General features: G+C 37.6%; 2 long non-coding RNA genes across 4 annotated transcripts; one reads left to right on the forward strand and one right to left on the reverse strand.

The window, feature by feature from the left end:
* The first annotated feature begins 7,047 nt into the window (after positions 1–7,047).
* LOC139946600 (uncharacterized) lies at positions 7,048–22,328 on the forward strand. Of its 3 annotated transcripts, none has more exons than XR_011787274.1 (5): positions 7,048–7,148; positions 11,641–11,791; positions 15,692–15,839; positions 17,646–17,812; positions 18,312–22,328. It is a non-coding gene; the product is annotated as an uncharacterized lncRNA (long non-coding RNA). The 3 variants fall into 3 exon arrangements; XR_011787275.1 differs by having other exon boundaries at positions 7,056–7,139; XR_011787276.1 differs by lacking the exon at positions 7,048–7,148 and adding an exon at positions 9,411–9,544.
* Positions 22,329–27,188: 4,860 nt separating this feature from the next.
* Positions 27,189–41,226, reverse strand: LOC139946606 (uncharacterized). The gene is made up of 7 exons (XR_011787277.1): positions 41,101–41,226; positions 39,921–40,027; positions 36,912–37,021; positions 35,957–36,186; positions 35,226–35,335; positions 34,248–34,480; positions 27,189–33,716 (listed from the first exon to the last, which is right to left on the reverse strand). It is a non-coding gene; the product is annotated as an uncharacterized lncRNA (long non-coding RNA).
* Between the last annotated feature and the right edge of the window lie 30,863 nt (positions 41,227–72,089).

Consider the following 72,089-nt stretch of genomic DNA (forward strand, 5'->3'; position numbering starts at 1 on the left):
GAGTGGACCAAGCGAACTATGCTAGATAAATGACTGATCATCACATAAAGTAAACCAGGGCTGGCTGGTAACAATATTAAAATATTTTGTTATGCTATCAGTTTGGTGAGAATTTGCCGCTCTACGCCAATAAAGTTGGCTAATAATAAACTGGGAAACTTTCTTCCGAAAATCTTCTGCAAATTTATTGCGAACTTTACAGGCATGGCAGATAGCCTCCCTTAAAATAAGACAGGTTGGTTTAGCTGGTTTTTCTTTACCATGACTAAACTTCGTGAACTTAAATTTATCCGACAGTAGTGGCTACACACACAAACCGCTGTACGTTGTAATGTTGCAATTGAACTACCGAACAACACGAAGAGCTTTGAAGGCGAAAATTTAGTCTGAAATTTCACATAAGAAAGTTTAGGTTGGCGGGGGTTTTATCTTTTCTAAATGTGCGTGTAAGTAAATTTGGCGGGGAAAAGAATAACAATTTACATAATTAGGCCTAAAGACAGGTTGGTTTGGCAGGTTTTTTTTTATCATGACTAAAATTTGTGAACATGGGATGGCTACAAAAAAAATGCGTTTTCTCAACGCTAGACCATGTACACGGGCATGACGGGTGTACGTTGTAATTGTGAAATTGAAGCAATGACATACACGAAGAAATTTTTACGGCAAAAATTTAATATAAAATTTCACAAAATAACGTTTGGTTTGGCAGCGTTTTTGTTGTTTTCTTCAAATTAAGTGCGAACTTTACAGGCATGACAGGTTGTCGCCCTTAAAATAAGACAGGTTGTTTATCAGGTTTTTCTTTAACATGGTTAAACTTCGTGAACTTTAATTTGTCCGACAGTAGTGGCTACACACAAAAAACGCTAGTCAGGCATAAAGGGCATGCCGGGTGTACGTTGTAATGTTGCAATTGAACTTCAGAACAACACGAAGAGCTTTGAAGGCGAAAATTTAGTCTGAAATTTCACATAAGAAAGTTTGGGTTGGCGGGGGTTTTATCTTTTCTAAATGTGCGTGTAAGTAAATTTGACGGGGAAAATGAACAACAATTTACATATTAGGCCTAAAGACAGGTTGGTTTGGCATTTTTTTTATCATTACTAATATTTGTGAACATGGGATAGCTAAAAAAAAGACGTTTTCTCAACGCTAAACCATGTACACGGGCATGACTGGTGTACGTTGTAATTGTGACATTGAAGCAATGAAATACATGAAGAAATTTTTACGGCAAAAATTTAGTATGAAATTTCACAAAACAAAGTTTGGTTTGGCAGCGTTTTTGTTGTTTTCTTCTAAAAAATCTGTGCGTGTGAGAATTGTTTTGGCGCCAAAATTTGGTCGGAAAAAATTAGTATAAAATTTCACAAAACAACAAGTTGGTTTGGCAGAGGTTTTTTTTTTTCAACTCATTGTGAAATTGAAGCAATGACATACACGAAGAAATTTTTACGGCAAAAATTTAGTATGAAATTTCACAAAACAAAGTTTGGTTTGGCAGCGTTTTTGTTGTTTTCTTCTAAAAAATCTGTGCGTGTGAGAATTGTTTTGGCGCCAAAATTTGGTCGGAAAAAATAAGTCTAAAATTTCACAAAAAACAAGTTTGGTTTGGCAGAGTTTTTTTTTCTTCAACTCATTGTGAAATTGAAGCAATGACATACACGAAGAAATTTTTACGGCAAAAATTTAGTATGAAATTTCACAAAATAAAGTTTGGTTTGGCAGCGTTTTTGTTGTTTTCTTCTAAAAAATCTGTGCGTGTGAGAATTGTTTTGGCGGCAAAATTTGGGCGGAAAATTTGGTCTAAAATTTTACAAAAAACAAGTTGGTTTGGCAGAGGTTTTTTTTCTTCACCTCATTGTGAAATTGAAGCAATGACATACACAAAAAAAAAATTACGGCAAAAATTTAGTATGAAATTTCACAAAATAAAGTTTGGTTTGGCAGCGTTTTTGTTGTTTTCTTCTAAAAAATCTGTGCGTATGAGAATTGTTTTGGCGGCAAAATTTGGGCGGCAAAATTTAGTCTAAAATTTCACAAAAAGCAAGTTGGCAGAGGTTTTCTTTCTTCCACTCATTGAACTCTGGAATCAGTTCTCCCGCTTAATTAAGGGGTTGTTTCTGACTTACCCCAGACGAACTCTTGAAGTTCATCCGAGTCCGGCGCTGTGTGTGAAGTGTCCGTGACTCAGTCTTCCCTCTTGCCGTCTGGGAGCTTCGTTTGGTCGGGGAGGAAGAGCTCTCGGTCCTCAGCGAGAAAAGCTTCTCACGGCTGTTGACGCCCTGCGGGAGAAGAACAAAACAAAAACATAAGAGAACTATACAAATTTGATAAGTTAGATACGCAATTTGGTGCAAGACAGGCATTCTTCAGACAGTTTTTTTGGCTGGCGCCAAAAGGTGAGATGAATGTCGAGTTCTAGCCACCTTTTTCAGACTAAAAACTGTTTTAAACGCCAAGTTTATTCTTACCTTATGACAAGCGAACTCTGTGGTTGAGTTTAGGGTGTGAAACAGCTTTCAAAACTCAAGGTAAAGAGATTTTGACAAAAGTTAAAATTGGACTAAAAATTACCACTGTAATAACACAACCGCACCCGTTGAAATTCAGCTCCAGAGTGATTTGTCCGCCCACCCAGGCCCAAGGGCACGCACCAGCACGCTGAGCCGAATAGCAGTAATGAGGTTAATTTGTACACAAACATATGTAAACCTGAAATTCCGCGTGAACTTATCCCTCCGCCAGAGACATTTTTCTATAATTTTAGACATTAAGTTGTAAGTTTCCAAACAAAATATGACTGAATTTCCTTTTTGATTGAGATCTGAAGAATTGTCAAAATATTTTTCATTTCCAACAACGGTTTAGAGGTTTTTCGAGGTGATTTCGGGTCTAGTTTTTGGTCCGCACTTTTTTCCAATCCGGAATGGTCGACTGTGATTGGTCTGGAGTGCAGTGACGTCATCGTTTTCGCAGGAGCAGACGATAAATAAAAACAAGATCCGGATTCGCGCCAAAAAGGACGAGAAGAAAATTTCGTTTTTCAAAGACAAAGGGCCTTAATCCTTTAACAAAAGGTTGTTTTTCCCAACGTGTGCGCATCCAAATCGGTCATGTCACGGACGTCTTTGCTCAGACAGTGTACACATTAATGACATGGGTTTGTCCACGCATTAAGAGCACTATTAAAACATGGATACTATCGATTTTATATATTCGTTGACCAAACCATTTTACCGGAAAAGGCCAATAATCAATAAATATACGATGTGATAATTCTCCAATACTTGCTAAGAAAATGTTTCAGTTTTTGAGGATTTTGACACATCTCACATCTCATTATGACACTGGCAGATGAGAGATCATGAAACAGTGATAAAACAAAATATGTGAAAAGTAGGTCGTATGGCAGTCCATCCCAATTTCATAAAGCTGTTAAGCAGAAAATACTGCTTGACGAATTTATTTGTTTAGCATCAAAATTGGCTGGTAACCTAGCAACCTGTTTCTGTTGAGCATTATGTTTCTGTGCTTAGAAATGTTTTGTGCATGCAGGTTTTTTAGAGTTAAAAATGCCTTAATCCGATAACAAAAGGGTTCATTGAAATGTTTTTGTGTGTCCAAATCGGTCATGTCACAGACGCCATGGCTGCTCTCAGTGTACACATTAATGGAATGGGTTTGTCAGTGCATTATAAATAGCACTGTTAATTATAATGTATACCATCTATTTTACTGGTAATGGTAAATAAACAAAACATGTACGATGTGATAACTCAGTGGCCAAGAAGACGCTTGAAATTTGACGGTTTTGACAGATGGACAAGGCATTTCAAATGTTACAACAATGTCAAGTTAATTTAATGTCTGGTGCCCAACTCAATTTCTGCTTAGCAAGTAATTTGTTTGTCAAGTAGTATTAGCTTTCTAAAACTGAGCCCTGGTAAAAATCAGGGGATACAGGGGGAGAGTGGACAGGGGATTATGTTATGGAGAAGCTATTTACATGTATATGGATGGGAAGGGGGATTATGAAAAATGTGCTTGCAATGAATCGACCGGCTGCGCGACCAATGTTTACATGTGACCAGACATGGGCACAGAAAAATGGAAAAACACAGCTATGGGAAGACTCGTACTAATTGACCATAATCCGTTGTATTTTCGCCAAATAACCGAATCCCTTTTAGTTGAATGTTGTGACATTGATTTAAATCACATTTGCTGTTCGGTAAATCCAGTATTCCAGTAAATAAGAGGTTTCTTTTGAGAGTATGGTTAGACTACATAAATTACCGAGGTTTGAGCGAGCTCAGCTGATCAGGCACGCCGTGGTTTTTGCGTTGTGCACGGCGTGAAGTCGGGCTAGGTAGGTGCAAATGGAGACCGCAAAGTTGTCAGACTCCAGCTGCTACAGCTACCCTTCTAATGAAATAATTTGAGGGTGAAATAAAGGGATTGGCAGCTTCTTCAGTAGATTTTTGTTGACAATATCGGCAGAAAAAATCATTACAATGAGGGTAATTTTAAACAACACTGTCCAAGGACTTCATGACATCGTGTGCACATTCTCGTAGAATTTCCTAGTTGGTGGGTGCATACCTCCACGGTGGGTGGAATCGGTGTGTGGCGGTGGTGGTGATTGGGGCGGGGCTTACGATAGGACAGAGGTGCATATTTCATTCCCCAAAAATAATTCAAAATACAACATACATGTAGTTTCATAAACATTAATGGAATGGGTTTGTCAGTGCATTATAAATAGCACTGTTACAATGTATACCATCTATTTTACTGGTAATGGTAACTAAACGAAACATGTACGATGTGATAACTCAGTGGCCAAGAAGACGTTTGAAATTTGACGGTTTTGACAGATGGACAAGGCATTTCAAATGTTTCAACAATGTCAAGTTAATTTAATGTCTGGTGCCCAACTCAATTTCTGCTTAGCAAGTAATTTGTTTGTCAAGCAGTATTTACTGCTTACCAGGCAGCTTTCTAAAACTGAGCCCTGGTAAAAGTCAGGGGATACAGGGGGAGGGTGGACAGGGGATTAGGTCATAATTATTGTAATTATGTTATGGAGAAGCTATTTACATGTATATGGATGGGAAGGGGGATTATGAAAAATGTGCTTGCAATGAATAGAACGGCTGCGCGACCAATGTTTACATGCCTCACGTGACCTATAGTGGGTAAAATGTAAACCAACACGGCGTACTGCATATAAACGTGCGTTAAGAAGACATGGTTACTGTTATCAGGTGATTAAGCTGCGGTTGCTCTGTGTTTTGTTTGCTATTTACTCTCAATTTTTTGTTTAATAAACCCTCAATTCTTGAAATCACTTGAGAGTATTCCTAAGTTCGTGAGATGAGCCCTTACCCCTGGCTGAACAATGCCAGTAATGGACTAATGGGTAAAACCAACAGTCAACCAACTAGGAAATTCCACGAGAATGTTCACAGGATGTCATGTGTTTGTGTACGGAAATTGTGGTTTTACAATGCCCTCGTTGGCAATATTTTCAATAAAAATCTCCTGAAGAAGCTGCAAATTTGATTTATTTTCACCCTCAAATTATTTGATTACAAGGGGTATAGCTGTCACACAGCGTAAAATCCACGGCGTGTGAGCTCGCTCAAGCCTCATTTATAGTCTAACAAAAGAAACCTTTTTTGTAGTACAATACTTAAACTATCAAACAGCAAAATGTGATTTAAATCAATATCACAACATTCAACTTTAGAAAAAGGGCTGATTGTTATTTCTTTAAAGACACTTGACAATGGTCCCGGTAAAATAGTTCTTTTAGCAGCAAAAATGCACTTTCACCTGGTCAAAATTTTCTACACCATCTTGATTCATGTCTTACCACACATTGTTATGAACAAATATTCGGAAGTGTATTTTTCACCACATTATTCTGTTCAACCAATATTTAATTTTGATCCTGACCAAATTGCCTTAAAATGTTCCCCCAAATTGTCTTTTTCCAATTTTTTTAAATGCAAAATGGCGGCCATATAGAATTTTGAAACATTTAATATGTAAAATTTACAAACCTATTACCTTCAGCCAGATTCGGGCTGAATCAGTCTCTTAATCTTCTAGTTATGTCAATGGGAGTTTTATTTCAGGGGGAAAACGGCGACCAATTTGTTTTTTGACCCCAAAATGCACTTTTGTCAGGTCAAAATTGTATACACCACCCTGATTCATGATCAGCACACCTTAACACACGTTTTCATGTAAAAATATTGAGGGGAGCAAATAGTGTAAGATAAAAATGTTTTAAAGCATTTTTGAAGCTGTGGAGCCTAAACTATGAGGATGGCTTCAGGCCTGAAATTTTTCTCAGATTCAAATACATTAGTGAAAAATTAACTTTTTCCTCCAAACTACCTCACTTTAGAAGGAGCCATTTCTCACAATGTTTTGTGCTATCACTGCAGTTGGGCCCTCTTTGCTCGTTACCGATTAAGTTTTTTATGCTAATATTGTTAAAAGTATGATTTTCTTTCATTTATCCATCATGCGGTTATTTTGAGATTTATCTTTTGTTAAAATAGTCATATGGAAACGAAAGAACTTGAATATTGTTTAGCAACATTCTCTCGAGGGCTGGTTATTAAATATTTTAGGTATGTTGTCTGAAAAATGTATCAATTCAATGATAAGCTCGGGAGAGGGGGCGGGGCTTCCATTCACTGATGGGACGGGTAAACTTCAAGATTATTTCTTTCCCACATATCTTTTCCAAACTCTTCCAAACATTCATTCCACATTCATGGATTTCATTTGTATTTTATTTGTGTTTTAAATTGTACCGTCCCCCAAAAAGAGTGTGTACCATAAAGTACACTGACTTGCCTTATTATGAAATATGTATTCGAATATGCAAAGTACTCACGGGTGGCTAGCGTTTGTTAATTAGAGACTGGTCCCCTTTCTTTATCATACACGAGGGTGGTAGTGTGACGTCGGGTGTTCAGGCTACATAGATTTGCACATTTTTCAATGAAACCCTCCTTGAAGACAAAATGGCCGACCGCGGAAGACTCAATGTTTTCTCTTCAGTTATTCGAGTCGTATTTTACAGCATACTCGGTCGTCAAAACCTCTCCAAAGTGAGTAAAGTGAGTTGAAAATTATTTGTAGAATCCATTGGAATGGTTCCTAGGGTGAACGTGAGGTTTAAATACAGCTTAAAATGAAGCAAACATTTGCTTTACTGTTCAGTGTGGCGGGTGGCTTTTTAAGTTGTTTTGTGTTGCGGTATTTTTTCAAATAATGTTGAAATTTTTTTAATAAAAAAAATGTTAAAGATTTTTGGAAAAACAAAAAATGTTAGAGTTTTTGGAATAAAAAAAATGTTAAAGTTATTTTTTCAGGCTCGAACATTGACATTTGGATTATTATAAAGAAACAAACTCAAATAAAATCCTAAAGTTTGAAATAATTTGTTAAACCAAAAATCAAACTCTCTGTCACTGGTTCGAGTTGAATGAGCTGAAACAATGAAGAACATAAATGATCATAACTCCTGATTGCAATGGTGTACTGACTTGAAACTTGAGTCAAACATTGCTTCTTACAATGTAGATTCGTATAAACAGATAAAACTCAAAGAATTAATCATTGGTTTCAGTTGAATGAGCTAAAACATTGAAAAACATTAAATGGTCATAACTCTCTATTGCAGTGATGTTCTGACTTGAAACTTTAGTCAAATGTTGCTTCTTACATGTAGATTAATATGAAGAGATAAAACTTAAAGAATTAATCACTGGTTTCAGTTGAATGAGCTAAAACAGTGAACACATTGAATAGGCATAACTCCTTATTTCCATGATGTACTCACTTGGAACCTAAATCAAATATTACTTTTTACATAAAGATGAATATGAAAGGATAAAACTCAACGAGTGCATCACTGAAGAGTGCAAAGTTTTAATCAAATAATTATTGCTGATTAGATGCATATAATATGAAAAGATAAAACTCAAAGATCACTGGTTCCAGTTGAATAAGCTAAATCAATTAAAACCTGTCAACTAATACTTGTCTACATCCCCACCCCCTTTGACCTTCAGTTGATCAAATGATTGATTTTTCTGTCAGTCATTGGTTCTATCTAGTGATCAGCAGTTCGCCATGGCAGCTTCGCTGTTCTAGTTAAGTAGGATTTGAAACTTTGCATGGTGGAGATAAGATATAGAAGAGTTTGCGGTAACACCATGTAATAACAATCTCTAAGTGAGTTGGGGTGGTTCTGAAAAGAAACGTTGGGTTAACTCGTCGTTTTGATCAGTATGCTCTGATCGTCTTCTGGAGAATACTGGAGAACGTCACAGCCGGCACCCTCTCGAGGGGCAGGATTGCCCCCATGGAGTGATCGCTGCTCCCACAGGTGGCCCGATTGCTTTTTCACCTAATCGACCGGCCGCTCGTGGACCTGTTCGCCTCCCATGCGAATAACCAGCTGCCACTACTGCGCAAGGAGCCCAGACCCCAACGTGTGGAAGATCGACGCTCTATAAGTGCAATGGGACGGCCTACTGGCCTATGCGTTCCCACCCATCTTGCTCGTCTCTTGGGTACTGACCAAGAGGATTGCCGGGTCCTTCTCATAGCCCACTTCTGGCCTCGCCAGCTGTGGTTCCCACGACTCGTCGGGCTACTGGTCCACCGCCTGGTGATCCTACCGGGGCGAGCGGACCTTCTGTACCAGCCCAGTTCGGAAATGATCCATTCAGCTCCGGGAGATCTTCACCTGACGTGCTGGGTGCTGTCACGCAATCCCTCCGCTCAGCAGGCCTTTCGCAATGGGCTGCAACAATCGCAGCCCAGTCACGACGGGCCTCCACCAGGAAGGTAAACAACAGCCGACTACGGCTCCTCCGTCTCGGATAATGGGGCCATCAGCCAGTTGATAAAGGGGATGTATGTCACCCATCCCCCAGAACGCAAACTTGTCCCGTCCTGGGACCGCTTCAGTGTTCTATCAACCTTAGCAGGGCCTCCCTACGAGCCGATGGACTGCTCAACGCTGCTGCAGCTTTCCATCAAAGTGACCTTTCTCCTGGCCGTCGCTACTTCGCAACGGCGCAGTGAGCTGCATGCCCTGTCGGTGGAGGCAGGACATATCCGATGGGAACCAGGCGGCGTCCACCTGGTCCCCACGACCGGGTTTTTAACCAAGAACCAGTCCAGTTCCTTCACGCCCCGGACATTTTTGTCCCGGACATCAAGTCCTTTTCGTCAGAGGCGTAGGATAAACTGTGGTACCCCGTCCAGACACTTAAGTGGTACATGAGCGAATACTTACCTGTAGAGCACCTTCCCTCCTTCCCCACTATACGAACTCTTGAATACTTAGGCGTTTAACGCTTGACGAAAAAGAGGACGCCGACGTGGTGCGCATGTCACAGGGCGTCGGGATAGGACTCTTGAGGGCGCTATTGTGTGTAAAACTTTGAGCTGTTTGCCTGCCGGCATAGGGAACAATGCAATTGTAGTATTTGCTCTACAGGTGAGTATTCGCTCGTAGACCCACCCACACTTCTGTGGGGTGGGGGTTTATTTTTCTTTCATTAGTATCTCGCAACTTTGATGACCGATTGAGTTCAAATTTTCACAGGTTTGTTATTTTATGCATTTGTTGAGATACACCAACTGTGGAGGCTAGTCTTTGACAATTACCAATAGTGTCCATCACTGCCTTTTAATTGTCTCAAAAAATAGCTGTAAGAGTGGGACAGGCATGTATAATTATATGTGCACAATCATCTTCACAACATTGTTAGTTAAACTGTGATGAGAGGGAAAAGTCTTTACAATTTTTTCATTTAGTGTACATTGATTCTACATATATTTAAGATTATCTCTTCCAAAAATAACACATTTTGATGTACGTACTCTTTTCGATATTAAAAGTTCATGATCCACATTTTTGCGATCTCCACGCTTCACCAATGGCCTTGAAAGAGCTCGTAAACAACTCATTTTTTAATTGCCCTGTGTGGCCAAATGATTGCCTGTGGGCAGCTTGTTCACTGGATTTATAAATATTTAGGCATAACTTATCCAAGTTCCTTGATCAAGTTTAGTAACTAGTCAAACTGTGTGCACATACTTTATCTTCAAAGTTAGTATACTGTGAGCAACTTTACCCTGAAATTGCCCTGAAAATCCGTTTTGCCGTGAAATAACTAAATTCATGGCAATTTCAGGGCAACCCAACTCAATGAAAACACCATGAAAATGGCTTGAACTAACCTTGGCAATAAATCACAAGATACACAGAGAAGCACACCATGAAAATGCCCTGAACTTTATCTTTGCAATTAACCACATGACTAATTAGCTTGGGGCTAGACAACCCTATAATTGCAATGTGTCAGTTCCCTTTCAATAGACCATCATTAGCCTAATTGATAGGAATGTTCAAGGCTATTGTCCTGTTGGTGGTATGGGCATCTACGGCCATCCATGTATGTATTTACACAAGAGCAAAGTTAGGCTTGCTCATGGCACAGTTTATTCACAGAAACTGGCCACTGAACGTAATGCATTAATGGGGAGAAGTTGATGGTATAAAACACTGTAAGAAACGGCTCGCTCTGAAGTAATGTAGTTTTTGAGAATGAAGTTATTTCCACGAATATGATTTTGAGACCTACGATTTAGAATTAATTTTTGAGGTCTCGAAATCAAACATCTGAAAGCACATAACTTGGGTGACAAGGGTGTTTTTTTTTTTCATTATTATTTCGCAACTTCAACGATCTATTGAGCTCAAATTTTCACAGGTTTGTTGTTTTGTGCATGTATTGAGATACATGAACTGTGAAGATTAGTCTTTGACAATTACCAATAGTGTCCAGTGTCTTTAAACAACTTGGAATGGCCTCCCTACATACTTGGAATGATAAAGCTTGCACTAGCACAAGAAGCTATATGGACAATAATGCATACATTGTACATTCAAACCAGGGACATCAGTTGCACTGTGTGTGCATTGGGAAGCTCCATAGTATGTCATAGAGTGGGTACATTGGTGTATCAGCCACTGAGTGAGTGTCCTTAAAGTTGGGTCATGGTCTGAAGGTCACTCATTGCCTGGGGTGTTGGGTCATTAAATCCGCTTAATTCAGTAATTAGCTGTTTGCAGTCTGTCAAGAAGTGTGGTATTTCTTTGACAGATTGAGCTTGCCTGAAATTGCCTTGAAATTGCCCTGAATGGCATCACCAAAAACTGAGCAACAAGAGACACTATGAAATTGCCTTGAGTTCACCTTGATCTCCAATTTCAGGGCAAAACAGATTTTCAAGGCAATTTAAGGGAAAAGTTGTTCATAGAATGCTCATGACTGGTCTCACAGGAATCATGGCACAGCGGCGCACAATCTTTATTGTGCGATTATTTAATGCCAATGTACACTTTTGCGCAACAGTATTTAAGGAAAATGAGACATTCAACTCTATATGTTTCGATATCTCATCTGTTCTGTAATGATGTATTCTTTATACTGATCTCTGTTTAATTGATAATGTCTATTTTCTTTTGATACTCTGCTAGGGAAAATATTTAAACCTTGAACCTTATTCTCTTTCTTGTATCTACAGATGAAGTGATCCAAACAGAGGTTGTCAGATCATCAGCCATAGCGGTTGTCTGTCCCACAGAGCAGAAGTGATGTCTCAAGCTGTCATTATTGACACAATCTGGTTTCCAGAAATCTGCGATGTAACAACTCATGCAACTTTATGTTTTCAGGTACTGAACAAAAAAAGGTGAATCCATGCCCCCACCTTACACAAAACTGCAAGGTTTCCCCTTATTGATTTAAAAAAAAATGTTGCCTATTTTAGACGAAAATGCAAGGCTTACCCTTCGTTACTTTATCAAACTTTCAGCCCATTTTATACAAAATTCAAAGCCTTGTGAGATTGAATCAATTTCATAAAAATTTTCAACAAAATACATGGTTTCCTCTTGTGATGTTATCAAATTGTCAACAAAAATCCAAGGCTTATGCCTACCTCTTGTGATTTTATTAAAATTCAACCAATTTTTAACACAAATGTTTATGTTAGCCAAGTTTCACCTAGATCCAAGGTTTACTTATTGTTTTTTTTTTTTTAGGCCAGTACTGGTAAGAAAACTCCTTTCTTCAATGAAACAGAAATAACTCTTGAACTACAGCCAAATCTGCGATTTTCAGGGTGTATAAGGCAAAATCACATTTGATTCCAACTGAATTGTTATGGAATTTAATTTCATATTTTCATATTTCACACATAGATGTAGCAAATTGTTCTTCTCAGTATCAGTGTAAATGCCTGGAAGTAGGGACCATTGTCTGCAAGCTCTGCATCGCCTATTTATATCTAGTTTTATATATCTGTACTGTAAAGATTTGTTTGTGATATAACAATTCAATCAACTTCATATTTAAACGTACGATATAAAAGCAATACTGGTAATACCTAATTGGTGATCTAAACTGCTCACAAAAAGTAAGGACACTTTTTTCAATCCAGTATGTTTGTTATTATTTAATACTCTCTTTGGATCATCCACTCATTACTGAACTTTTTGTATAAATTAAGTGTATTAAGATCAGTAAGTTGTCTTGCTTTTTTTCTCAATAAAGTGGATTAATATCAGTAAGTTGTCTTGCTTGTTTGAAGTACAGTGTCATTTTGATTGTTCACACAGTAACACCAAATTGCTAATTTTGGCACATTTTATTTGTGACTTTGTCTCATTCTCATTAACGTGGTCAAGTCCAGCAACATGTAATCATTGCAATTGTGGTATCATTTTATAAAGAGGAACAGTTCAGCTTTGCAATGATATATACCATATACAAAGAAAGTATTAAATAATAACAAATATACGTAATTGAAAAAAGTTTCCTTACTTTTTGTGAGCAGTTTAGTGTGCGTAGTGGTATCCAACTTCCTAGGACCCCCTGTTTGAATCAGGCAGAGGGGCACTCTACGAGACTTGGGTTATCACTGCGACTGCGTGGGTTTTCCCTGAAACAATTTTCTGGTGTGTTCCTTCCAAATTTTAAGCTACAACTTTATTTCTCATGGTCTTCTCTTCATTTGGTTTTTGGCTAGTACAGTGATTTTCTAAAAGACGATACTTTAGCTTGACAACCAGAATAATTGAAATAAAATGAATTACATTTCTGACATTGTCACCGTCACAAAAAGGACAATGCTAAAGTTTGCAACTCATTTTTGGGCAAGAATACAATATTATTCTCTTGTGAATTTATCAAATTTCAACCCATTTTCAATGAATATACCTCTTGTGATTTTTATTAAATTCTTGGCCCAATTTCTACAAAATGCAAGGCCTTGTGATTTCATCTCAAATTCATCAAGTTTTCAAAGAAAATGCAAGGCTAACAATTTCATCAAATTTTACACTTTAGCCTGTTGTAGACTAGATTGCAACAACTGACCCACTTGCCCCTCAATTTTTTATCAAATTTTCTTCTACTTAATCAGATTTCATGGCCTTTTTCAAAAACCAATGCAGGGCTTACCCCTTGTGGTAATAAATAAAAGTAATAATAATAGTGGCTTCTTATATAGCGCTCAGATCCATCACGCAGTGACGCTCATGGCGCTTCAACGTTATTACCCCTGGTCACTGGACCTTATATCATTCCTTAAACCTTCTCAGCTCCCTGCGGAGTATACAACTTGTGCCGCCAAATATGTAGCGCACTAAACTTATCAATCCAATAACCAACTCTGCCCTCACAGTTCCCATGTACCCCTGGGTGGAGAGAAGCAATTATAGAAGGTGTCTTGCTCAAGGACACAAGTGTCACGACCAGGATTCGAACCCACACTGTGCTAAAGAGAAACAGCAGAGCTTGAGTGCGGTGCTCTTAACTGCTCGGCCACGACACGCCACATCACATGCCATGAGATGTTATCAAATTCTCAGCAGATTTTTGACAAAATATAAGGCTAATTACTTCCCCTTGTGATTTTATTAAATTTCAGCCCATTTTTGGCAAAGATGCAAGGTTAACTCTTTGGTTTTTTGGAGGCCAGTTACTGGTCAGAAGACTCCTTTTTTCAGGGAGAGAGAAATAGTTCTTGAATTTCAGCCCAATCTGGCTCTTCATTGAAATTTCACGGGGTGTTCCACAGCAGATATTTTTCAGCGCGTCAATGGAAAATCACATTGATTCCCCCCGCCCCCCCCCCCTCAAAAAAATTAGTTTTCTCATAGATTTAGTAAAATGTTCTTCTCAGTATATCAATGTTAATGCCTGGCATAAATGGATCATTGCCTGCAAGCACTGCAGTGGCATATTTAATCTAGTTTTGTTTTATATCTGTACTGTACTTTTGGCGTAGTGGTATCTCATTTCCTACCACGCCTTCCTCCTCTATAGGACCCCTTGCCATGCACTACGTGGATTGGGTTGTCACGGTGACTGTTGGCTATTCACTGAAATAATTTTCTTGGGTGTTCCTCCCACTTATAAAACTTAAACTTTACTCATTGACCTCTCTTTGTTGGGTTCTTGGTTGTGATTAGTTTTGCTTTTCTAAAAGATTCTTTAGATTCACTCACAACCAGAATAAATAAATGAAATGAACTGAACCACACTTCTGACACGCTACGCCTTCCACCTCAATAGGACCCCCTGTTTAAATCACGCCGGGGGCACTACGTGGATTGGGTTATCACTGCGACTGCGTGGGTTCTCCTGGAATAATTTTCTGAGGTGTTCCTCCCACATCTAAGACTTAAACTTTACTTCTCATTGTCTTTTCTTCATTGGGTTCATTGGCTGTGATTAACTTTTCTTTTTTATAAGATACTTTAGCTTCACAACCAGAATAAATGAAAATTAAGTGAATCACATTTCTGACATTGTCACCGCTCTCAAAAAGGTGAATTGATGCCCCCACCACTTACACAAAACTGCATGGCTTTCCCCTCGTGATTTTATCAAATTTAAGCCCATTTTGAAAAAAAAATATGGAAGGCTTACCTTTATCCAAAAATTTTTTTTGACAAACTTGGAAGGCTTCCCCCTCATGATTATATCAAATTTTAGCTCATTTTGGACAAAAATACAAGGCTTACCTGTATCCAATTGAATCCAAATTTGGCGAACATGCAAGGCAAAAACAAACCTGCTGATCAGCTGATTTCCTCTTTTTCTTTTCAAACACAGTCCATTTAGTCCACAGTCCAAGTTTCAGCCCATTTAAGACAAAAATGCAAGGCTTGCCCCTTTGTTATTATATCAAACCATCAGCCCATTTTCTACAAAATTCAAAGCCTTGTAATAAATCCGGTTTCATCAAAATTTTCAACAAAAATGCAAGGACCTCTTGTGGTGCTATCAAATATTTGACAAAAATCCAAGGCTTAGCCCTACCTCTTGTGATTTTATCAAAATTCAGCACATTTTAAACAAAAATACAAGGCTTACCTCTCACCCTTGTGATTTCTTTTAAATTTCAGCCCACTTTTACCTAGATCCGAGGCCTTTTATTTGAGGGCCAGTACTGGTATTCTTTATACTGATCTCTTTTGAGTGACAATATTTTCTTTTCTTTTGATACTTTGCTAGGGAAAATAAATGAACTTTGAACCTTTGAACTTTCTTTGTTTTATCTACAGATGAAGTGATCCCATTGGAGGTTGTCAGATCATCAGTCATAGTGTTGTCTGTCCCACAGTGCAGAAGTGATGTCACAAGCTGTTGTTATTGAAGCCTATAGTGTTCAGCAATCTGCGTTACATCAACGCTTTCAACTTCAAATTAAAGGTGTGATAAAAAAGCAGTAATTGATAATACCTAATTGGTGATCTAGTTTACGTAGTGGTATCTAACATCGTACCAAGCCTTCCAACTATAGACGATGTGACCTCTGACGTCACACGAAAACCATAACATGATTCGCGCTCATACCGCCGGCAAAACCTTTGTGTTTTGGCAGCCAGCTAGAAAGTATACGCAATCTTATTATATCAATGTAACTCGGTGCCCGGCGAAACATGACGTATATAGTGTTTTGTCAACAAAGGATGTATATAGTGTTTTGTCAACAGAGGGCGGTTTGAATGTAAACATAGGTCACATCTTCTATAGGACCCCCATTTTGAATCACTGACTTGGGTAATTACTGCGACTGCGTGGGTTTTTCCTGCGTGCATCTTCTGGGGGTGTTACTTCCACATCGAAAACTGAAACTCCATTCCTCATTGTCTTCTGTCCATTCGGTTCTTGGCTAGTGCAGTGATTTAGTTCACTTTTCTAAAAGAATGTTAAGCTTCACAGCCAGAATAATTGAAATGAAATGAATCACAATTCAGATATGATCACCGTCACAAAAAGGTGAATCAATGCCCAAAATGTGCAACTCATGTTTTTGCAAGAGTACAAGGCTTTTAATGTCTTGTGATTGTATATCAAATTTCAGCCTTTTTTTAATTTTTAGTAACATGCAAGGCTTACCCCTTGCAAATTAAAAAAAATAAAACCCATTTTCAATGAAAATGCGAGGCTTACCTCTTGTGATTTTTATTAAATTCTCAGCTAAATTTCTACAAAATGCAAAGCCTTGTGATTTCATCTCAATTTCATCAAACATTTTTAAGAAAATGCCTGGCTCACCAATTTCATCAAATTTTAACTTTAGCCCATTTTACACAAGATTGCAAGATCAATTTCAGTCCATTTTCAACAAAAATGCAAGGCTAACCCCTCTAGATGTTATAAAATTTTAGCCCATTTTTGGCAAACGGACATGGTTTACCTTCATCAAATTGTAGCCTATTTTGGGAAAAAAATACAAGGCTTAACCCTGTGATTTTCTACATTTTCATAAATTTTGTGACAAACATGCAAGGCTAAAAAAAACATGTGAATTTAAAAATGAAAGTAATCACATTTCTGACATTTTCACCGCCCACATAAAGGTGAACCTAGCCCCAAATTTCAGCCCATTTAAGGAAAAGATTCAAAGATTACCCCTTGTGAATTTATCAAATCTCAGCCCTCTTTCAACGAAAATGCAAGGCTTACCCTCATTTTTAAATCAAATTTTCAGCCCATTGTTTACACAGTGCGAGGCCTTGGTACTATCAAATTTTCAAAAGAAAATGCAAGGCTTACCCCTTGTGATTTTATCAAATTTCAGCCCATTTTATGACGTAGATGAAAGGCTAATTTCTTCGCTTTTGGAGGCCAGTAACTGGTCAGAAGACTCCTTTTTTCAATGAGAGAGAAATAATTATTAAATTTCAACCAAATGCGGCTCTTCATTGAAATTTCACCGGATTTTCAGGGTGTACTAGGCAAAATAACATCTAATTCCCACCTAAACTGTTTTGGGGGTTAATTTCATATTTTCATATTTCACTCGTAGAAATAGAACATTTTTCTTCTCAGTCTCAATGTAAATGCTTGTCATTAGAGACTATTGCCTGCAAGCTCTGCAGTGTCTTATTTCATCTAGATTTTGCTATCTGTACTGTAAAGATTTATTTGGAGTGATAATGTCTATTTTTTTTTTTATACTGTGGGAAAATAAATGAACCTTTAACTTTATTTTCTTTTTTTCATCTACAGATGAAGTGATCCAATCGGAGATTGTCAAATCATTAGTCATAGCGCCGTCTAGATTGTCGGATCATCCGTCAAGTGGCTGTCTGTCACACAGAACAGATGTGATGTCTCAAGCTATCGCTACTGAAGGCTCGTTTCCAGCAATCTGCGTTATAACAACTTTTTGACAGGTAGGATATTGATATTGATAATACAAAACTGGTGATCTAGTTAGCGCAGTTGTATCTAATTTCCAACATCGCCTTCCACTAGGACTCTTGCTTGATTCATGCCTGGGGCACTTCGTGGACTTGGTTATCACTCCGACTGCGTGTGTTTTTCCCTGGAATAATTTACTGGGGTGTTCCTCCCACATCTAAAACTGAAACTTCACTCATTGTCTTCTCTCCATTGAATCCATGCCCCCCCCCCCCAAAAAAAAAAAAAAAGTTCAAGGCTTGCCCTCTTGTTATTTTATCCCAACTCATCAAATTTTCAACCAAAATGCAAGGTTTCCCCCGAGTGATTTTATGTAGTTTTAGCCAATTCTAGGCAAAAATACAAGACTTACCTTTATCAAACTTTAGCCCATTATAGGCCAAATTATTTCACTTATTCATTTATGGTTATTCCTGTACCAACAAAGATTTTAAATCATTATCTTTTTCCATTTTTTTTCATCTTCTACAGACCAAGTTATCCAGACGGAGAGTGTGATATCTTCACAAGGAGTTCCTGCCATCTCCAGCACTGTTGCAACCTTTATGGAGTTTGGATTTAGTTGTAGGCCTATATTATAGGGATGGATCATAAATGTTATGACTGTGTGGTGAATTGCTCACACTTTCTCTTGTGTGGTGAATTGCTTGCACTTTCCCTTGCGTTAGAAATTTCTCGCACTTCTCTTTGTGTAGGATTTCTGGCTCATCCACTTTGCTATGGTGGTAAATTGCTCACCCTTTCCTTTGTGTGGTAAACTATCAATTAGTATACCAACTGAAACGTTGTCTAAGGCTTAGTTTGAAGAAAGTTTCTTCCCTTTGTGGCGTGGGTTACTGGCATTTCCCTTTGTGCCGTGAGTTACTGACACTTCCCTTGGTGTTGTGAGTTACTGACACTTCCCTTTGTGTCTTGAGTTATTGACACTTCCATTGGTATCATGAGTTACTGGCACTTCCCTTTGTGTTGTGAGTTACTGGCACTTCCCTTGGTGTTGTGAGTTATTGGCACTTCCCTTTGTGCCGTGACTCACTGACACGGTTTACCTCATTCAGTTCATGTATGCTGGTGTATGGAGTTGACAAACTTTGCTGCAATACATGTATAGTGGAACCGGTATGGGAATTCGTCCCCCAGAGGGGTTTTTGCCCATCTCATACATCAGCAATAGCAGCCATGCAACATCTGATTTTTATGGTTTTGGTTTTCTTAACCATTAAATAAATATAAAACAAAACACAGCACAAAATCTTGCTGTGCCTTGATTTCTGCCAAATCTTTTATCAAAATACAGAGTTGCATGCGTTGAGTAGGAGACACTTTAGTGTCTACATTCTTAGGAGTCAAACAAAACTTGACCTGGTGTTTGCTTTGTAATGAGTTGATTATTTTTGTAGGTTAGTCAGCGTTTTAGGGTGTGTGACTGATTTTTTGCTCACATTTTCCATTGTGTGTTGAATTGTTCATATTTTCCATTTTGCGGTGAATTGCTCACACTTCTCCTTGTAGGTCTCTTCACCTGGCGTTATGCTGAGTTGCTCACACTTCCTATGTGTCATGAATTACTAGCACTTTCCGTGACATAAGTCACCAACACTTCCCTTTGTGTCATGAGTTACACTTCCCTTTGTGTCGTGAGTTACACTTCCCTTTGTGTTGTGAGTTACACTTCCCTTTGTGTCGTGAGTCACGTACACTTCCTTCTGTTTGTGAGTTACAGTTCCCTTTGTGTCGTGAGTTACTGACACTTCCCTTTGTGTGGTGAGTTACTGACACTTCCCTTTGTGTCGTGAGTTACTGACACCTCCCTTTGTGTCATGAGATACTGACACCTCCCTTTGTGTCGTGAGTTATGCATACTTTCCTTGTATGGTAACAACTTTCACACACTTTGACTAGTGTTTAGATTTCCCCTGTAGTTATATAAACATTCCCTTCCCCACTCAAAGGTGAATGATTCAGATTAATACATTCCAAATTCACAAAACAAAATCTTCAAGAAACCTTCCCTTGCAGAGAATCAGGGCACTCTGATTGTCTTCGTGGGACACAGTTTTTCCAGTCAGAGAACACTCTGATTGAAACTGTACAAATAAGTGTTAACCAAATTGTTTGCATAACTTTTGGATGAATATAATTTAAACCTTCCTTTGCGGATAATCAGGGCACTCTGATTGTCTTCTTTGGATGCAGTTTTACCAGTCGGAGAGCACTCTGATTGAAACTGTTGCGTGGAATTTTACACAAAACTCTTCATTTCTTATTTATTTTGACAGTTGAATTTTTTTAGAATAACAATCGTTTCTGAATCATATGTCTTTGTTTTATTTAAAAGAAATGTTTGAGCTGCTCCTATACCCACAAATGAAACCACTCAAAAGTGTAAAACTAAAATAAAAAAATAATGACTTTTCTTGCTAGCGAAGCCATTTACTTTCTTTCATTGGTATCCGATATAAAAACAATACTATGGAAATCTCAGTAACATTTAAAAAAAAAAACATCGGTAATAATATACTTCAGAGTTTGAAACACAGCACAATTCGTTCTTCATATTATTTCTTTATTATTATTTTTTTTTTTTTTTGTTGAAATTTCAAGATTATGTGAACTCATTGTGCAAGAGCAGGTCATTTGATGTTAGGACCTCATCCAAACTCATGAAAAACTCGCCAAGCTGTGCAAACACCTGTGCCTGTTGGTGGACCCCCTTGGCTGCCTTGAACAAGTGTTGGTCCTGCAGGCCCGGGTGCAATGGAAGGTATGTTCTCCGTTTCAACACTAGTTGATGCACAACTAGTGTTCTCCTGTACTGGTGTAATGCCTTACAAAATTTTACGAGCTAGAGCGAGCATTTTTAGAAGCAATTGACTAGGGATTAAGCTGGAAGTTAGTGGTTGGTCCCGAAAACGTCCTGGTCAGCCAGATCTCTCAAGACATCGGGATGAGGGCCCCTTATAATTTAGCCTTTTGTTGGTCACGTCGTTCTTTTGTGTTTGAGTAAACAGATTTGAACTGGGGATCTATTGAGATCATCAAAGGTGCCAAGAGATGTCTTCGTTTGAGCTAATGGAATCTGGACTCGGTGGATGATGAGGACTTCTATTCAGTTGATGGTATCAGGGCTGGAGAAACATGTTCTGCTTGGTCATGCCACTTCACATCCAAAATCTCTAGTAAGAAAACCAATTTTATTGCCTTTTGATACCAAAGATGACATTGGATTCCTATAATTTTTAGTTGTTTTTAATTGGATGTTTTAGAAGAGGTCAAAGGTCAGGTCTATGCAAGGTTCTTAGGGTCTGTCTCTTCATGGTCAAGGACAAATTACTGCAGGAGATCACAGATTTAGTTTTCAAAGTAGTGCCAAACAGAATGTTTGTCATAAAAGTTCTGCAAAACTACAAGGTTATAGGCTTGCAGATTTATCAAATTTTGCCCTAAAAGGCTATTATGTTTACGTTTTTATCAAATTTATTTTCTAATAGGCACCCGGGTTAGGCTCACATATTTATCAAACTTTGCTCAAATTTTTCCCGATTTTGCAACAAGGCTAAAGGCATGCGTATTTTGCTAACAATTTTGCCCTTAAATGCAACAAGGCTTGCGTTTGCATATTCATCAAAGTTTGCCCTAACGTTCACAGGCTGCAGGCTTGTGCATTTATCAAATTTTGTCCTAAAATGAAATAAGGCTATAGGCTTGCATATTTGTAAATTTTGCACTTAAATGCAACAAGGCTTCCACTTGCATATTTATCAAATGTTGGACTTAAACGCAACAAAATTTGAAAGATGGTAGTTGTTATACTAATCCAATGTCATCTTTGTTATCATTTATTGGCAAACATGTAGTGAGAAAACATCACTATTCGCCATACTTAAAATGTTAAAAACATGTTGACATTTGTGTGAATTCGTCAAGTGTTTTTCTCAGAGCTTTTGGTTGATACATGTGTTTGAAATACTCAGTAACTTTGTTGTTCATCAAAGTTGGGTAAAAACAAGTTCACTTGTAGCCATTTTGTTAGTTGACTACATCTGAACGCCCAAATTTCAGCCCCATGGAAAACAAGGGGGAAGTTAGTGGCTATTGCAAAATTTGTTTCTCCGACCAGCGCATAGTCATCTGGATAGAAGCCGTCATCATCTGTTGAGTTAGGATCCCATTGGAACAAGCGTCGACAACTCTTGGCACCACCAGAGCAGCTTGGTTGCAATACAACAATCGGGAAATCTTAGGCCCTTAAGAGCATCAGTTCATTTAAGCAAGCAACAACTACCTTCTGCTCAACACTTGCATCTAAAACAAAGCGCAAAATTGCGTCTAGCTCGTTTATGTTTTGTAAGACATTACAACATTGAAGTAGTCACTAGGAGTACATCTAATTGAATTTCATTGCACTTGGGCCTTTAGATCATCACAAGTTCCAGGTGGCCGAGGGGGTCCACCGACAGGCACAGGTGTTTGCACGACTCTGTTTTTTTTTTCCCAGTTTTTTTAATAAAAAATTGAACATGACTCTCTTTGTATCTTGCATTTTATTTGCCTCCACCCTAGCCTCCCTCCATTTATATTGAGGGCCCATCTTATCCTGGTGGAACCCTCCCCCACCCTGTAGGGACCAATAGGTATTCCCCACAGGGTGGGGGAGGGTTCCACCAGGATAAGATGAACCCTATGGCAGTCACTTTTGCCCACAATACAATAAGGTGTGTATATAAGTCTCTTTTAGCAAGTAATTATGTGCAAGGAAACTATCATAAAATAAATACACACCCAATTTGTTGCATTGTGGAAAAACATGGCTGCCAAGTAGACGAGTCAAACAACGAGACATACACAGTTTAATAGAATCAGCCTTTATTCTTGTACACATAAAATAGCACACATGTCAAAATTTTGCCTTAAATCTACAATGAGACTAGTCAAACTTTGGCCTTTCAAAATCTAGCCTTATGAAACTAGTCAAAAATTTAGCCTAAAATCTACAAGGCCTTGTGAAACTAGTCAAAATTTGGCCTAAAATCTACAAATTCAAAATCTAGCCTAAAATCAAGGTTATAGCCTTTGGCCTTTCAAAATCTAGCCTAAAATCCACAATTCTATAATAGCCTTGCGAAACTAGTCAAAATCTGGCCTAAAATCTAGCCTCATGAAACTAGTCAAAATTTTGGGAAAAAATCTACAAGGCTATAAATAGCCTTATGAAGTTAGTCAAAATCTAGCCTAAAGTCTACAAGGTTATATAAGGCTTGTGAAACTAGTCAAAATTTGCCTAAAATCTAGCCTTTTGAAACTAGTCGAAATCTAAAGCCTCATGAAACAAGTCAAAATTTGGGCTAAAATCTCCAAGGCTATAATAGCCTGGTGAAACTAGTCAAAATTTTTTGCCTAAAATCTACAAAGCCTTGTGAAGCTAGTCAAAATTTGGCCTTTCAAAATCTAACCTAAAATCTACAAGGCTATAATAGCCTTATGCAACTAGTCAAAATTTAGCCTAAAATCTACAAGGCTATTATAGCCTTATGAAACTAGTCAAAATTTGGCCTAAAATCTACAAGGTTATAGCTTTGTGAAACTAGTCAAACTTTGGCCTTTCAAAATCTGGCCTAAAGTCTACAATTCTATAATAGCCTTATGAAACTAGTAAAAATTTTGGCTTAAAATCTACAAGGCTATACATATATAGCCTTATGAAACTAGTCAAAATCTAGCCTAAAATCTACAAGGTTATATATAGCCTTGTAAAACTAGTCAAAATTTTGCCTAAAATCTAGCATTTGAAACTAGTCGAAATCTAAAGCCTCATGAAACAAGTCAAAATTTGGGCTAAAATCTACAAGGCTACATGAAACTAGTCAAAATCTAGCCTAAAATCTACAAGGTTATATATAGCCTTGTGAAACTAGTCAAAATTTTGCCTAAAATCTAGCATTTGAAACTAGTCGAAATCTATAGCCTCATGAAACAAGTCAAAATTGGGCTAAAATCTACAAGGCTATAATAGCCTGGTGAAACTAGTCAAAATTTTGCCTAAAATCTACAAGGTTGTAGCCTTGTGAAACTAGTCAAAATTTGGCCTTTCAAAATCTAACCTAAAATCTACAAGGCTATAGCTTTGTGAAGCTAGTCAAAATTTAGCCTAAAATCTATAAGGTTATAGCCTTGTGAAACTAGTCAAAATTTAGCCTAAAATCTACAAAGCCTTGTGAAAAACTAGTCAAAATTTGGCCTTTCAAAATCTAGCCTAAAATCTACAATGCTGTAATAGCCTTAAGAAACTAGTCAAAATTTGGCCTTTCAAAATCTAGCCTAAAATCTACAATTCTATAATAGCCTTGTGAAACTAGTCAAAATCTGGCCTAAAATCTAGCCTTATGAAACTAGTCAAAATTTTGGGAAAAAATCTACAAGGCTATACATAGCCTTATGAAACTAGTCAAAATCTAGCCTAAAGTCTACACGGTTATATTATATAGCCTTGTGAAACTAGTCGAAATTTTGCCTAAAATCTAGCATTTGAAACTAGTCGAAATCTATAGCCTCATGAAACAAGTCAAAATTTGGGCTAAAATCTACAAGGCTATGAAACTAGTCAAAATCTGGCCTAAAATCTAGCCTTATGAAACTAGTCAAAATTTCGGCATAAAATCTACAAGGCTACATGAAACTAGTCAAAATCTAGACTAAAATATACAAGGTTATATATAGCCTGAAACTAGTCAAAATTTTGCCTAAAATCTAGCCCTTTGAAACTAGTCAAAATCTAAAGCCTTTTGAAACAAGTCAAAATTTGGCCTAAAATCTACAAGGCTATAATAGCCTTGTGAAACTAGTCAAAATCTTACCTAAAATCTAGCCTTATGAAACTAGTCAAAATTTTGGCCTAAAATCTACAAGGCTATATGTAGCCTTATGAAACTAGTCAAAATCTAGCCTAAAATCTGCAAGGCTGAATTTGTCACATTTTGCTGGAAAAAGTCTACAAGCCTTATGTACTTTTCGCTCAACAAAAAATCACAAGAATGTAGGCTTGTGAATTGCACCCCCCCCCCAAAAAAAAAACAAACAAAAAAAAAACATAAGGCTATAACCTTGTGAACTTTTCAATCAAACAAAAACACCCTGCTTTAGCCTTGTGAACTTTTCGCTCGAAAAAAAATTGCCTTGTGAACTTTTCGCAAAAAAAAAATCATAAGGCTATAGTTGATGAAAATGCGGGACTTTACCCCTGATATTTTTCAAGTTTCGCCCCAATACTTTCAAGTAAAAAACAAAATAACAACTTCTTAAATTATTGCTTGAAATTTTATTATTGGCTTCTATTCAATAAAAAAAGGCTTCAGACAAGCCTACTGCATCATGAAGAGCACAACATCGCACCTTAACAAACAAAAATAGGCAATTGATAAAAGTGCTGGTCTCACCCCTATAATTCTTTTAAATTTCGGCCAATAAAAGGATGACGTTCGTACTACGGTCACGCGCATGCACATCGAGCAAGACATGCTGGGAAAAGATGGCGATATCGATCACCCCTTGGAATGAGGTTGGTTCACCCCTTAACTCCTCTCGGCCATTTTGTTTCTGAGCGCGAGCATCGTGTGTTCAAAGACGATTGCTCGACGAGTGTGAGGAGGAAAAGCAGATTTTCTTTAACATTTTACACATCAAAATTTAACAACTTCCACGATGATAACCGCACGGATGTTCATAGAATCTTCTTAATCAGGTAAGTGATTCATGTGTTGATGCAAAAGAGGAAACATGAGGGGGTTATAAGACAAGATTGTCTCGGGCAATACAGGCAAACTATTGTCAGCTAAATGTCAATGATCTAACCCAGGACAAATCGAAGAAACATAGATTGTGTTAAAATTGATTAAGCAACTGAATTCTCGCTCAATACAAGTGAGGAAAATATTGTTAGGGACGGATATTTGTGTTGAAACATTGACCCACATCGATTTTGCTGATGAATTCTAACACTTTGTACTACACGTTTTTTGTTTCTCCAATTCCTTCAAAGTTTAACGCAAGTGTCTAAAGTAAATTCACAGGGCGCACATGATTTTCTTTGAATTGTTTTCTTGTTTGTTGGGAATTAGATTTGACGACATGAGCTACTGTACATGTCATGTATATGTGGAGACAATTTAAAGGCCCCCTGAACTTGCTGTCCTGAAGTAAAAGTTCCTAATGCCTTATACTTTCTATAGCCCCTCATTATGTATGAACACTAATTTACATCCATACTCTAAATATAATTTTGTTCTTTTTCAGAGTTCGTGGAATCTGAATGGTTCTCTTTCATCAGAAGTGTATGCTGCCTCTCCCTGCATCTCAGCAGTCTTTCCAGCCACACCAGCAGTCACTGAGGTACGAGCCTCAACCGTTCTGTAAGGCAACCAAAATCTATATTTCTATTACTAGCTGTAGGGCCAAAATAATTTATACCAACACATTTGCCCAAATTTCTCTCGTACTCCTAAGACCCACATTATTTATGACTTTTTTGTGGGGCCTCCGAAGAATCCGTTAAATTTCTATTAAAAACTTTCATTTAGGTGAGCTCTTCTTCTCGATGAAATGTTCATACTTTTCCCTCAAGAGCCAAACATAATGCAACTGATTCTAGTTCACCAAAAGGAACGATTACACATTACACTGTATTTCTGTACTTGCAAACATGGAATTACTGTTCACGAATAATATGAAACTCTAACCCCCCCCCCCCCCCCCCCCCCAGGATGGTGAGAAAAAAAAATTAGCTTTATAATTTTGAATGCATCCTATTAAATAGGTGTACTTAAATTAATTACCATGAAAACGATAGCGCACTGGACATGTTGATGTTAAACAATGTTGTTGGAAAAACACCCTTTAAAGTAAAATGTAGTTTTAGGGAAAATGGTCATTTTAAAAAAAAAAAAAAAAATCTGAGAAAGGCTTCAGGCATGAAGCCTTTCTCGTGCATCTGAAAGCACACAATTTAATGCATGGAATGTAGATTTCCTTTCATATTTTGTTTTCAACTTTGATAATATTTGAGCCGAAACTTTCACTGGTTTGTTATTTATGCTTTTATTGAGGCACACCAAGTGATGAGACGGGTGTTTGATAATTACCAAAAGTATCCCCAATCTTTATTATTTTCTAAAAGTTACTTTTAATTAGTTCATCAACACCTAGAAGGGGAAGAGGGGATCACCAAAGCCGTCCATAGAACCAATAATTGTCCAAATATTATGATTCATCAGAAAATAGTAAGCAAACCAGACTAGATTTTTTATTTGAATTTTCAAAGAAAGAAAACAAAAACAGCAGTTAGTGCATCCACACTGTTAGACATTAACCCCCACCCACCCCTACCTCAAGAGCTTGATTATGACTAAGATGTATGTTATGTTTCCGGAATGTTTTAATTAAAACAATTTTTGTTTTGGGGGTGCTTTTGCACTCCTGTTGCTTCCTTATTATTCATTTTGATAGTTGCTTAAATTGATGGTTAGAAATGTGCCAGTTGATGTAAAATCACTTAAACCTCATTGAAATGATTTCAAAATGTCTTTTTTTTTAATGCACTAGTCAAGTGCCACAATTCAAAAATTGTATTTGTAAAATCAAATACAGCTTTCAATTCATACTTGTCTGTATTAAAAGTATCGAAAATGTGTATAGTTTCAAAATTCAACTTAAACCCCCCAAGCCAGTTAAGAACTTATCCGAGAAGAAACATCAGCTGGCAAATGACAACCATAGCTAAGAAATATAAATGATCAACCAAGGAAGAAATGTAACCTGTTTTTCCAAAAGGAGTCCACATGGCTAACTAAAAAACTAGTCTCATGAAAACATAAATTAACTATTTGGTTTCCACAAACTTGTAAAATATTGTTTGTGCTTTTTTCAGAATATTCCAAGAATCAAAGCGTTTTTTGTTTGTTTATTTTCAAACAAATTTAATTAAATTTGACTCCTTTATGGTTCACAGGTTGCATTTCTTACTTATAAAGAAGGTACAACATTGGTATTCATACACACATGTACTGCATATTGAGTGCACAAATTTGGACACAAAAAACATTATCTAAAACTTGCAGAGTTTCAAAACAAATTTCTTTATTAATTGTTTATCTCAAAACAGTTTTTACATCAAGTGGACATTTAGATGAATGTTTACTTGCATGCTTACCACAATTTACAATAGCGTCATTAGATGAATGTTTACTTGCATGCTTACCAAAATTTACAATAGCGTAACTACCAATGTTGTATCTTCTGTAAAGGCCGCATCTTATAGCTTGTTCTGTGACTTTATAATCTCAATCTTGGAAAGTTTTTGAAGTCCACAAAGGGACACAAAAAGTCAAAAATTACTAAGTGTTTTGTCAAAAAATGACCAAGTCCAAAAAAAGACTAAGTACAAACATTGACTATGAGTGTCTGCTCAAAAAATGACTAAGTCCACACAATGGCTAGTGTTTTTGTCAAAAAATGACTAAGTCCAAAAAAAGACTAAGTACAAACATTGACTATGAGTTTCTGCTCAAAAAATGACTAAGTCCAAACAATGGCTAGTGTTTTTGGTCAAAAAATGACTAAGTCCACAAAAGGACACAGAAAGTCAATAATTACTAAGTGTTTATGTCAAAAAAATTACTAAGTCCAAAAAAAGACTAAGTACAAACATTGACTATGAGTTTCTGCTCAAAAAATTACTAAGTACAAACAATGGCTAGTGTTTTGGTCAAAAAATGACTAAGTCCACAATGGAACTCCATTTTATTGTTATTTAAAGTCACAACAAGCTATAAGACGATACCTTTAATAAGGGGCTGTATTCCATTTTGATGTACCTAGCAATATAATCTTATGGTAATTTGAATTTGACGCCTTGTATAAGTGTCATATGCAAATTTCTAGTTGATTACATGTTGGTGTACATTGACTATGGGATACAGTCTCTTCTGCACCCCTATAGGGGGTGCTCTTGGTTGATCATGATTTTAATAATAGGGGGGGTAGGGCCAAACTTTTTACGGAGTTAATTTCGAACCGTACAACGGCACGAGAAATTTTTTTGGCTGACTTAGTCTATATAAAAAAGGCAATTTTTAAGGGATTTTTTTGATTTTTTTAAGCACCACTGAACTGTAGAAGCAGCAGAGTTGCGCAAACGTGTGTGCCAGTTGGTGTGGTCAACTACTATCTAGAAAGTGAAGCGACTTAATGATCTAAGTATTAATGGAAGGAAAGCATTTTATTAAGTTAAATCAAGTTAATGTTTCATTGATAGTCTGTTTTACCGAAGTCCTGCTTTACATGATTGACAAACTAAAAAGATTGGGTTTTTTTAAAGTCTGAAGCCAAAAACAAACTAAAGATTTTTTGTTCAAAGTCCAAAACATAAGGTCGAAAGGATTCTGTTGCCCGTTAAAATGTTTGATGAATCTGTATCAAGTGTACCATCGGACGTCTCCCCCTGTTCGGGCAAGGACGATTCAACTCCGTCACCGATTGAGTCCTGTAACATCAGAATAACGAAGACTTCAACCCAGATGATGATGCGCTGATCAGAGAAACAAGATTCCAACATGGCGGCTGAACTCGAACAATTTGTAAATTTGTTGTGACGAGCACAAAAAACGAACTAAAATACGCATATTCTTTTCAATATTAACATCATACTCAGGAATGTATTGGTTTCACTTGCATTATAAGTACTACACTTCTTCATAAATTTTGTTTCAAATCAATCATAAGTTTGGGATTTGTTAAAATATCGCAACATTTTAACAGTGTGTGTAATAACATGTTCAACCGAAGTCAAATTTCAAAGTCAAAAGTGAGGTTGTACGAAAACATCAGATTTGCATCTTCATTGCATCGAGTATCATAACAGGAGATATTGTAGGTGACATTGGGTTTATGGAGGATAACTAGACTGAGAAAAAAAAACTCTTAAAAAAAACCTAACCTATCTCAAATTCTAAACTCCTAAGTACAACACAGTTTCAAATCCTACGGAACTACAAATTGCTGATAAAGTCCCAATTAAGTATTGAAAATTTAGGATCAACAACTACTCCTACTGATAAACTTTATGTAAATCTGCAAACCAACCACTGCATGCTAATGATTCGTACCAGTTATTAATTACAAATTTTTGCATAAAAAGAGTCTGACGTCGATGTCGGAAAATTGAGGTTTTACCAGTGACGATAAAATCACTGATAACTTGGTGTATTTTCGATCTAAAAAGACACCTGTGATTCTGCAAACAGTGCATGACTAACAAGCGAATTGAGAAATAACTAATAGTTTTGAAGTTATTTATTTAATAATTCTACACTAATAATGGACTAGTGTGTATGCTCCCTTTTTCTTAAACTACATGTTTACCATAAAAGAATTAAAATAATTGATGGACATCGCACAAAATTTGTTTTGTTTCAAAGAGATCTTAACAAACACAAAACACAATTGTTATACTGACAAAAAGTAGTAGCTTGCATTTGTTTCCAACAGTTCTACGGGTTTAATATCATAAACTTGCCAACTCTTTTTAGAACCTATCAAAATAATTACTGACCAAGTGTCTTTGTCACTCTAACAGCCTGAATAACTAAGACTTCGACCCAGATGATGATGTGCTGATCAGAGAAACTAGATTCCAACATTGCAGCTAAACTTTACAAATTTTGTGAGTTTTGTATAAAATAAAACGCCTGTGTGTCCTCACCATGTTCAGCTGAAAAAGGGTTAACTAGTTGTAAAAATTGTTTGCAACTATCAATAATAAATACCCTAAAGGATTGAAAACAACTACTGCAGCTAAATTTCTACGTTTATGAAAGCAATGTCTATTGGTCAACATCATGTGTAAATGAATTCCTCAACTGATTGTAGTTAACATACCTACTGTAGAAACAGTCATAGAGCTGACCACTCAAAACCTACAATGAACAACCTAGTTTAATTGGTCACTGAAATAGACTAATAGTTAACGTCATAGACTGAATAACTAACGTCAACCAGTTCAACATGGGTTTTAACTAACTCGGAAAACTTAACACTATTCTAACTTACGAAGGAGTGTAAGTAAAACCTACTCTGGCTGAGAACTAAACCGGTCACAATAATATAATGCACAACAGCATCTTTCTATTAAGCAAAGATGTTTCTTCTACAATAAAGCACCCTGTTTACTTCCTACACAATCCCAATGTCATCTTTGATATCTCCTTTTGATACAGTCAAAACTTCTTAACACAAGTGAAACCAATGTAAAAGCCTGAGTACCTGATTGAAATGTGAATAGCCATGTTCAGAATCTCGTTTCTCCGACCCTCGCACCAACATCTGGGTAGAAGTCTCCGTCATTCGTCAGGTCCAGAGTCTCCCTCAGATCAGAAGAGGATGTCCGGTTGCAGAAAAGGTTGATCAAAAAGTAGACCCGTTTACACAGGAACAGTATAGAGAGACGGGTACCAACTTAGGATAACAAAATGATCAGGTAAAAAATGTGAAAAAAAAGTGCTATGGTCCTCAGTCCTTGACACTTTCGATACAGGCCCCCAAAGACTTCAACAGGCAACCAAATCCTTTCTTTCTTAAGTTTTGTTTTTTTTGTCGGAGATCGAGCAAGTTGAAATAGTTTGTCAATCATGTAAGGTAGGACACCGGTAAGACAGACTACCAGCGCCACATTAACAAGATTTCACTTAATAAAATGCTTACCCAACCATTAACTCTTGGATCATTAGGTCGCCACACATTCCAGATAGTAGTTGACCACACCAACCGGCACACACGTTTGCACAACTCTGCTGCTTCTACAGTTCAGTGGTGCTTTCTACAGCATTTAATGAATTGTAACCACATAATTTAATACATAATTTTTCAAATTATAAAAACAGCCAAGTACAACATTTACCATCCTTGAGTTGAAATAAAATTTATCTCTGAAATAAGATTTGTTTTTTCATCAGCTGATGCAAAAAAAATCAATGAAATTTAGAACTGTTAATTATTACTGTCACAGCAATGCAAAGAAGAAACAACAACATTTTCAAATGAGACTGTTTCGCAAAAGATATTGTACTTTTAATCAATTTCATCTAAGTTTGGACAGGTGTGCATCACACTTGCCCAAACATGTCGAGCCTAAAATGAGTAAATTTGGTTGAATTGATGATGTACTTGTATATCATGAAGATTGGTCCCAAGAAGAATACAACTTTAGGATGTGTTTTGGTTGCATTAATTGTCTTGAGTGCGTGCAAGTTGTACTTGGCTTCACAATCATCAAAGTATCGATATATAGAAACCAGAAGCACTCCCACAATTTGAGTCACAAGCAAATTTTACATAACTTTATGTTTTCCTAAACTGATTTAAGATATTCAAAACATTTGCCAAGAGAGTTTTGAAAAAAGAAAAAAGAAAAAAAAAAAAAAAGACGTATTTTGGAAAGTAAAGTCAAACGTTTTATATGAAAAAATGTATGCATTTTGTACAAAGTATTGTGAACTCGTTTTGTGGGAATGTTTTGATAAAATGTATCAAAGACACTGGACACTCTTGGTACCTGTCAAAGACTAGTGTCCACAGTTGATGTATCTCAACATATGCATAAACAACAAACCTGTGAAAATTTGAGCTCAATCGATTGCCGAAATTGTGAGATATTAATAAAAAAAAGGAAAAAAAACACCATTGTCGCACCATGGTCACACGAAGTTATGTGCTTTCAGATGCTTGATTTCGAGACCTCAAATTCTAAATCTAAGGTCTCGAAATCAAATTTGTGGAAAATTACTTCTTTCTCGAAAACTAAGTCAATTCAGAGAGAGCCGTTTCAAAAAATGTTTTATACTATCAACCTCTCCCGATAACTTGTTATTACCAAGAAAGGTTTTATGATAATAATTTTGAGTAATTACCAATAGTGTCCACTGCCTTTAAGACAATTTATGTAAAATACACAAATATTATGCCTCGTTTGCTTTTTCAATCAGTCAACCCACCCCAGGGGTAAGGGCAGGATCGATCAATAACAACAATTCATGAAGGTAAACAATTAAATTTTAGATAATCGTTTTTTGAAACTAGCTATACAGCATGAGTATTATACAAATAATGAATGTTTATGAGTGCAATGGTGCAAGTATGTTCATAAGTTGAAAGATGGAATGTTCTATTCAACAAAGCGGAGTCAGGTTGAATGGAACATTCCATCTTTCACCGAGCAGAAGCCCAATGCTAGTAATGTGTCTTGCAGTAACACTGCTGCGTTACCAAAGACACACACACGCGGTGATGTTTTTTGCTCCTCAGCGAGCAATAGTACTTTTCGGATGGAACGAAAAATGCACGGTGAGTGACGTTAGCATGCAATAGTACTTTTATTTGCCAACACATGACGGACACTCCTCCAATCAAATGGCACGGATCTGCTTGGGTGTTATATAACACAAACTAATGTAAGCAAACACTGACAGTTTAAAAAGACCTTTACCACAGTTCGGCCATTTCGTCTGGTTCCTGTGTACCGATCAAAACCCGCTCGAAACTCTCAAAGTTTGAAAAAAGGAACCAGACTAAATTTGGATGTCAAGCCTCTTTTGTTTCTTGAGACAATCCTGATGGCACTGTCATTGATAAAGGATCCTTATCTTATTTAAGTACCCAAACTGGGATGAAATGCTCAGCCTCCTCATCAGTAAGCAGCTCTCTGGCATCAGGTGGTCATCGTTGTTGTCGTCGATTTCAACTCCTTGTTCCAGTGAGCCATTGCCTTGAGTTCCTCTCAGTGTAGACTGATCCGAAGATGTTGATTCTCTTCAAGAGTGCTCAATCTCTTGATGCCTGTAAACACATAAACAAAAAAATAAAAATTTACTTTTACATTAAAAATGAACCTTTGACCCTAATCATCCTGGGTCAATTTTACAGAGTTAGAAAGATGAAATAAAACAGTGAAAGTTTCAGCAAAATGGGTCTACTGATCTACTTGCTGAGACAGTAGTGATGAGTCAATCCAAGGTAAAGATTTTGATACGTCACCAAAATGTTTGTTTTTTTCCAAACATTAAAAAAAAAATGGCCAGGGGTTTCCTTACGGGTGGCGAACCCTTTGTCACTGATTTTTGCTCCTCTGTTTTCACAAGTAAAATATTAAGCGTCTAAAATAAAACGAGCCTATTTGTACATCAAACTATTTTGGGGGCCAAATGTCAATTTTTAGTTTGAAGTGGCGCAACTTTCAATCAAACACAGTTAAAAAATTGGCCAGGGGTGTCCTTACGGGTGGCGAACCCTTTGTCACTGAATCTTTGCTCTTCTGTTTTCAGAGTTAAATATAACAAACCAAATTTTTGGGACTTGTGCAAAACTTACCAAATGATAAATCACCTAATTTGAAGTGGCGCATGTTTCAATTAATAAACACAGTTAAAACATCGGCCTCCTCATCAGTAGGACATCTCTCTGGCATCAGGTGGTCGTCTTTGTTGTCGTCGTCGTCGTCGATTTCATCTCCTAGTTCCAGTGAGCTCTTGCCTTGAGTTCCTCTCAGTGTAGACCTATCTAAAGATGTTGATTCTCTTCAGGAGTACTCAATCTCTTGATGCCTGTAAATAAATAATAAATAAATAAATAAAAAATTGCTTATACATAAAAAATGAACCTTTGACCCTAACCATCCTGGGGTCAATTTCACAAAGAGTTAGGACTGGTTAAAAACTTAATGCTAGTCCTAAGTTAGACGAATAACTTGTCCTAACTCAAGATAAGACTAGTCTCAACTCTTTGTGAAATTTACCACAGATCCTTCAAGATCCATTTGCATGTATTATTTGTTTGTTTCTGTTTTGCTGAATGCTGCTCTTGTAACCGTATTTTGCTTACACACATGTCACGTTAACAGTGAATTTCCGCTTGTACTAATCCTCATGTAGCACTGAATCTGTAATTCAGTGACGCTCGTGGCTCTTCAACAATGTTACCCCTGATCACTAGGCCATTTATTTCATTCATCAAACCAACTCAGCTCCCTTGGGAATAAACTGCCTGTGCAGCCAAATATGTAGTGACCAAGTTAAATAAATCACAAGAACCATCTCTGCCCTCAGAGGTACCTACTAACCCCTGTGCAATCTATGGAAACTGTATGATAAACCTAAAAGGGTCTACAAGCCTAAAGCCCGGTTCATACTTCCTGCGAATGCCAAGCAAATTTTGTTGTCACTAACTCGCAACAGTGGAACTGTGTCACAACCCCTTCGAAACATTCCCTAGGAAAACAGGGCTGTGTCGCCAAAATTAACTGTGCATTTGCAGGAAGAATGAACCGGGCTTAAGTAGTCCTTAACTTACTTGCATGATGGGCAGAAGTAGAAAAAGGTTTGTCCTTCATCAGATGATCGTGTTTGCCTGGTGTGGAAATGAAGTCCATCATGACTGCACTTGGCACATGCCCATTCAATCTGAAACCAGACCAGATACAAAAACGAAATTAAGAAGTGGTGAAAAATAACCAAGCACTGAAAATAACAAATTTGTGATAATACGCCTAAAAGGTAGGCCGTAAGTTGTTGTTTTTTGTCAATGATTAATTGACAAAATATAGAAAGATGAAATAAAACTGAAAGTTTCAGCAAAAAAAAGGTCTACTGGTTCCACTTGCTGAGAAAACAGAAAGAAGCAAAACCCTGTCACAGTAGCGATGAATCCCTCCGAGGTAAAGATTGATACATCAACAAATTATGTCTTTTTTTCCCCTAACATTTAAAACAAATTGGCCAGGGGTTTCCTTACGGGTGGCAAACCCTTCCTCACTGATTTTTGCTCCTCTGTTTTCACAGGTAAAATACAAAACCTCTGAAATAAAACGAACCTATTTCTATATCAAAATATTTTGAGGGGTTTACGTTATTTTTCAAAATTTACCAAGCGTTAACTTTCAATTTGAAGTGGCGTAATTTTCAATCAAACACAGTTAAAAAATTGTCCAGGGGTTTCCTTACGGGTGGCGAACCCTTTGTCACTGAATTTTTGCTCTTCTGTTTTCAGAGTTAAATATAAACACCAAATATTTTGGGACTTACCAAATGATAAATCACCTAATTTGAAGTGGCGCATGTTTCAATTAATAAACACGGTTAAAACATCAGCCTCCTCATCAGTAAGACATCTCTCTGGCATCAGGGGGTCTTCTTTGATGTCGTCTTCGACGATTTCATCTCCTTGTTCCAGTGAGCTATTGCCTCGAGTTCTTCTCAGTGTATACCGATCCGAAGATGTTGATTCTCTTCAGGAGTACTGAATCTGTTCATGCCTGTAAACAAAAAAATAAAAAAATAAAAACAACTTTTACATAAAAAATGAACCTTTGACCCTAACCATCCTGGGGTCAATTTCACAAAGAGTTACGACTGGTCCTAACTGAGGACAAACTTAATGCTAGTCCTACGTTGGACGAGTAACTTGTCCTAACTCAAGATAAGACTAGTCTGAACTCTTTGTGAAGTTCACCACAGATCCTTCAAGATCCAATTGCATGGTTTGTTTTGTTACTGTTTTGCTGAATGCTACACTTGTAACCATATTGTGCTTTACACACATGTCATGTAAACAGTGAATTTCCGCTTGTACTAATCCTCATGTAGCACTGAATCTGTAATTCAGTGACGCTCGTGGCTCTTCAACAATGTTACCCCTGATCACTAGGCCATTTATTTCATTCAACAAACCAACTCAGCTCCCTTGGGAATAAACTGCCTGTGCAGCCAAATATGTAGTGACCAAGTTAAATAAATCACAAGAACCATCTCTGCCCTCCGAGGTACCTACTAACCCCTGTGCAATCTATGGAAACTGTATGATCAACCTAAAAGGGTCTACAAGCCTAAAGCCCGGTTCATACTTCCTGCGAATGCCAAGCAAATTTTGAACTGTGTTCAACCCCTTCGAAACATTCCCTAAGAAAACAGGGCTGTGTCGCCAAAATTCACTTTGCATATGCAGGAAAAAGGAATCGGGCTTAAGTAGTGACTAACTTACTTGCATGATGGGCAGAAATAGAAGACGGTTTGTCCTTCATCAGCTGATTGTGATCGTCTGGTGTGGAAATGAAGTCCATCGTGACCGCACTTGGCACAAGCCCTGTCAATCTGAAACCAGACCAGATACAAAAATGAAATTAAGAAGTGATGAAAAATAACCAAGCATAAAAAAAAACTGTGAAAGTTTCAACAAAATAGGTCTACTGGTTCTACTTGCTGAGAAAACAGAAAGAAGCAAAACACCGTCACAGTAGCAATGAATCCATCCGAGGTAAAGATTTCGATTATTTACAAATTAAGGTTTGCTTTTTTCCCCAAACATTTCAAAAAAATTGGCCAGGGGTTTCCTTACGGGTGGCGAACCCTTTGTCACCGATTTTTTTTTCACAGGTAAAATATAAAGCCTCTGAAATGAATTGAACCTATTCAGATATCAAAATATTTGGGGGCTTACGTTTTTTTTCAAAATTTACCAAATGTTAATTTTTCATCCTGGGTCAATTTCACACAGAGTTAGAAAGATGAAATAATCAGTGAACGTTTCAGCAAAATGGGTCTACTGGTTCTACTTGCTGAGAAAACAGAAAGAAGCAAAACACTGTCACAGTAGCAATGAATCCATCCGAGGTAAAGATTTCGATTTACAAATTAAGGTTTGCTTTTTCCCCAAACATTTCAAAAAAATTGGCCAGGGGTTTCCTTACGGGTGGCGAACCCTTTGTCACCGATTTTTTTTCACAGGTTAAATATAAAGCCTCTGAAATGAATTGAACCTATTCAGATATAAAAATATTTGGGGGCTTGCGTTTTTTTTCAAAATTTACCAAATGTTAATTTTTCATCCTGGGTCAATTTCACACAGAGTTAGAAAGATGAAATAAAACAGTGAAAGTTTCAGCAAAATGGGTCTACTGGTTCTACTTGCTGAGAAAACAGAAAGAAGCAAAACACTGTCACAGTAGCAATGAATCCATCCGAGGTAAAGATTCTGATTATTTACAAATTAAGGTTTGCTTTTTCCCCAAACATTTCAAAAAAATTGGCCAGGGGTTTCCTTACGGGTGGCGAACCCTTTGTCACCGATTTTTTTTCACAGGTAAATTATAAAGCCTCTGAAATGAATTGAACCTATTCAGATATCAAAATATTTGGGGGCTTACGTTATTTTTCAAAATTTACCAAATGTAAATTTTTCATCCTGGGTCAATTTCACACAGAGTTAGAAAGATGAAATGAAACAGTGAAAGTTTCAGCAAAATGGGTCTACTGGTTCTACTTGCTGAGAAAACAGAAAGAAGTAAACCCTGTCACAGTAGCGATGAATCCATCCAAGGTAAAGATTTTGATACATCACCAAATTACGTTTGTTTTTTTCCAAACATTAAAAAAAAAATGGCCAGGGGTTTCCATACGGGTGGCGAACCCTTTGTCACTGATTTTTGCTCCTCTGTTGTTTTCACAGGTAAAATATAAAATGTCTGGAAAAAAACGAGCCTATTTGTACATCAAACTATTTTGGGGGGCCAAATCGCAACTTTTAGTTTAAAGTGGCGCAATTTTCAATCAAACACAGTTCAAAAATTGGCCAGGGGTTTTCTCATGAGTGGCGAACCCTGTGTCACTGAATTTTTGCTCTTCTGTGTTCAGAGTTTAAAACACAAAACCAAATATTTGGGGGATGGTTTTTCAAAACTTACCAAATGAGAAATCACCTTATAAATATGAAGTGGCAAAACTTTCAATTAACAGTTAAAAAATTGGCCAGAGGTTTCCCTATGGGTGGTGAACCCATATCACTGAATTCTGCTCTTAAGAGTTAAATATAAAAAATAAAAGAAATAAAACAAAACTATTTCTAACCAAAAATTTTGGGAGGGGGGGGGGGGTAATTTTCAAAAATTACCAAATTATAAAAAAATCGCCTGTTAAGATGCAAGTGGTACTTTTTTCAATTAAACAGTTAAAAAATTGGCCAGATGTTTCCATACGGGTGGCGAACCCATATCACTGAATGTTGCTCTTCTTTAGAGTTAAATATAAAAAATCAAAGAAATAAAACTAAACTATTTCTAACCAAATATTTGGGGAGGGTCGAGGGTAATTTTCAAAAATTACTAAATTATAAAACAAATCGCCAATTAAAATGAAGTTCTGGTACATTTTTCAATTAAATGCAATTAAAACCATTGGCCAGAGCTTTCCCTACGGTTAGCAAACCTTCATCACTGATTTTTGCTTTTTTCAGAGGGATAAAACCTCTGAACTAAAATAACAAGTACAAACAAAGAAATTTGATTTTTTTTTTTTTTTTTTCAAAATTCACGAAATGATAAACCACCTTTTATTCAAACCAAAATTGTGCATTTATCTTTCAAACAATTTCCTAATATTGACCAGAGGTTCCCCAGTTTGTTTTTGTTTCTTTCCAAAAAATACAACAGTAAACCTAAATATTTTGGGGGTTATATTCTTCAAAAGAAACCATATGAAATAAGTCACCAAATAAATTTCATCTATTGTGCATCTTTTTCATAAACCAATTTTAGAAATTGCCAGAGGTTTCGCTGTGGGTGGTGAACCCTTTTCACAGATTTTATTTGTGCATCTTTCTTTATTAGTTCACAGTTAAAAATAAATAATGAAACCTCCGAAAGAAAAAATACAAACAAAATGTTTTGGTGGGTATAGTAAAGACAAATAAACAACTTAAAGTACAAACATTTCTGTATGTAAGCATCAAGATATAAACCTAAAATTGTTTGACATTTCCTAAGATAAGGCCGATTAAAAAAAGAAACATGTTTAGCATCAGGCTTTCTCAAAAAAGGAAAGAGGGGCTTTTTTTTCTTTTCAAGATGGCCACCATTCTTTTTAAAATGTCAAGTATCGATTGTTTTTTCTATTATTCTAAATCAAAAAGGAGGTGGCATGTAAAAAGAAAGCGGGCGGGGACGCTAAATACATGTTTCTTTTTTAACTTGGCCTAAAACTCCAGTGTTTCACTCACCAGTAGTCCTAGGTCTTTCTGGCTGTAACCTTGTAACGACCTCCAACATTCTTGCAAGAGTTGAGACACAGGTATGAATGATAGACCACACTATGTATGTAATGCAGCTGTAATGAGAAGGAAGACAAAAAGTGACTTTTCATATATTCAAAAATATGCTGCCAGTTCTAATGATAGTGATACATGCAGTCACCACTGATACAAAGAACACAAATTTCACTGATAATATTATTAAACACAACTTTACACAAGTGTTACATTTTGTTGAAAATCTGTGAATGAAAGGAAGGTTATTTTAACTTGTGTTGGATGATTTTTGAAGCACGAGTGCCCAGCACCGGCGATTTGAAAACATTCATTCCCCAAAACGTAAGTCAGACAGTCAATGGGGATAACTTTCTGTATGGCGCCATCACTTTATCATTCATTTTTACAATCAAATATCTTGTTAAGGTAAATGAGATACTATAATATTTCGGATAACTTTCCGTACGGCGCCACCACTTTTTTACTTATATTTAGAAAAAGGGATATCTCATTGAGGTAAGTTAGATACTAAATTATTTCATATCGAATCAAAAAGTGGTGGCACCGTACGGAAAGTTTTCCAATATTTCATTTCAAATGTAAAAACTGTTGTACCAAGGGTATTTCTAATATTCTTTTAGTTTTTTTTACCACAATTAAAAAAGAAAATTTTATTTATATTATATATATATTTTTATAAATTATAACATGACTAAACAACAGCGGGTGAGCCACCACAATGAAATCATTACAAAGGACGATACAAAAGGCAATCATTAATCTTACAGACCGGCCTAGTAGTTAGTAGGCCAATTATAATGTAAATTACAAAATTAATATTGAAAACTATGTATACTATTTTATTTATAAATATTTGTTTTTTATAGTGTATACTTAAAAAAATATTAAACTTTTTTGTAAACTTGTCATTTACATCATCAGAGTCAAAGTAATTGAGGTGAATTTGCATTAATGTATTTAATATAATATTCAAAGTATGTTGAGATCATGCATCAGCCTCCTCCCCCCCCCCCCCCAGCCACGTCCCGACCCCGCCTACCCATTTTATAAATAACGCACAAGTCCATGGGTCCATCGCACACAAATTTACAAGCTCCGGTTTCCACAAGAAATACCTATATTCTAAACTTACTTTTTGCATTTACTTTGTGAGGACACGTCTTGCATTTCATAACTACCGTTCCTTTTTCAGGAAACGATAAAATGGAGCCAAATTGCGGGCAAAATTCTCTCGAAGAAGCAAGTACCTCCTCTCCGTCCATGTTTTTGAAGAATTCTAATCCAGCATGCGTTTCTGAATGGGCCGCACGTGATTTAGCAAGCTGGACTTCATCCGAATATTCAGGGTTTAATTTGGTGTAGGGTATCTGACTATGTATTAAAATAGGAATCGCGTCCTCTCCCGCGATCAATTTAGTCTGAACACCCGACGTCACACTAGCACACTCGTGGATGATAATGACAGGGGATCAGTCTTATTAAAACCCGCAAGCCACCCCGTGACTACTTTGCGTATTCACTGCTCATGAATATCCATATTCGAATATCATAGTTCATAGGCAAGTCAATGTATTTTACGCTAAAGCCTAAATACTTTTGGGGGATGGTTCAATTTAAAATAAAATAATTACCTAAATTGTTTGATAACCAGCCTTGGCCCAACGTCAAATAGATGCTTAAGCAGTGGATGTCGCTAAACAATATTCAAGTTCTTCGTTTCAATTTGAAAGATAAATCTCAAAATAATCGCATGATGGATAATCAATGAGAGAAAATCATACTTTTCACAGTTTGACCTTAAAGGCACTGTCGATTACACAAAGATTTAGGACTAGTCCTAAGAGATAACAAAAAACGCACAGCTAGTCCCAAGTTAGGGATAAGACGAGCAACTCTTCCTAACAGAAAACTCTTCCTAACTCTTTGTGAAATCTACCCCAGGATACGATTGATAACTACTCAAAATATTGGCATAAAAATATTAATCGGTAACGAGTAAAGGGGGCCCAACTGCAGTGATGTGAGAAATGACTGCTATTAAATTAAGGTGGTTCAGATGAAAAAGTTAATTATTAATGTTTTTGAATCTGAGAAAAACTTCAGGCCTAAAGCCATCCTCGGGCATCTGAAAGCACATTAATTTTGTGCATAATATTAAAAAGAAATTTCATACAACTTCGATGACAAATTGAGCCCAAATTGTTCGCAGATTTGTTATTTTTATGCATATGCTGGGGCACCCCAAGTGAGAGTACTGTTCTTAGACAATCCCTGTCTAATCTTTTAAAATATTTCTCTCTGAACACTCATCCTAAAGAAATACAAATATTGTAACATCAATGTAGGGTTTCGGCTTGCCAAGAGGCTCGACCACCAGTTGGAGCTGGCTTAATATTTATTCACTTTGACTGGCATTTATATAATGTATTTATAAATATGCAATTCATAACTAGTGTTGGTTTTTTTCATTTTCAGCAACAACATAGTCCCACAGGATAAAAAACCAGAGGTGAAACCCTGAGCAAAATCCTCTGGAAAACCTTGTGGCTACCACCTTTTTAAGGTTGGCTTTTGGTATTAAACCAAATTTGTCATTTGTACAGCATCTATTTTACAAACATTCAATCTAAGAATTGTTGCTCTTTACTTGTTGGCAACTACATAGTCCCACAATATTAAAAAAACAGAGATAAAACTTAATGAGCAAAAACCTCTGGAAAAATTTGTCATTTGTATAGCATCTATTTTACAAACATTCAATCCAAGAATTGTTGCTCTTTACTTTTTGCCAACTACAAAGTCCCACAGGATTAAAAACCACCAATAAAACTTAATGAGCAAACATCTCTGGAAAACCTTGTGGCTGCTAGCAAATTTTACTTTTTTTAGGTTTGCTTTTTGATATTAACCAAATTAGTCATTTATTGGTTCTCGTATAATGTTTATTTTTACAAAAAAATCAATCTAAAGCTTGTTGCTTTTCACTTTTTCAGCAACTACATAGTTCCCATATGGGCGGAGGCCTTTCTTCACCTTTTTTGTGTGAAAGCATTTTAACCAATCAGACAACTTTTTGCCTGCTTTACAAATGCAACACAGGCAAATAATATAATTACAAATAGATGTAAAATTTGCATCGGGTATAACAAATATTAATTTTGGTTGTTACCCATACACCATGTCCCAAGTCCAGAGAAAATATTAATAATCAATAATATAACCACTGCTATAAGAGTAATAACTTTAATGCAGGTTTTACTGTAAATCAAGTTGTGTCAGAAAATGAGATTTGCTGACCCAGAATGTCAATGATAAACACAGTGTACAATATTGTGTTTTTTCCCAAGTTCATTCATGACTCACTTTGCATCCCTTAGGTTAGGAATTTTAATGGACACATCTTGTCAAAAACTGTTTCAGAAAAAGACAAATCTCATTTTGACAGGAGCTCATATACAAGAGGACTGGAATGAATTGTTATCTTAAATGAATGTTGTATATTACAACTTTGTTGTTGTTTGTTTTGGGGTTTTTACTTTGCCTTGAACACCCAGCAGGGTGGATACTTGCGTATTACAAGTCTAACTATCATTTTTTATTATTAACATTAACAATATTCATTCCATTCCTCTAGTGAAGAACAACTACTGTTCACAAAACAGAGTGCTCACATGCCCTGCTTTTTGCCACACAAATTATATTTCAAAGGGAAAGTTGACATTCTTTGTAACTATGTGTAGCCAAAATCTCATCCAGTGACATAACCTGGGCACAATTGCATACAGGTGCTTAAGTACATAAAGTAACTAAGCAAAACATAATGCTTGCCAGAATAAGGTTTTCAGCCCCACTTAAATGTCACAACTTTACATTGGTAGTCTGCTTAATTCTGCTTAGCAAAAAATGTTAAGCAACATTTCCTGCTTTAGCACCTCTATGAAATTGGGCCTAGGGGTGTTCATAATTGTTGTGTCCCCCCCCCTAAAAAAAAAGAAGGATGGATTGAAAACACAAGCAACTGAATGAATTGATAGTTCCCCCCCCCCCCACACCCCCACCCCCAAATGTAATTTTCCTTGCTTGTCTGCTTTCCAAATGAAAATGTCCGGTTTTCACCGCTGGTTTTACATAAAGAAGGGTGTAAGCATATACCCACACTATTTTCTGAATCATTTTGGAAGTTGTTGAACCATGTCTTCATCTAAGTTAATGCTTTTGCATCACTTGATTAGAGGTGCATATCACTGTACTCGATTATGATCACAAAACAAAGGGAACATGGCCATATTCCAAAAGGGTCTGCAGTTTACGTTGGTTCAAATAGTTTTTAAAATATTCACAATAACATGGCAGTAAATGTCTGAAGACAGATGACAAAAGGCATACGCTCACTTCACAAACTCACTGTCCAGTTTAGGCTCACTAACACACACATTCACCATCCCGTTTTACTCAATTCCAATGCCAAACGTTTCCAGTCACAACTACTGTCATGCTAAAGCAACTTTATCTTATATCATTGGATTATGTCAATTCACACCGATGTTTCTTGCTGCAAGCTTGAAAAACGCTGTTAATTATAAATCTATGTACAAGATAATGAGTTGGGCATTGTACGAAGTATCATGATGTACAAAAGTCGTACGTAAATTTCAAGTCTGACATACGATTTAATAAGTCTTACATATCAAATAAATCATATGTACTTATTAAAACTAATTGTATGTATGAGATAATAAATTATAGGTACAAGATTGTCAGTTATAAATGATACATGATTAATTGTACACAAGACATACACCTTGTGTACATTATAATAGGTACAAAGGTAATAACTCATATATGTATGAGAAGTGACTCATACATATGAGTTATAATTATTGATGCAAGTTAGTTAGGTTGCGAAAAGCAGCTAACTAAAGAGTCATAAGTCTGCAACCATGTGTAGACGTATGAAACAACAGACCATCTTGTACTGTGATTTAAGAGAAACTTAAGTTTTTCAAGTTTGCAGCAATGACTATTTTGTGAGAATTTACACTACTTTTTGTCTGAAGTTAAGACATAATACAGTCCCAAATGGCCACATTCACCTTTTGATATAGTCTCTTTGATAATAGCATAACTATCATTAGATTTGTTATCTTTTCTTAGATGTTCTTATCTTAAAACCCGTTTTTGGGGGGTTAAAGAAGATGTTGATATTGACTACAGGTCTTTGATCTAAAAACTAGCCTGTATAAAAGGGAGCGATGAGTTTTGGGAGAAGTTCACCCCTACCCCCGCCACTGGACAGTAGGCAATTTGACTCAATTGGTATTAACAATAGTTCTCTAACGCTTAAACTTAGATCAAAGTATGATTTTCCAATTATAGTTTAAAGGCACTGGACATGTTTGGTAAATGTCAAAGACCAAATATCACCCTTGGTGTATCCCAAAATATGCATAAATTGATACATCTGTGAACATTTTGGTTCATATGGTCATCAAAGTTGTTACAAGAAAATAATGCAAGAAATAACACCCTTATTGCACAATTGTGTGCTTTCAGATGCCTGAGAAAGGTCTGAAATCTTTTACATACTCAAATGTTTTAGTGAGAAATCACCTCTTTCTCAAAAACGAGTTACTTACAAGAGTCTCACAATATTTTATACTTTCAATCAACAGCTCTCTATTCTTGTTACCAAATAAGTTTGTATGCTAATATATGTTTTGAATAACTACCAAACGTGTCCAGTAACTTGGATTGAGCGCTTTTGCCTATTAAAAACACTTGAAACATTTGTTATGTTAAAATGGTTGGAAAGATGTTTTTCAAAAGTATAACTATGATTCACACAAAATATATGCCCGTGTGGTTTCCCTTTTACTTTGTGAACTAACACGGTCCGCCATTTTGTGGAGTCAAAACCTTTGTTCTACAAAATGGCGGACCGTGTAAGTTCACAATTGCAAAGCGTATTGTGTGGATCATCTTGATTTGTACAACCAAAATCGCTCAATCCAAGGTACTGTGTCCCTTTAACTTTTTTCACCAAGGATCTTTTCTGTCTTTCTTAATGAAGTTTCTGAAGGTTAAACAAAATACAAGAAATGCACCTTGTTGATGATACAGTTTTGAGAATTTGTTGAAACATTTCTTATATTTTGCTTCCGGTCAGTTCCCACTATTAAATAAAGTGTTACAAATTTCAGGTATTTTATTTCTATATGCAAGGCAGAAAAGACCCTTGATGAGGGCAAAATTTAGTATGCGGTTAATAAAAAATGTGTCAAAGACCAGATACAAAACCCCTTTGGGTAACGAAATCTGGAAAATTTCTCCAGGGCCTAATTTCATGGAGCTGCATAACGGCCAATTTTGTGCTTACTGTGCAAATTTCTATTTCAAAGCGCTGCTTATCAAAAGCACACAAAAAGTTAAGCTAACCTTCCATCGCTTACTGTATGAAAATGAATGAAAAAAATACAAAGCATTTGTAAATGCGCAAGATGGCCGCCTAATTTTCATGCTAACCTGTGAATAGCCTTATGCTTAAGCAAATTTTCCTGCAAATCACACAAAAAAATGCCCACCGTTAAGCAGTGCTATGAAGTTGGGCCCAGGTTTACCCAAATGCAGCTGAACACACAAAGCAAGTGAGAAGATGGAGACTGCACTCTGTAAAAGAAATAGAGGATAAAAAAGACAAGTGAAGATTGAGTCTGATTCAGAAACAGTAACATTTAATGAAATTGCTATAAATAACCCCCCACAACAGAAATGTTGTGTTAAAAGGGAAATAAACAGACACAGCAGTATGCAAAACTTTTGAAAAGGTGAAAGTGACAAAGATTTATTAGTAAAAACAGTTTCCCTTATGACACAAAATAGGGGAAAAAAGCTAAACAATTTTTAAAAATGGGGGCGAGGGGATCATGCAAATTGAGTCACTTTTGACCAAAGTAATTTTCCAATTTATTTTATACATTTGACAAGAGCATAATCTGTCCTTGCATACTTTCAAAACCCCACGTCGATACCATCTGTAGTTCAAAAGTTGTGAAAGTAGACACACCAAGATATGCAAAAGAATGAAAAACATTTTCTTTCAATGCTATTTTTAACCCCAGTTTGATGTTTTTCAGTTGCCCAAAATAAAATAAGATATATTTTTGGCATTTAAATATATACACAAAAATTTATTGGCATGTTTTGGTATATTTCTCCATGCTGATATTTCTGACAAACGACCAAATCAGCGTGGTATACAGCATCATTGTTAACTTTAGTTTTACCTTTATTGATCAAAGTCGTACATTAAGTAGATCCCTTATGGCAATGCATGTGTCACAAGAATGAAGACTAATCAACATCAGGTTCCCAGAGCACCACCTCCTTGGAAAAATGAAATCATCACAGCTGCAGGTCAGCATGTTGTATCAAACTGCTGTGAAATAATGAGTAAATGGGATTTTTTTAAAAATAAAATGGGCTTTGAACAGAACAGGATTTTCCAGGGCAAACATAATAAGAAAATAGCCACTTGTTTTAAAATAAAAGACTGGCAACAGTTCCTTAACCCCCTTTTTAATTGCAAGGGCTGGGGTGTGCGATAAAGGCCTGAGCTGAAGGCCTTTATCACACAGCCACGACCCTACATGTGGTATTAAACGGTCGTTTAATTGGGAAATATAGTTGGGTCTTAGAATTCAAAACTGCACTCAGCACCTTCAGTACCTTGTTTGGTAGATACATGCACTACATAAAACTTTGATATTATTATACTAATATTGTTTAACAACGTGTGAGGTGATCAAGCAGAATGAGTGCCTTTTAACCAAATTTTTTTTTTTTACATTTGAAGAGCATAATCTATTATGTCCAAACCAACTGTAGTTCAAAAGTTGTGAAAGAAGAAACACCAAGAACCCTCATTTGATATTTTTTTAACAGGAAGCTAGTTGCCCAAAATAAAACAAGATATATTTTGGCATTTAAATATATACAAACAGATTTTTGAAAATGGCCCAGTTTGGTTTGTTTCCCCATACTGATATTTCTGACAAACGACCCATTCAGCGTGGTATACAGCATCATTGTTATGTTTAGTTTTACCTTTATAGATCAAAGTCGCCTGTTAAGTAGATCCCTCATGGTAATGCATGTGTCACAAGAATGAAGACGCATCAACATCAGGTTCCCAGAGCACCACCTCCTTGGAAAAATGAAATCATCACAGCTGCAGGTCAGCATGTTGTATCAAACTGCTGTGAAATAATGAATAAATGGGATTTTTTTAAAAATAAAATGGGCTTTGAACAGAACAGGATTTTCCAGGGCAAACATAATAAGAAAATAGCCACTTGTTTTAAAATAAAAGACTGGCAACAGTTCCTTAACCCCCTTTTTTATTGCAAGGGCTGGGTTGTGTGATAAAGGCCTGAGCTGAAGGCCTTTATCACACAGCCACGACCCTACATGTGGTTGTAAACGTTCGTTTAAAGGGAAATAGTTGGGTCTCAGAATTCATCACGGCACTCAGCGCCTTGAATACCTTGTTTGGTAGATATATGCACTACATAAAACTTTGATATTATTATACTAATATTGTTTAACAACGTGTGAGGTGATCAAGCAGAATGAGTGCCTTTTAACCAAATTGTTTTTTTTTTACATTTGAAGAGCATAATCTATTATGTCCAAACCAACTGTAGTTCAAAAGTTGTGAAAGTAGAAACACCAAGAACCCTCATTTGATGTTTTTTTAACAGGAAGCTAGTTGCCCAAAATAAAACAAGATATATTTTGGCATTTAAATATATACAAACAGATTTTTGAAAATGGCCCAGTGTGGTTTGTTCCCCCTAATGATATTTCTGACAAACGACCCATTCAGATGGTATACAGCATCACTGTTATCTTTAGTTTTACCTTTATAGATCAAAGTCGTACATTAAGTAGATCCCTCATGGAAATGCATGTGTCACAAGAATGAAGACGCATCAACATCAGGTTCCCAGAGCACCACCTCCTTGGAAAAATGAAATCATCACAGCTGCAGGTCAGCATGTTGTATCAAACTGCTGTGAAATAATGAGTAAATGGGATTTTGTTTTTAATAAAATGGGCTTCCAACAGAACAGGGTTTTCCAGGGCAAATTGAATAAGAAAACACCCACTTGTTTTAACAAATGACTGGTGACAATTCCTAAATGCCCTTTATAATCGCAAAGGCTTGGCTGTGTGATAAAGGCCTGAGCTGAAGGCCTTTATTGACAGCGATGACCCTATATGGTTTAAACGGTCGTTTAATTGGGAAATAATTACGTCTGGAATTCATCACTGTAATAACCCATCTTTCTGAAAGTTTGTATATACTCAGCGCCTTGATTACCTTGTTTGTTAGATCTGTGCGCTATATAAGACTTTGATGTTATTATATTACTATTGTTTAAGAAGAAGTCACTACTCTTTTATGTCTTTTTGTCTCCCGTTCAAAATGTGAAGTCAGCTGCTTACAAACAGCTCCAGCCATGTCTTTATCAGTGGTTTAAAACACCACAACGTGACATGCTCTCCACCAATAGGAGTAGCACAACCGTCTGTGGTATTTCTTAATCATGAATTTTACCTTCAAGGATCACATCAGTACATCCCCCATGATAAGACAGGTGTCACAAGAAGCAAGTCTCATCAAAAGCACCACCTCCTAGGGTGAATGGCAACATCTCAGCTGCATGTCCTCAAGCTCCATGTACCAAACTACTGTGAACAAAAATGAGGATTCGGTTTAGTAAAATAAAATATAAAAAAATGTTGACTGAAAGAAATTGTTGATTCAGGTTTCCAGGCTTCAAAATTAACAAATGGATGTCAATGCTCCTCTTACTGGCCGATGTTCACCTGGAAAAAATCACCCCCTCACACCGCTGCCATACCTTCCATTCATATTCTTCCATTGGCTGCCATGCCCTTCTTAACGATATGGTTTGCTGTTTTACGATACCACACAGGAACAAGCATAACAGTTTGCGATGCACATTGTACTTGTACATCTGCATGGTCTATGTCTCTACTCTAGACTGTATGCTTGTTTTGACCCGTGTGAATTTGTTTATTCTGAGCGACGATGACTTGGAATTGTATAAGTAAACTGATGTTTATAACTTGCACAGTAAGAAAATACAGTTGTGTACTTATGCTAAGAAAAAATCAAATGATTTAAAATTTTGTTTATCAACATGAAAATTGGAGAATTGGAAGAATTTTGATCTAAGTCAACTCAAGTTTTGACTATTGGAACTGATGAAATGAAAACAGAAGCGAACATCAATTTTACCTTCAACGACTGAGTATGTTAAGTACATCATTCATGGTATGGTATTGGGTGTTCCCATGGAGGAAGGAAAAGAAGGAGCTCGAACGAAGGGACATCAAAAGTCGAACGTGCGGTACCGCAGTCGTTTAACAACACCTCGTAATCACCCACATACCTTATACAGACAATGGGCGACCTGGAGTATGTGAGTTTGCACGTGCGCTCTTGGTTCTTCACTCAACCATGGTGTCGTATGTCCTATGGATATAATATAGAAAAACAACTTTTTTGAGACCTGATAAAAATTGTGTACACTTGTGCTCACCAAATCGAAAAACATAATTGAATACCAACCACCCGCGTGTGCTTATAAAAAAATTTTGAACTACCGCTAGTGACCGGAAAGTCACAAAAAATGAAAAAATATGCCATGATGTTTCAGTGAAACACCACAAATGGTAAATGAAAACGTGTGTATTCACAATTCTTGTCTCCAATGATTCAACTTTACACAAAGGCAACGGTGCAGAGCAGCTTTACCGCACGTTCTGTACAAAGAACTTTAATCCTGCTTGTTAATCGGCCGTCCAGCTGGAAGTCTCCTACCTTTTTCCACTGGTTAGACGGGGGCATTGTCAGGTTATTCTTTTGTTACTCTGCAGTTTTGAGGGTAGTTCGAGCTCCTTCTATTCCTTCCTCAATGGTGTTCCAAAGCCTTAAATGACAATCTGAAGTAGAAAAAAAGACAAATAATGGAGGAGAACTGTCACCTTCTTTGAGACCCTACCCAGGCACTGATAGATGTTGAACCAGCTCAAGCCTAAGATGTAGTTTATTGTTTGTACCCCAGGACAACTTGGTTCCATCATGGGGGGGGGGGGGGCAGGGGTGTTTGTTAGTAGAACATATAGGCTCACAATGAGGAAGAACATTTGCATTTTTTTTATTTCAGGTTTCCATTTTGAGCATAGAGGGACTCTTTTAAAATATCAATGCTACATACATGCATGGAAGAGTTTAATCTCTATGCAATAGAAACATGAAATAAAAAAGAACGATGAAGACCGCGTTCTTGAAGAAGAAGAGCCTCAAATTTGAAGAGATCTTAGATGCTGAAGTAGAAATTGCCCAGTTCATCTGTCATCATGATATGAAGGAGATTTCAGGTGATCCAGAAAAAAAGAATCCACAAGAAATGTATTATGTTGACAATTCTCACATGTGCATGGTGTTTTGGAGCTTGAAGAACTAAATAGATGGAGTGAGTAAACTTACTGAAGAGAGAGCCTTAAATGACAATCTTGGAGCCTGAAGTAGAAAGAACGCTAAAGATGGAGGAAAACTGTCACCTTCTTTGTGACCCTAACCAGGCACTGATAGATGTTGAATCAGCTCAAGCCTGGGGAGTAGTTTAATGTCATACTCCAGGACAACTTAGTTCCATCATTGGGGGGGGGGCAGGGGTGTTTATAAGTAGAACATTGGCTCACAATGAGGAAGAACATTTGCATTCTTTCCTTTCAGGTTTCCATTTTGAGCATAGAGGGACTCTTTTAAAATATCAACGCTACATACATGCATTGAAGAGTTTAATCTCTATGCAATAGAAACATGAAATAAAAAAGAACGACGAAGACCGAGTTCTTGAAGAAGAAGAGCCTCAAATTTGAAGAGATCTTAGATGCTGAAGTAGAAACTGCCCGGTTCATCTGTCATCATGATGTGAAGGAAATTTCAGGTGGTCCAGAAAAAAAATCCACAAGAAATGTATTATGTTGACAATTCTCACATGTGCATGGTGTTTTGGAGCTTGAAGAACTAATTAGATGGACTGAGATGAAACTTACTGAAGAGAGAGCCTTAAATGACAATCTTGGAGCCTGAAGTAGAAAGAACGCTTAAGATGGAGGAGAACTGTCACCTTCTTTGAGACCCTAACCATGCACTGATAGATGTTGAATCAGCTCAAGCCTGGAGAGTAGTTTAATGTCATACTCCAGGACAACTTAGTTCCATCATTGGGGGGGGGGGGGGGGGGGGGCAGGGGTGATTATAAGAAGAACATAGGCTCACAATGAAGAAGAACAGTTGCATTCTTTCTTTTCAGGTTTCCATTTTGAGCATAGAGGGACTCTTTTAAAATATCAACGCTACATACATGCTTCGAAGAGTTTAATCTCTATGCAATAGAAACATGAAATAAAAAAGAACGACGAAGACCGAGTTCTTGAAGAAGAAGAGCCTCAAATTTGAAGATATCTTAGATGCTGAAGTAGAAACTGCCCGGTTCATCTGTCATCATGATGTGAAGGAGATTTCAGGTGATCCAGAAAAAAAATCCACAAGAAATGTATTATGTTGACAATTCTCACATGTGCATGGTGTTTTGGAGCTTGAAGAACTAAATAGATAGACTGAGATGAAACTTACTGAAGAGAGAGCTTTAAATGACAATCTTGTAGTCTGAAGTAGAAAGAACGCTAAAGATGGAGGAAAACTGTCACCTTCTTTGAGACCCTAACCAGCCACTGATAGATGTTGAATCAGCTCAAGCCTGGGGAATAGTTTAATGTCATACTCAAGGACGACTTAGTTCCATCATTGGGGGAGGGGGGGGGGGCAGGGGTGTTTATAAGTAGAACATTGGCTCACAATGAGGAAGAACATTTGCATTCTTTCTTTTCAGGTTTCCATTTTGAGCATAGAGGGACTCTTTTAAAATATCAACGCTACATACATGCATTGAAGAGTTTAATCTCTATGCAATAGAAACATGAAATAAAAAAGAACGACGAAGACCGAGTTCTTGAAGAAGAAGAGCCTCAAATTTGAAGAGATCTTAGATGCTGAAGTAGAAACTGCCCGGTTCATCTGTCATCATGATGTGAAGGAGATTTCAGGTGATCCAGAAAAAAAAATCCACAAGAAATGTATTATGTTGACAATTCTCACATGTGCATGGTGTTTTTGAGCTTGAAGAACTAAATAGATGGACTGAGATGAAACTTACTGAAGAGAGAGCTTTAAATGACAATCTTGGAGCCTGAAGTAGAAAGAACGCTAAAGATGGAGGAAAACTGTCACCTTCTTTGAGACCCTAACCAGCCACTGATAGATGTTGAATCAGCTCAAGCCTGGGGAATAGTTTAATGTCATACTCCAGGACAACTTAGTTCCATCATTGGGGGGGGGGGGGGGAGGCAGGGGTGTTTATAAGTTGAACATTGGCTCACAATGAGGAAGAACATTTGCATTGTTTCTTTTCAGGTTTCCATTTTGAGCATAGAGGGACTCTTTTAAAATATCAACGCTACATACATGCATTGAAGAGTTTAATCTCTATGCAATAGAAACATGAAATAAAAAAGAACGACGAAGACCGAGTTCTTGAAGAAGAAGAGCCTCAAATTTGAAGAGATCTTAGATGCTGAAGTAGAAACTGCCCGGTTCATCTGTCATCATGATGTGAAGGAGATTTCAGGTGATCCAGAAAAAAAATCCACAAGAAATGTATTATGTTGACAATTCTCACATGTGCATGGTGTTTTGGAGCTTGAAGAACTAAATAGATGGACTGAGATGAAACTTAATGAAGAGAGAGCTTTAAATGACATACTTGGAGTCTGAAGTAGAAAGAACGCTAAAGATGGAGGAAAACTGTCACCTTCTTTGAGACCCTAACCAGCCACTGATAGATGTTGAATCAGCTCAAGCCTGGGGAGTAGTTTAATGTCATACTCCAGGACAACTTAGTTCCATCATTGGGGGGGGGGGGGGCAGGGGTGTTTATAAGTAGAACATTGGCTCACAATGAGGAAGAACATTTGCATTCTTTCTTTTCAGGTTTCCATTTTGAGCATAGAGGGACTCTTTTAAAATATCAACGCTACATACATGCATTGAAGAGTTTAATCTCTATGCAATAGAAACATGAAATAAAAAAGAACGACGAAGACCGAGTTCTTGAAGAAGAAGAGCCTCTAATTTGAAGAGATCTTAGATGCTGAAATAGAAACTGCCCGGTTCATCTGTCATCATGATGTGAAGGAGATTTCAGGTGATCCAGAAAAAAAAATCCACATGAACTGCATTATGTTGACAATTCTCACATGTGCATGGTGTTTTTGAGCTTGAAGAACTAAATAGATGGACTGATATGAAACTTACTGAAGAGAGAGCCTTAAATGACAATCTTGGAGCCTGAAGTAGAAAGAACGCTAAAGATGGAGGAAAACTGTCACCTTCTTTGAGACCCTAACCAGGCACTGATAGATGTTGAATCAGCTCAAGCCTGGGGAGTAGTTTAATGTCATACTCCAGGACAACTTAGTTCCATCATTGGGGGGGGGGGGGGGGGGCAGGGGTGTTTATAAGTAGAACATTGGCTCACAATGAAGAAGAACATTTGCATTTTTTCTTTTCAGGTTTCCATTTTGAGCATAGAGGGACTCTTTTAAAATATCAACGCTACATACGTGCATTGAAGAGTTTAATCTCTATGCAATAGAAACATGAAACAAAAAAGAACGACGAAGACCAAGTTCTTGAAGAAGAAGAGCCTCAAATTTGAAGAGATCTTAGATGCTGAAATAGAAACTGCCCGGTTCATCTGTCATCATGATGTGAAGGAGATTTCAGGTGATCCAGAAAAACAAATCCACATGAAATGTATTATGTTGACAATTCTCACATGTGCATGGTGTTTTGGAGCTTGAAGAACCAAATAGATGGACTGAGATGAAACTTACTGAAGAGAGAGCTTTAAATGACAATCTTGGAGTCTGAAGTAGAAAGAACGCTAAAGATGGAGGAAAACTGTCACCTTCTTTGAGACCCTAACCAGCCACTGATAGATGTTGAATCAGCTCAAGCCTGGGGAGTAGTTTAATGTCATACTCCAGGACAACTTAGTTCCATCATTGGGGGGGGGGGGGCAGGGGTGTTTATAAGTAGAACATTGGCTCACAATGAGGAAGAACATTTGCATTCTTTCTTTTCAGGTTTCCATTTTGAGCATAGAGGGACTCTTTTAAAATATCAACGCTACATACATGCATTGAAGAGTTTAATCTCTATGCAATAGAAACATGAAATAAAAAAGAACGATGAAGACCGAGTTCTTGAAGAAGAAGAGCCTCAAATTTGAAGAGATCTTAGATGCTGAAATAGAAACTGCCCGGTTCATCTGTCATCATGATGTGAAGGAGATTTCAGGTGATCCAGAAAAAAAAATCCACATGAAATGTATTATGTTGACAATTCTCACATGTGCATGGTGTTTTTGAGCTTGAAGAACTAAATAGATGGACTGATATGAAACTTACTGAAGAGAGAGCCTTAAATGACAATCTTGGAGCCTGAAGTAGAAAGAACGCTAAAGATGGAGGAAAACTGTCACCTTCTTTGAGACCCTAACCAGCCACTGATAGATGTTGAATCAGCTCAAGCCTGGGGAGTAGTTTAATGTCATACTCCAGGACAACTTAGTTCCATCATTGGGGGAGGGGGGGGGCAGGGGTGTTTATAAGTAGAACATTGGCTCACAATGAGGAAGAACATTTGCATTCTTTCTTTTCAGGTTTCCATTTTGAGCATAGAGGGACTCTTTTAAAATATCAACGCTACATACATGCATTGAAGAGTTTAATCTCTATGCAATAGAAACATGAAATAAAAAAGAACGACGAAGACCGAGTTCTTGAAGAAGAAGAGCCTCAAATTTGAAGAGATCTTAGATGCTGAAGTAGAAACTGCCCGGTTCATCTGTCATCATGATGTGAAGGAGATTTCAGGTGATCCAGAAAAAAAATCCACAAGAAATGTATTATGTTGACAATTCTCACATGTGCATGGTGTTTTTGAGCTTGAAGAACTAAATAGATGGACTGAGATGAAACTTACTGAAGAGAGAGCTTTAAATGACAATCTTGGAGTCTGAAGTAGAAAGAACGCTAAAGATGGAGGAAAACTGTCACCTTCTTTGAGACCCTAACCAGCCACTGATAGATGTTGAATCAGCTCAAGCCTGGGGAGTAGTTTAATGTCATACTCCAGGACAACTTAGTTCCATCATTGGGGGGGGGGGGCAGGGGTGTTTATAAGTAGAACATTGGCTCACAATGAGGAAGAACATTTGCATTCTTTCTTTTCAGGTTTCCATTTTGAGCATAGAGGGACTCTTTTAAAATATCAACGCTACATACATGCATTGAAGAGTTTAATCTCTATGCAATAGAAACATGAAATAAAAAAGAACGACGAAGACCGAGTTCTTGAAGAAGAAGAGCCTCTAATTTGAAGAGATCTTAGATGCTGAAATAGAAACTGCCCGGTTCATCTGTCATCATGATGTGAAGGAGATTTCAGGTGATCCAGAAAAAAAATCCACAAGAAATGTATTATGTTGACAATTCTCACATGTGCATGGTGCTTTTGAGCTTGAAGAAGTAAATAGATAGACTGAGATGAAATTTACTGAAGAGAGAGCTTTAAATGACAATCTTGGAGCCTGAAGTAGAAAGAACGCTAAAGATGGAGGAAAACTGTCACCTTCTTTGAGACCCTAACCAGCCACTGATAGATGTTGAATCAGCTCAAGCCTGGGAAGTAGTTTAATGTCATACTCCAGGACAACTTAGTTCCATCATTGGGGGGGGGGGGCAGGGGTGTTTATAAGTAGAACATAGGCTCACAATGAGGAAGAACATTTGCATTCTTTCTTTTCAGGTTTCCATTTTGAGCATAGAGGGACTCTTTTAAAATATCAACGCTACATACATGCATTGAAGAGTTTAATCTCTATGCAATAGAAACATGAAATAAAAAAGAACGACGAAGACTGAGTTCTTGAAGAAGAAGAGCCTCAAATTTGAAGAGATCTTAGATGCTGAAGTAGAAACTGCCCGGTTCATCTGTCATCATGATGTGAAGGAGAATTCAGGTGATCCAGAAAAAATACACAAGAAATGTACTATGTTGACAATTCTCACATGTGCATGGTGTTTTGGAGCTTGAAGAACTAAATAGATGGACTGAGATGAAACTTACTGAAGAGAGAGCCTTAAATGACAATCTTGGAGCCTGAAGTAGAAAGAACGCTAAAGATGGAGGAAAACTGTCACCTTCTTTGAGACCCTAACCAGGCACTGATAGATGTTGAATCAGCTCAAGCCTGGGGAGTAGTTTAATGTCATACTCCAGGACAACTTAGTTCCATCATTGGGGGGGGGGGTGGCAGGGGTGATTATAAGAAGAACATAGGCTCACAATGAAGAAGAACAGTTGCATTCTTTCTTTTCAGGTTTCCATTTTGAGCATAGAGGGACTCTTTTAAAATATCAACGCTACATACATGCATTGAAGAGTTTAATCTCTATGCAATAGAAACATGAAATAAAAAAGAACGACGAAGACCGAGTTCTTGAAGAAGAAGAGCCTCAAATTTGAAGAGATCTTAGATGCTGAAGTAGAAACTGCCCGGTTCATCTGTCATCATGATGTGAAGGAGATTTCAGGTGATCCAGAAAAAAAATCCACAAGAAATGTATTATGTTGACAATTCTCACATGTGCATGGTGTTTTGGAGCTTGAAGAACTAAATAGATGGACTGAGATGAAACTTTATGAAGAGAGAGCTTTAAATGACAATCTTGGAGTCTGAAGTAGAAAGAACGCTAAAGATGGAGGAAAACTGTCACCTTCTTTGAGACCCTAACCAGCCACTGATAGATGTTGAATCAGCTCAAGCCTGGGAAGTAGTTTAATGTCATACTCCAGGACAACTTAGTTCCATCATTGGGGGGGGGGGGCAGGGGTGTTTATAAGTAGAACATAGGCTCACAATGAGGAAGAACATTTGCATTCTTTCTTTTCAGGTTTCCATTTTGAGCATAGAGGGACTCTTTTAAAATATCAACGCTACATACATGCATTGAAGAGTTTAATCTCTATGCAATAGAAACATGAAATAAAAAAGAACGACGAAGACTGAGTTCTTGAAGAAGAAGAGCCTCAAATTTAAAGAGATCTTAGATGCTGAAGTAGAAACTGCCCGGTTCATCTGTCATCATGATGTGAAGAAGATTTCAGGTGATCCAGAAAAAAAATACACAAGAAATGTACTATGTTGACAATTCTCACATGTGCATGGTGTTTTGGAGCTTGAAGAACTAAATAGATGGACTGAGATGAAACTTACTGAAGAGAGAGCCTTAAATGACAATCTTGGAGCCTGAAGTAGAAAGAACGCTAAAGATGGAGGAAAACTGTCACCTTCTTTGAGACCCTAACCAGGCACTGATAGATGTTGAATCAGCTCAAGCCTGGGGAGTAGTTTAATGTCATACTCCAGGACAACTTAGTTCCATCATTGGGGGGGGGGGGGGGGGTGGCAGGGGTGATTATAAGAAGAACATAGGCTCACAATGAAGAAGAACAGTTGCATTCTTTCTTTTCAGGTTTCCATTTTGAGCATAGAGGGACTCTTTTAAAATATCAACGCTACATACATGCATTGAAGACTTTAATCTCTATGCAATAGAAACATGAAATAAAAAAAGAACGACGAAGACCGAGTTCTTGAAGAAGAAGAGCCTCAAATTTGAAGAGATCTTAGATGCTGAAGTAGAAACTGCCCGGTTCATCTGTCATCATGATGTGAAGGAGATTTCAGGTGATCCAGAAAAAAAATCCACAAGAAATGTATTATGATGACAATTCTCACATGTGCATGGTGCTTTTGAGCTTGAAGAACTAAATAGATAGACTGAGATGAAATTTACTGAAGAGAGAGCTTTAAATGACAATCTTGGAGCCTGAAGTAGAAAGAACGCTAAAGATGGAGGAAAACTGTCACCTTCTTTGAGACCCTAACCAGGCACTGATAGATGTTGAATCAGCTCAAGCCTGGGGAGTAGTTTAATGTCATACTCCAGGACAACTTAGTTCCATCACTGGGGGTGGGGGGTGGCAGGGGTGATTATAAGTAGAACATAGGCTCACAATGAAGAAGAACAGTTGCATTCTTTCTTTTCAGGTTTCCATTTTGAGCATAGAGGGACTCTTTTAAAATATCAACGCTACATACATGCATTGAAGAGTTTAATCTCTATGCAATAGAAACATGAAATAAAAAAGAACGACGAAGACCGAGTTCTTGAAGAAGAAGAGCCTCAAATTTAAAGAGATCTTAGATGCTGAAGTAGAAACTGCCCGGTTCATCTGTCATCATGATGTGAAGGAGATTTCAGGTGATCCAGAAAAAAAAATCCACAAGAAATGTATTATGATGACAATTCTCACATGTGCATGGTGCTTTTGAGCTTGAAGAACTAAATAGATAGACTGAGATGAAATTTACTGAAGAGAGAGCTTTAAATGACAATCTTGGAGCCTGAAGTAGAAAGAACGCTAAAGATGGAGGAAAACTGTCACCTTCTTTGAGACCCTAACCAGGCACTGATAGATGTTGAATCAGCTCAAGCCTGGGGAGTAGTTTAATGTCATACTCCAGGACAACTTAGTTCCATCATTAGGGGTGGGGGGGTGGCAGGGGTGATTATAAGTAGAACATAGGCTCACAATGAAGAAGAACAGTTGCATTCTTTCTTTTCAGGTTTCCATTTTGAGCATAGAGGGACTCTTTTAAAATATCAACGCTACATACATGCATTGAAGAGTTTAATCTCTATGCAATAGAAACATGAAATAAAAAAGAACGACGAAGACCGAGTTCTTGAAGAAGAAGAGCCTCAAATTTGAAGAGATCTTAGATGCTGAAGTAGAAACTGCCCGGTTCATCTGTCATCATGATGTGAAGGAGATTTCAGGTGATCCAGAAAAAAAAATCCACAAGAAATGTACTATGTTGACAATTCTCACATGTGCATGGTGCTTTTGAGCTTGAAGAACTAAATAGATGGACTGAGATGAAACTTACTGAAGAGAGAGCCTTAAATGACAATCTTGGAGCCTGAAGTAGAAAGAACGCTAAAGATGGAGGAAAACTGTCACCTTCTTTGAGACCCTAACCAGCCACTGATAGATGTTGAATCAGCTCAAGCCTGGGGAGTAGTTTAATGTCATACTCCAGGACAACTTAGTTCCATCATTGGGGGTGGGGGGTGGCAGGGGTGATTATAAGAAGAACATAGGCTCACAATGAAGAAGAACAGTTGCATTCTTTCTTTTCAGGTTTCCATATTGAGCATAGAGGGAGTCTTTTAAAATATCAACGCTACATACATGCATTGAAGAGTTTAATCTCTATGCAATAGAAACATGAAATAAAAAAGAACGACGAAGACCGAGTTCTTGAAGAAGAAGAGCCTCAAATTTGAAGAGATCTTAGATGCTGAAGTAGAAACTGCCCGGTTCATCTGTCATCATGATGTGAAGGAGATTTCAGGTGATCCAGAAAAAAAATCCACAAGAAATGTATTATGTTGACAATTCTCACATGTGCATGGTGTTTTGGAGCTTGAAGAACTAAATAGATGGACTGAGATGAAACTTACTGAAGAGAGAGCTTTAAATGACAATCTTGGAGCCTGAAGTAGAAAGAACGCTAAAGATGGAGGAAAACTGTCACCTTCTTTGAGACCCTAACCAGGCACTGATAGATGTTGAATCAGCTCAAGCCTGGGGAGTAGTTTAATGTCATACTCCAGGACAACTTAGTTCCATCATTAGGGGTGGGGGGTGGCAGGGGTGATTATAAGTAGAACATAGGCTCACAATGAAGAAGAACAGTTGCATTCTTTCTTTTCAGGTTTCCATTTTGAGCATAGAGGGACTCTTTTAAAATATCAACGCTACATACATGCATTGAAGAGTTTAATCTCTATGCAATAGAAACATGAAATAAAAAAGAACGACGAAGACCGAGTTCTTGAAGAAGAAGAGCCTCAAATTTGAAGAGATCTTAGATGCTGAAGTAGAAACTGCCCGGTTCATCTGTCATCATGATGTGAAGGAGATTTCAGGTGATCCAGAAAAAAAAATCCACAAGAAATGTACTATGTTGACAATTCTCACATGTGCATGGTGCTTTTGAGCTTGAAGAACTAAATAGATGGACTGAGATGAAACTTACTGAAGAGAGAGCCTTAAATGACAATCTTGGAGCCTGAAGTAGAAAGAACGCTAAAGATGGAGGAAAACTGTCACCTTCTTTGAGACCCTAACCAGCCACTGATAGATGTTGAATCAGCTCAAGCCTGGGGAGTAGTTTAATGTCATACTCCAGGACAACTTAGTTCCATCATTGGGGGTGGGGGGTGGCAGGGGTGATTATAAGAAGAACATAGGCTCACAATGAAGAAGAACAGTTGCATTCTTTCTTTTCAGGTTTCCATATTGAGCATAGAGGGACTCTTTTAAAATATCAACGCTACATACATGCATTGAAGAGTTTAATCTCTATGCAATAGAAACATGAAATAAAAAAGAACGACGAAGACCGAGTTCTTGAAGAAGAAGAGCCTCAAATTTGAAGAGATCTTAGATGCTGAAGTAGAAACTGCCCGGTTCATCTGTCATCATGATGTGAAGGAGATTTCAGGTGATCCAGAAAAAAAATCCACAAGAAATGTATTATGTTGACAATTCTCACATGTGCATGGTGTTTTGGAGCTTGAAGAACTAAATAGATGGACTGAGATGAAACTTACTGAAGAGAGAGCTTTAAATGACAATCTTGGAGCCTGAAGTAGAAAGAACGCTAAAGATGGAGGAAAACTGTCACCTTCTTTGAGACCCTAACCAGCCACTGATAGATGTTGAATCAGCTCAAGCCTGGGGAGTAGTTTAATGTCATACTCCAGGACAACTTAGTTCCATCATTGGGGGGGGGGGGTGGCAGGGGTGATTATAAGAAGAACATAGGCTCACAATGAAGAAGAACAGTTGCATTCTTTCTTTTCAGGTTTCCATTTTGAGCATAGAGGGACTCTTTTAAAATATCAACGCTACATACATGCATTGAAGAGTTTAATCTCTATGCAATAGAAACATGAAATAAAAAAGAACGACGAAGACCGAGTTCTTGAAGAAGAAGAGCATCAAATTTAAAGAGATCTTAGATGCTGAAGTAGAAACTGCCCGGTTCATCTGTCATCATGATGTGAAGGAGATTTCAGGTGATCCAGAAAAAAAATCCACAAGAAATGTACTATGTTGACAATTCTCACATGTGCATGGTGTTTTTGAGCTTGAAGAACTAAATAGATGGACTGAGATGAAACTTACTGAAGAGAGAGCCTTAAATGACAATCTTGGAGCCTGAAGTAGAAAGAACGCTAAAGATGGAGGAAAACTGTCACCTTCTTTGAGACCCTAACCAGGCACTGATAGATGTTGAATCAGCTCAAGCCTGGGGAGTAGTTTAATGTCATACTCCAGGACAACTTAGTTCCATCATTGGGGGGGGGGGTGGCAGGGGTGATTATAAGAAGAACATTGGCTCACAAGGAGGAAGAACATTTGCATTCTTTCTTTTCAGGTTTCCATTTTGAGCATAGAGGGACTCTTTTAAAATATCAACGCTACATACATGCATTGAAGAGTTTAATCTCTATGCAATAGAAACATGAAATGAAAAAGAACGACGAAGACCGAGTTCTTGAAGAAGAAGAGCCTCAAATTTAAAGAGATCTTAGATGCTGAAGTAGAAACTGCCCGGTTCATCTGTCATCATGATGTGAAGGAGATTTCAGGTGATCCAGAAAAAAAATACACAAGAAATGTACTATGTTGACAATTCTCACATGTGCATGGTGTTTTGGAGCTTGAAGAACTAAATAGATGGACTGAGATGAAACTTACTGAAGAGAGAGCCTTAAATGACAATCTTGGAGCCTGAAGTAGAAAGAACGCTAAAGATGGAGGAAAACTGTCACCTTCTTTGAGACCCTAACCAGGCACTGATAGATGTTGAATCAGCTCAAGCCTGGGGAGTAGTTTAATGTCATACTCCAGGACAACTTAGTTCCATCATTGGGGGGGGGGGGTGGCAGGGGTGATTATAAGAAGAACATAGGCTCACAATGAAGAAGAACAGTTGCATTCTTTCTTTTCAGGTTTCCATTTTGAGCATAGAGGGACTCTTTTAAAATATCAACGCTACATACATGCATTGAAGAGTTTAATCTCTATGCAATAGAAACATGAAATAAAAAAGAACGACGAAGACCGAGTTCTTGAAGAAGAAGAGCCTCAAATTTGAAGAGATCTTAGATGCTGAAGTAGAAACTGCCCGGTTCATCTGTCATCATGATGTGAAGGAGATTTCAGGTGATCCAGAAAAAAAATCCACAAGAAATGTATTATGTTGACAATTCTCACATGTGCATGGTGTTTTGGAGCTTGAAGAACTAAATAGATGGACTGAGATGAAACTTACTGAAGAGAGAGCTTTAAATGACAATCTTGGAGCCTGAAGTAGAAAGAACGCTAAAGATGGAGGAAAACTGTCACCTTCTTTGAGACCCTAACCAGGCACTGATAGATGTTGAATCAGCTCAAGCCTGGGGAGTAGTTTAATGTCATACTCCAGGACAACTTAGTTCCATCATTGGGGGGGGGGCAGGGGTGTTTATAAGTAGAACATTGGCTCACAATGAGGAAGAACATTTGCATTCTTTCTTTTCAGGTTTCCATTTTGAGCATAGAGGGACTCTTTTAAAATATCAACGCTACATACATGCATTGAAGAGTTTAATCTCTATGCAATAGAAACATGAAATAAAAAAGAACGACGAAGACCGAGTTCTTGAAGAAGAAGAGCATCAAAATTGAAGAGATCTTAGATGCTGAAGTAGAAACTGCCCGGTTCATCTGTCATCATGATGTGAAGGAGATTTCAGGTGATCCAGAAAAAAAATCCACAAGAAATGTATTATGTTGACAATTCTCACATGTGCATGGTGTTTTGGAGCTTGAAGAACTAAATAGATGGACTGAGATGAAACTTACTGAAGAGAGAGCCTTAAATGACAATCTTGGAGCCTGAAGTAGAAAGAACGCTAAAGATGGAGGAAAACTGTCACCTTCTTTGAGACCCTAACCAGGCACTGATAGATGTTGAATCAGCTCAAGCCTGGGGAGTAGTTTAATGTCATACTCCAGGACAACTTAGTTCCATCATTGGGGGGGGGGGGTGGCAGGGGTGATTATAAGAAGAACATAGGCTCACAATGAAGAAGAACAGTTGCATTCTTTCTTTTCAGGTTTCCATTTTGAGCATAGAGGGACTCTTTTAAAATATCAACGCTACATACATGCATTGAAGAGTTTAATCTCTATGCAATAGAAACATGAAATAAAAAAGAACGACGAAGACCGAGTTCTTGAAGAAGAAGAGCCTCAAATTTGAAGAGATCTTAGATGCTGAAGTAGAAACTGCCCGGTTCATCTGTCATCATGATGTGAAGGAGATTTCAGGTGATCCAGAAAAAAAATCCACAAGAAATGTATTATGTTGACAATTCTCACATGTGCATGGTGTTTTTGAGCTTGAAGAACTAAATAGATGGACTGAGATGAAACTTACTGAAGAGAGAGCTTTAAATGACAATCTTGGAGTCTGAAGTAGAAAGAACGCTAAAGATGGAGGAAAACTGTCACCTTCTTTGAGACCCTAACCAGCCACTGATAGATGTTGAATCAGCTCAAGCCTGGGGAGTAGTTTAATGTCATACTCCAGGACAACTTAGTTCCATCATTGGGGGGGGGGGGGCAGGGGTGATTATAAGTAGAACATTGACTCACAATGAGGAAGAACATTTGCATTCTTTCTTTTCAGGTTTCCATTTTGAGCATAGAGGGACTCTTTTAAAATATCAACGCTACATACATGCATTGAAGAGTTTAATCTCTATGCAATAGAAACATGAAATAAAAAAGAACGACGAAGACCGAGTTCTTGAAGAAGAAGAGCCTCTAATTTGAAGAGATCTTAGATGCTGAAATAGAAACTGCCCGGTTCATCTGTCATCATGATGTGAAGGAGATTTCAGGTGATCCAGAAAAAAAAATCCACATGAAATGTATTATGTTGACAATTCTCACATGTGCATGGTGTTTTTGAGCTTGAAGAACTAAATAGATGGACTGATATGAAACTTACTGAAGAGAGAGCCTTAAATGACAATCTTGGAGCCTGAAGTAGAAAGAACGCTAAAGATGGAGGAAAACTGTCACCTTCTTTGAGACCCTAACCACGCACTGATAGATGTTGAATCAGCTCAAGCCTGGGGAGTAGTTTAATGTCATACTCCAGGACAACTTAGTTCCATCATTGGGGGGGGGGGGTGGCAGGGGTGATAATAAGAAGAACATAGGCTCACAATGAAGAAGAACAGTTGCATTCTTTCTTTTCAGGTTTCCATTTTGAGCATAGAGGGACTCTTTTAAAATATCAACGCTACATACATGCATTGAAGAGTTTAATCTCTATGCAATAGAAACATGAAATAAAAAAGAACGACGAAGACCGAGTTCTTGAAGAAGAAGAGCCTCAAATTTGAAGAGATCTTAGATGCTGAAGTAGAAACTGCCCGGTTCATCTGTCATCATGATGTGAAGGAGATTTCAGGTGATCCAGAAAAAAAATCCACAAGAAATGTATTATGTTGACAATTCTCACATGTGCATGGTGCTTTTGAGCGTGAAGAAGTAAATAGATAGACTGAGATGAAATTTACTGAAGAGAGAGCTTTAAATGACAATCTTGGAGCCTGAAGTAGAAAGAACGCTAAAGATGGAGGAAAACTGTCACCTTCTTTGAGACCCTAACCAGCCACTGATAGATGTTGAATCAGCTCAAGCCTGGGGAGTAGTTTAATGTCATACTCCAGGACAACTTAGTTTAATCATTGGGGGGGGGGGGGGGGTGGCAGGGGTGATTATAAGAAGAACATAGGCTCACAATGAAGAAGAACAGTTGCATTCTTTCTTTTCAGGTTTCCATTTTGAGCATAGAGGGACTCTTTTAAAATATCAACGCTACATACATGCATTGAAGAGTTTAATCTCTATGCAATAGAAACATGAAATAAAAAAGAACGACGAAGACTGAGTTCTTGAAGAAGAAGAGCCTCAAATTTGAAGAGATCTTAGTTGCTGAAGTAGAAACTGCCCGGTTCATCTGTCATCATGATGTGAAGGAGATTTCAGGTGATCCAGAAAAAAAAGTCCACAAGAAATGTACTATGTTGACAATTCTCACATGTGCATGGTGTTTTGGAGCTTGAAGAACTAAATAGATGGACTGAGATGAAACTTACTGAAGAGAGAGCCTTAAATGACAATCTTGGAGCCTGAAGTAGAAAGAACGCTAAAGATGGAGGAAAACTGTCACCTTCTTTGAGACCCTAACCAGGCACTGATAGATGTTGAATCAGCTCAAGCCTGGGGAGTAGTTTAATGTCATACTCCAGGACAACTTAGTTCCATCATTGGGGGGGGGGGGGGGGGCAGGGGTGTTTATAAGTAGAACATTGGCTCACAATGAGGAAGAACATTTGCATTCTTTCTTTCAGGTTTCCATTTTGAGCATAGAGGGACTCTTTTAAAATATCAACGCTACATACATGCATTGAAGAGTTTAATCTCTATGCAATAGAAACATGAAATAAAAAAGAACGACGAACGAGTTCTTGAAGAAGAAGAGCCTCAAATTTGAAGAGATCTTAGATGCTGAAGTAGAAACTGCCCGGTTCATCTAGTCATCATGATGTGAAGGAGATTTCAGGTGATCCAGAAAAAAAATCCACAAGAAATGTATTATGTTGACAATTCTCACATGTGCATGGTGTTTTGGAGCTTGAAGAACTAAATAGATGGACTGAGATGAAACTTACTGAAGAGAGAGCTTTAAATGACAATCTTGGAGCCTGAAGTAGAAAGAACGCTAAAGATGGAGGAAAACTGTCACCTTCTTTGAGACCCTAACCAGCCACTGATAGATGTTGAATCAGCTCAAGCCTGGGGAGTAGTTTAATGTCATACTCCAGGACAACTTAGTTCCATCATTGGGGGGGGGGGGGGCAGGGGTGTTTATAAGTAGAACATTGGCTCACAATGAGGAAGAACATTTGCATTCTTTCTTTTCAGGTTTCCATTTTGAGCATAGAGGGACTCTTTTAAAATATCAACGCTACATACATGCATTGAAGAGTTTAATCTCTATGCAATAGAAACATGAAATAAAAAAGAACGACGAAGACCGAGTTCTTGAAGAAGAAGAGCCTCAAATTTGAAGAGATCTTAGATGCTGAAGTAGAAACTGCCCGGTTCATCTGTCATCATGATGTGAAGGAGATTTCAGGTGATCCAGAAAAAAAATACACAAGAAATGTACTATGTTGACAATTCTCACATGTGCATGGTGTTTTGGAGCTTGAAGAACTAAATAGATGGACTGAGATGAAACTTACTGAAGAGAGAGCTTTAAATGACAATCTTGGAGCCTGAAGTAGAAAGAACGCTAAAGATGGAGGAAAACTGTCACCTTCTTTGAGACCCTAACCAGCCACTGATAGATGTTGAATCAGCTCAAGCCTGGGGAGTAGTTTAATGTCATACTCCAGGACAACTTAGTTCCATCATTGGGGGGGGGGGGGGGCAGGGGTGTTTATAAGTAGAACATTGGCTCACAATGAGGAAGAACATTTGCATTCTTTCTTTTCAGGTTTCCATTTTGAGCATAGAGGGACTCTTTTAAAATATCAACGCTACATACATGCATTGAAGAGTTTAATCTCTATGCAATAGAAACATGAAATAAAAAAGAACGACGAAGACCGAGTTCTTGAAGAAGAAGAGCCTCAAATTTGAAGAGATCTTAGATGCTGAAGTAGAAACTGCCCGGTTCATCTGTCATCATGATGTGAAGGAGATTTCAGGTGATCCAGAAAAAAAATACACAAGAAATGTACTATGTTGACAATTCTCACATGTGCATGGTGTTTTGGAGCTTGAAGAACTAAATAGATGGACTGAGATGAAACTTACTGAAGAGAGAGCCTTAAATGACAATCTTGGAGCCTGAAGTAGAAAGAACGCTAAAGATGGAGGAAAACTGTCACCTTCTTTGAGACCCTAACCAGGCACTGATAGATGTTGAATCAGCTCAAGCCTGGGGAGTAGTTTAATGTCATACTCCAGGACAACTTAGTTCCATCATTGGGGGGGGGGGGGTGGCAGGGGTGATTATAAGAAGAACATAGGCTCACAATGAAGAAGAACAGTTGCATTCTTTCTTTTCAGGTTTCCATTTTGAGCATAGAGGGACTCTTTTAAAATATCAACGCTACATACATGCATTGAAGAGTTTAATCTCTATGCAATAGAAACATGAAATAAAAAAGAACGACGAAGACCGAGTTCTTGAAGAAGAAGAGCCTCAAATTTGAAGAGATCTTAGATGCTGAAGTAGAAACTGCCCGGTTCATCTGTCATCATGATGTGAAGGAGATTTCAGGTGATCCAGAAAAAAAATCCACAAGAAATGTATTATGTTGACAATTCTCACATGTGCATGGTGTTTTGGAGCTTGAAGAACTAAATAGATGGACTGAGATGAAACTTACTGAAGAGAGAGCTTTAAATGACAATCTTGGAGTCTGAAGTAGAAAGAACGCTAAAGATGGAGGAAAACTGTCACCTTCTTTGAGACCCTAACCAGGCACTGATAGATGTTGAATCAGCTCAAGCCTGGGAAGTAGTTTAATGTCATACTCCAGGACAACTTAGTTCCATCATTGGGGGGGGGGGGGGGCAGGGGTGTTTATAAGTAGAACATTGGCTCACAATGAGGAAGAACATTTGCATTCTTTCTTTTCAGGTTTCCATTTTGAGCATAGAGGGACTCTTTTAAAATATCAACGCTACATACATGCATTGAAGAGTTTAATCTCTATGCAATAGAAACATGAAATAAAAAAGAACGACGAAGACTGAGTTCTTGAAGAAGAAGAGCCTCAAATTTAAAGAGATCTTAGATGCTGAAGTAGAAACTGCCCGGTTCATCTGTCATCATGATGTGAAGGAGATTTCAGGTGATCCAGAAAAAAATTCCACAAGAAATGTACTATGTTGACAATTCTCACATGTGCATGGTGTTTTGGAGCTTGAAGAACTAAATAGATGGACTGAGATGAAACTTACTGAAGAGAGAGCCTTAAATGACAATCTTGGAGCCTGAAGTAGAAAGAACGCTAAAGATGGAGGAAAACTGTCACCTTCTTTGAGACCCTAACCACGCACTGATAGATGTTGAATCAGCTCAAGCCTGGGGAGTAGTTTAATGTCATACTCCAGGACAACTTAGTTCCATCATTGGGGGGGGGGGGGGGGGTGGCAGGGGTGATAATAAGAAGAACATAGGCTCACAATGAAGAAGAACAGTTGCATTCTTTCTTTTCAGGTTTCCATTTTGAGCATAGAGGGACTCTTTTAAAATATCAACGCTACATACATGCATTGAAGAGTTTAATCTCTATGCAATAGAAACATGAAATAAAAAAGAACGACGAAGACCGAGTTCTTGAAGAAGAAGAGCCTCAAATTTGAAGAGATCTTAGATGCTGAAGTAGAAACTGCCCGGTTCATCTGTCATCATGATGTGAAGGAGATTTCAGGTGATCCAGAAAAAAAATCCACAAGAAATGTATTATGTTGACAATTCTCACATGTGCATGGTGCTTTTGAGCTTGAAGAAGTAAATAGATAGACTGAGATGAAATTTACTGAAGAGAGAGCTTTAAATGACAATCTTGGAGCCTGAAGTAGAAAGAACGCTAAAGATGGAGGAAAACTGTCACCTTCTTTGAGACCCTAACCAGCCACTGATAGATGTTGAATCAGCTCAAGCCTGGGGAGTAGTTTAATGTCATACTCCAGGACAACTTAGTTCCATCATTGGGGGTGGGGGGGGGCAGGGGTGTTTATAAGTAGAACATTGGCTCACAATGAGGAAGAACATTTGCATTCTTTCTTTTCAGGTTTCCATTTTGAGCATAGAGGGACTCTTTTAAAATATCAACGCTACATACATGCATTGAAGAGTTTAATCTCTATGCAATAGAAACATGAAATAAAAAAGAACGACGAAGACTGAGTTCTTGAAGAAGAAGAGCGAAGACTGAGTTCTTGAAGAAGAAGAGCCTCAAATTTAAAGAGATCTTAGTTGCTGAAGTAGAAACTGCCCGGTTCATCTGTCATCATGATGTGAAGGAGATTTCAGGTGATCCAGAAAAAAAAGTCCACAAGAAATGTACTATGTTGACAATTCTCACATGTGCATGGTGTTTTGGAGCTTGAAGAACTAAATAGATGGACTGAGATGAAACTTACTGAAGAGAGAGCCTTAAATGACAATCTTGGAGCCTGAAGTAGAAAGAACGCTAAAGATGGAGGAAAACTGTCACCTTCTTTGAGACCCTAACCAGGCACTGATAGATGTTGAATCAGCTCAAGCCTGGGGAGTAGTTTAATGTCATACTCCAGGACAACTTAGTTCAATCATTGGGGGGGGGGGGGGGGCAGGGGTGTTTATAAGTAGAACATTGGCTCACAATGAGGAAGAACATTTGCATTCTTTCTTTTCAGGTTTCCATTTTGAGCATAGAGGGACTCTTTAAAATATCAACGCTACATACATGCATTGAAGAGTTTAATCTCTATGCAATAGAAACATGAAATAAAAAAGAACGACGAAGACTGAGTTCTTGAAGAAGAAGAGCCTCAAATTTAAAGAGATCTTAGATGCTGAAGTAGAAACTGCCCGGTTCATCTGTCATCATGATGTGAAGGAGATTTCAGGTGATCCAGAAAAAATTCCACAAGAAATGTACTATGTTGACAATTCTCACATGTGCATGGTGTTTTGGAGCTTGAAGAACTAAATAGATGGACTGAGATGAAACTTACTGAAGAGAGAGCCTTAAATGACAATCTTGGAGCCTGAAGTAGAAAGAACGCTAAAGATGGAGGAAAACTGTCACCTTCTTTGAGACCTAACCACGCACTGATAGATGTTGAATCAGCTCAAGCCTGGGAGTAGTTTAATGTCATACTCCAGGACAACTTAGTTCCATCATTGGGGGGGGGGGGGGGTGGCAGGGGTGATAATAAGAAGAACATAGGCTCACAATGAAGAAGAACATTTGCATTCTTCTTTTCAGGTTTCCATTTTGAGCATAGAGGGACTCTTTTAAATATCAACGCTACATACATGCATTGAAGAGTTTAATCTCTATGCAATAGAAACATGAAATAAAAAAGAACGACGAAGACCGAGTTCTTGAAGAAGAAGAGCCTCAAATTTGAAGAGATCTTAGATGCTGAAGTAGAAACTGCCCGGTTCATCTGTCATCATGATGTGAAGGAGATTTCAGGTGATCCAGAAAAAAAATCCACAGAAATGTATTATGTTGACAATTCTCACATGTGCATGGTGCTTTTGAGCTTGAAGAAGTAAATAGATAGACTGAGATGAAATTTACTGAAGAGAGAGCTTTAAATGACAATCTTGGAGCCTGAAGTAGAAAGAACGCTAAAGATGGAGGAAAACTGTCACCTTCTTTGAGACCCTAACCAGCCACTGATAGATGTTGAATCAGCTCAAGCCTGGGAGTAGTTTAATGTCATACTCCAGGACAACTTAGTTCCATCATTGGGGGGGGGGGGGGGGGGTGGCAGGGTGATAATAAGAAGAACATAGGCTCACAATGAAGAAGAACATTTGCATTCTTTCTTTTCAGGTTTCCATTTTGAGCATAGAGGGACTCTTTTAAAATATCAACGCTACATAC

The sequence above is a fragment of the Asterias amurensis genome, chromosome 1, assembly GCF_032118995.1.
Source record: "Asterias amurensis chromosome 1, ASM3211899v1".
Classification (NCBI taxonomy): Eukaryota; Metazoa; Echinodermata; class Asteroidea; order Forcipulatida; family Asteriidae; genus Asterias; species Asterias amurensis.